Here is a 60,948-nt window from a genome sequence, read left to right as displayed (position 1 = left end):
TTCAGTTGTTTCTTCCACTTCAGACAGTTTGAGCTTCAAACTGAGAGCCTTCGTGACTGAAGTAGAAGTAGAACTGAGTAGAAGAACGAAAAACAAAAGGAAACAATTCAACATGTATGTAAGAAATTCTGACTGCGATTTATGATGATGTTTGAAAATACAAAGTTCTCAGTTTGTCTCACCGACAGGAAGCGATGAATGTCAAAAAACAAAATAAAACAACAAATGTTTGTAAGAAATTTTATTGTCCTAACATTTTAAATAATTTGACAGCAAAGTAAAAACATTTTAACGATGTAGAAAAACTATAAATTATTTATTGCACAGGTGAGTGGGCGGCCCGGCTCGGCCCGGCCCGGCTCGGCCCGGCCCGGCCCGGCTTCACTTCTCTTTCTTCTGACTCTGGTGCAGCCTCATTATCAGACTTCGGATCTCCTCGCGTTTCTGTCGAACACGTTGCCGTGGAAACCAGTGTTCCAAACGCAACGGGAGGTCGAAGTGCACCACGGGGTTCTGAGGAGCCAATCAGAGAGCTCGATTTTAGTGTGAAGCCGAGGTCGTGCAAGTCCTCCTTGTAACGTTTTACTCCACTACATTTATCTGGACTTAAGTTACAGCAGATACCTGCACTGGTTCTTTTAGTACATTTAATATAAGACACCTTCAGACTTTTACTCGAGTGCTACTCATACGTGACTGTCAACCAGTAATATTTGAACGCGGTATCTTTAGTTTTACGCAGGTATGACAGTCGTGTGTTTCCTGAGCAGTCTCAGGTGTTGCTGTACCTGCAGGAAGCTCTCGGCGTACTGCAGCAGGTAAACCCCACAGTCGCTGCTGTTGTCCTGCTGAGGCACGCGGCAGTTGGAGCTCCTCATGGTGTCGGGCGTGAACAGACGGGACGTCCCCCTCCGGACCGCCCACTCCACCTGCAGGTAGCTGAAGACAACCACAGGAATCACAGGTACGAACAACTTCAGGTGGAGCTGCGAGCAGCGCTGAGCCATGAAATGAACACCTTTACCAAATATGATACAAAGTATTGAGAGCAATTTTGTTTAAGTATTATAAAGAGCACTATGAACTATGAACGTAAATCAAACATGATGTTTGCCACTGTTGACATGTCTGAGCAGCCCAACAGCTCAGCAACAACTTCCTGTTTCATCAGAGTGTCTCGCAGTAACTGAAGACTGTGATGTGGCTCAAGTGACCAAAACTAACTTTTCCAAAGACTAAACATTCATGTCTGAAATGTTCACATGCTGATGATGTCACTTTACATTAAACCCCTGAACTCGATTTCAAACGTTGTTTGAACTGACGTCTTGATCAGGAAGTGAAACTTACTCTCTGAGGAGTCTGCAGACGTTCTCGTGGTACGACAGCTTCAGTGAGTCCAGGACCAGGATGCACGGCCTGCAGTGGACCAAGAAGAAACACTTTGTTTTAGACAAAGACAGGACGACCTGACAGAACAGGTTTATTTGGAGGTGACTCACCTCTTTACCACCGTGTCCCTGTGACAGCCCTGCTGAAGGCACTCCTGCAGAGACAAACACAGACACCTGAACATCGTATCACACAGAAAACAAGCACAAAACTCCTGCTGAGTGTTGAGAGGTCTGGCGGCACATGTACCGGTGGCTGCTGTGATCTCGGGGAAGGTTTTCCTGCAGCTCGCTCTGATCCACCTGAGACACAAGAAGAAAACACCCTGAAATCTCTGCACTTCAATACAAAACCAGCAGAAAGGAAATCATTCAAAAGGAAAATGGACTTCAGATTTTCTCTCTTTTAAAGTTCCTTTACAGACAAAGATAAAAACTGATAAAATAAGTCAACTGGAACACCAAATGTTGGAGCTTAGAGTCTTCAGAGGAGCAGATATTTACGTCTGGAACATTTAATCCTTTAATTTTTGGTGTGTACTGATGTGTTATTCCCACAATTGCTGCCAGTGCCCCAAATACTCAAAAACTTTTCCCAACACAAAGACGTCTGGTGGCGATTAGAGAGGCTCTGTTAAACATTACTGAGGCTGAGCGCCGCTGAAGCTTCCACAGGCACTTTATTCTAATCAACGAAGGCAAACAAGAGTCTAAAGACAAACGGCAGCAGCTCACCTGTGGGGCTGTGGAACTCCTCGTACTGAACCTCCTCCAGACCCGGGAAACAAACCAGCACCAGGAACCAGTGAGCCCTAACAAGACACAACAGGAAGATAAAACTGAGCTGAGAGTTTATCTGATTCTTTATCAGGAAGTGTTGCCCTCTGAGCCACTGGAAGTCTTTTATTGTGAAACATCTGCAGGAAGTGTTGAGTACACTTTACAGCAATTAAAAGACAAGAAGAAGAGAGCTGAGGTTCTTTGGTTTTAAAGCTTTTTCTGTTCTTTAAGACAAGAGTCAGAATTTAAATGACAACAGAGATTTGTGATGGGTCGTCATTTTCAGAATTAAAACAAAGACCGACCCTGGAGCTTCAGACGCTGGGCCACATGTACGCTAACGTTAGGATATCAGCAGGATATAAAACCATCGCTCTGTTCATCTTTACTGATCTCATGACCGTCTAACAGGGACACAGTCGTCAGGGCAGGAAAAAAAGGTAAAATCGCACATAAATTGAATCGTGACAAAGCGAAGACAGATCAATCAAAATCTGTAACTTTAATTTTTTCTCAGTGAAGAATTAAAACAAAATTTGTCACAAAAATATCACTGAAGTGGCAGGAAAATGTCACAGATATTCCACAAAGACTCTGATTTGGGTGAACTGAGGAGTTTAATGAAACAATGAGGTGCAGAGAGCAGCGAGTCTGGTAAAGTCATCGACAAGAATCAGAAATGATTCAGCAGAGGTGACTTGAGCCGCTCAGTCTGTCACCCAGTTGGCAGGTAAAGGCAGTGATGAGGTGCTTGAATTCAAGTAGAAATGCAGAGTTTTGAATCAAGTGTCCCGACAGAGGTCAGAACTCGAAACCGGCGTCTTTAAATCTGGGTCAAAGAGCTGAGGTCAGCTCTGCCGACTCGCTCTACTTTCAGCAGGTCACAGAGAGGAAAAACTCACTTTCACCTCCAACTAACCTCCAATAAACTCACACAACATCTCTATGATATGAAACACAAGATCCAGTCTAATCAAAGTCACTTCTGACTGTCTTAAATGTGTCACTTTGTCATAGCGGAATAAAAGAATTCTTACTCTTGATTGACAGGCACAAACAGGAAGTCTTTGGTGAAGATGTCAACATGGCGGGTCCAGGTCTTTACCCTCTGGTGCCTCATGTGACGATCACTGAGAAGAAGAAGAAACGAGCAGAGAAGAAGAAGAGCTCAGACTGGTGAAACTAAACCATCTATCACCATGGAAACATCGATCATTAGTGGAGAGGAGCCTCGCTGTCACGCACTATTTGGATGAAATGTAACTTTAGAAATTGTGACTGCATTTTTCACATCTACCTGATATAAAATAAATGAATCAATGAAAATAATCTACAGATTAAACAGTGAGACAACAGTTCACTAACATGAACAAAATAAAAATCATGTCTCTGATATTTCTGTTTCCACGTCAGCTTCTTACGGGACAGACGGAGCGTCGTTCTCTCCAGCGGCTCTACGTCTGCTCAGCTGTTTGTAGAAGAAGCTGCTGAAGACGTGACTCCGCTCAGCCACCGAGCCCCCGACACCCTCCACGAGGAGATACCTGCAGGAGGAGGAGACGACTCAGGACACTGACCAACCGTCTGGTGACAGGCAGGAACTACAACTACAGAGAGTTTCTTCTCCAGCACAGATCTGCAGTACGACATCGTACTGGATTTGATTATTTCTTAGACTAAACACTGATACCTTACTATACACATTAGACTTTGTTTAGCAGGTTACGTTCTTTAAACTGACTTTGTACCCAGAAATGCTACAAAACATCTCTAAAAGATTTCTTATTTTCTGTAAACTGATCCAGTAATCTGATAAAAATAAAAACATGTCATCTGCATAAAGTGAGACATTTATCTTTTCCTACTAATGATTTCCCTCGTTTATTTCTCGTCTGACAGACTCACTTGAGGTAGAAGTCGATGATGACATCGTTGAGGAACTCGCCTCCATCCAGACAGGCCAGGTCCTCCTTGGTCACGGCGATCCGGCCTTTACAGGGCGCCGGCGGATACTGGATCAATCTGAAGAGCACACACAGAAAATACTCCAGACTTCCTGTTTTTTCACAGTCATGAATCTCAGCTGAATCAGGTGAATCTTTAGACCTGGTTCTGGTGGTTTTACCTGGTGGGAAGCTGCTGCAGACCAGCAGAATTCAGGTTCTTCTTTCTCTGGTTGTTTCTCAACGGACTGGATTTCCCCTGACAGGCAGAAGAGATTTATTTGAATGGTTTGTTTTGGTAGATTCTGATGTGGAGGGTTGTTGTGACCAACCCTCTCTGACCCTCATCAGCTCCCAGACTCTGGACCAACCAGCTGACAGCTAACAGGCTCATAAAATGGATGACAGAGGATTAGATATCACTGCAGGAGGGGGAGGAGGGGAAGGGAGGAGGAGAGGGAGGTGAGGAGGAGATATAGAAGCAGAAAGGCAACCAAAGAGGTGAGGAGAGAAGGAGATCAATGAAGGAAGCGAGGCAGGGGAAACCAGGAGGAAGAAGTGAGGGAAGGAGCCAGACAAGGGAATGAGGGAACAAGGGAAGGATGAAAAGGAGAGAAAGAAAGATAGAAGCAAAACAAGGAAGTAAAAGGGGAAGAGGAGTCTCACCTTGGAGCATCCCAGCAGTCTGAGGAGGTGCTGGTCCAGAGGAGGAGGACAGCTGTGAAGGAGCAGCAGCCCGTCAGTCCAGTCCAGAGGGGAGGTGGGCCCGCTGGAGGAGGAGGAGCCCTTCCTGTACTCCTCCATGTCCAGGATGGAGGCCAGCAGGGCGGTCTGCAGCTCCTGCAGCTGCTCCGTCAGCACCAGCAGGAGGAAGGAGCACGAAGGCCCTGAAGAGGAGGAGAACCAGTCAGAGGGAAGGAGCTGGAGACACTGGCCCAGTCTGACAAACTGGGTCAGAGTCAGGACGTAGTGTGCCAGTATACTGATGTCCCATGAAGCCTTGCAGCTCCAGTGAAGCGTTCATTGAGAAAATGTGTGATTGTATCGTGCAGGGTCAGTGTGGGAGCAGGATTCACTGTGTGTCTGTGGCTGCTGATTAGTTACATTCCTATTTTACTTGAGTTTTAACTGTAGTTCTGTTTTGAGAGTCAAACGCTACTTTGTGTTTTTCCTTCGTTGTGGTTTTGGGGCGACATTTATGGTTCAAGGAAACGGCGTCAGAGTGAGAGCTCTCCGTGTTTTTACTGCAGTGTGAGTGGAAACTGTGTGATGATGGAAACTACATGAAGCTTCTGACGGTGCCAACGAACACACGTATCTGTTGGTGCATCAGAGAGTGAGGGACAAACAGCAGCTCCTTCTGCTGTTGTTCATGTTGAGACGTCAAATAACCAGAGAAAACTACATTCACTGAAGGAAACTGAAGTGTGTAGAAGCATTTGGAGTGTCCTCACGTTTGTAGCTTTTAAATTGTCTGTGTGACAGTAATATGCTGAAGATATTTAAGGAATAAATCAAAGTTTCAGTTCAAGAAAATTAAGATGTCAGTTTGTGTGTAGGCCCTGAGTGAGGCTGAAGGGAGATGAAGCGAGTACGACATTTCAACCTTTTCAGGACTTTGTGTTTTTGACAGGATGTTGCAGCATCTCTGTGTTTGGTTGAGACAGAACCAGGTGTTTTTGACCGGGAAGACTGAAGGAAGCTGAAGTGACAGTTAAGGTAAAAGGCTAGAGGGAGATTAGGAGATAAATGTAAGTGTATGCTTTGTATGAAGTGGAAGTGAAAATTTGTAAAAACACACAAACATCACTACAGTTTGATTTGATTTGATTTACAGTTCACTGTTAAACTCTGAAAGGAGCTGAAGTTCAGGAACCGAAAGATGCTGAAGTTAAATACAAAATCAAATCAGCTTTGTTCGATTCGAAAGGAGATGATGCTAGTGCTAAAAAGTGCTAAAAGCTACTGAAGTGTGAACAGAAGTTTAACCAGTCAGTAAATAAAAAGTTGAAGTGTTAAGATTAAAGCACTGAGAGGAGATGGAGCTCCATTGTTCATTGAAGCTCAAGCCTTTCAATGTAGTTGAAGTGAAGACGATAAAATTAGTTTGTAAGTAGGATTTAACTGAAGCAGTGAAAGAAGTTGAAGTGGGAAAACAAGCTCAATTCATAAATTCAAGCACAGAGAAGAGTTTAAGTGAAAATAGTGACAGAAGTCAAAGCGGTAGATTAAGTTCAAGCCACTGAGAGGAGATGAAGTGAAAATGCTGAAAGAAGTTAAAGTGTCGATGTGAAGGCACCGAGATTCGTTTAAAAGACGTCTTAGACTAAAGCAGCAAAACGAGCTTAAGTAACAAATTCAAGCACAGAAAAGTGTTAAAATGTAAGTTCAAGGAGTTGAAGTGAAAGTGTTACCTGAGGCAGAGTTGGAGGTCTGGATGGCGGACAGCTCCATCTGCAGCAGGTTGGCCTGAGCATCGGTCACCCACAGGAAGAGCAGCGAGGGGGCGGGGCCTTCCCAACTACCCAACAGAGCCCCGCCCTGAGCCACGCCCCCATCCCAAACACCGTAACCCCGGACCTGAGACGCCACCACGGTGACCTCCTCCTCCTCAGCTCCTAACAGAGAGGCATTCATCAACTTTCATTCACATTGTTACAGAATATCTGATGATGGTTTCAATCTGAGCTAAAAACAAACTTTAAAATTCACAAGTGTTCAGTCATTAAACTCACGATGACTCAACTTTCATTAGGTTACGTCCAACTGTTCCAACAGCTTTTACAAACATGTTTCTGGTGTGAAGAAATCTGTTGTTACCTTTCAGAGGAATTGTGATGCCGTTCTCAGTGATCTAGACAGAAACAACAAACATTTAAAATTGCTGAGAGAAGAAAAATATTTACAAGTCAGGAAAAGAGACAAAATGTTCAACACAAATAAAATTCTTACATATTTCACATTTTAATGTGATGATGCATCTCATCACTGCTCTTCAGCTCTTCATGAAGACGTGACTACACCTGTTTTTAACTCATCATGACCAAAACAAAGTGCATTTTATTTCACTGTCTTTGAGCATTTTGAATCTTCCATCCTCCCTCAGGTAGGTTAGGTTGAGCATTAATCATCCTGGTGGTGGTGACTTAATTACAATAAAATCTAAAATTATACTAACACAAAAATAAACAAGCGTTATTTCTTCCAGTTTGTAGTGTTTGTGTGATTCTGTGCGTGCAGATCGTTGACATGCTGACCTACTAACCTCCTCTGCTGCCCTCCTGCTTTTTTACAGCGCTCTAATTAAACCCGGCGCGCCGCCATCGGACCCCAGCTGCTGCGTCTTAATTGCTCGTTAAACTCTGAAATGTTCACGGTTTACAGCTTCATCACGGAGTTTCTCTGCCCTGCGGCCGTGAAACGAAAAGAACAGCAAACTTTGACTTGCGTCCCGGGACGGCGGGATGTTCTGGTGCCGTTGTTGCTACGACAACAGCATGGTATTTAATGCCCAAAAAGAATTAGGTGTTTTCTGATGGGACTCTTGTGCAAGATTTGGCTTTGTTCATACTTCTTTTTAACATTTTTAGACACACACACACACACACACACACACACATAAACAAACACAATAAAACAAACAAAAACAAATAGAGTTGGTGCACTGAAGCACTTTGGAAAACACATGTGAATGATTAAAACTACAGTACGAGCAACACAAACCAATTATGGACCAATCAAATTAGAGTGTGTACTGTTTGTGTGTGTGTGTGTGTGTGTGTGTGTGTGTGTGTGTGTGTGTGTGTGTGTGTGTGTGTGTGTGTGTGCTGGAACAGGTCGTGGAAAAAGAAGAACAAGGTAAAAACTGTTGCAGTCAGTCTGAAATGTTTAAGCGTCCAGGAGCAGCAGCCACACTGCAGAGAAACTACACTGACCTGAACAAAGACAGCATACAAGTACACACAGGAAGTACATGTACACACATACAAGACGTTCTATACGGAGGCGTACAGGTTTCTGAATGTTTTTCTGAGTGAAGTGTTTGTATTCAGAACGTGTTCCTTTGAGGAGCTTTTCCTCAAATCTCCTGTTGGGTGTTTTGAACCTGCAGCACTGAGCGTGTGCAGGACATGTTCTGGTTACAACTTCAGCTCCACTCACCAACATCTTCCCGTTGGCATCAGCCTGCGTCAGGCCGGCGTGAAACGAGACAAACTCCAGCTCCATGTAGGAAGGAGGCGGCAGCTCACATCCGCCTGCTTCACCTTTGGAAGAACGAGCCTGTTGAGCCTGTCAGACAACACATGGGGACAGAATTAACACACAGACGCATGAACTCAAGTGTTTCATGTTAATCTGAACCGTCAGATTTTAGGTTTCATCAGTGTTTGTTAGCAGAGGACAGAAATAAACACCAACCAACCAACAGACTAACCCGCCCTCCTTGCAGAGGTAACTGTGCTGACCGTGAGGGGAGATGAGGTCAGAATCTGATTGGCTCATCACCTCACCTACACATTTCCCCCTGTGGTGTGTTAGAGTAAAGATCAACACGTATCAGCAGCTCTCCTCTGCAGAAACACCCACAATGAATTAATGACACCTGTCCAACATGAGGTGAGACTTCTGGCTTCAACAAACAAGCAACATGTTGAGTGATTTAAATCATCTGCCAACAAAACAACTCGATAAAAAATGAAACTGATAAAAACCAAACGTAGTAAAATCAGCTGATGAAAAGTAATTTAAAACTTTTCAACAAGAGACTGTTGAAACTAACCGATTCATTATCTCAAACATTCCAGCTTCAGTCAGAACAGTTCTGCTTCAGGTCCACTTCCCCTGGGTCAGGACAGAACCCTCGTTTTATTGAGACCCGCAGCTGGTTTCTCAATAAGTGCCAGTAAACAACAAACACTCAGCAGTCCGTTCACATCTGATGTGGATCTGCTCAGAGTCCCTGTGACGAGTGTTTACAGGCAAACAAACCACATGACTCACTTCAGCCTCAAACACAGAACACACAGTCCTTACACAGACCCGACACCAGAACTGGGTCAGTCCTCCACTCCTCAACGGGTCCAGATCAACACTTACTGTGTTCTCCATTATCAATATGATCATTGTTTTTATTGCCATCATTATACTTTGAGTGTTATTAATACTCAGGTCTTGATCAGTAAAGCTGTTATTACTGCCGTAGCTTCCCACCACTGGGCCCGGTTCTGCTCGAGGATTCTGCACATTAACAGCAGTTTGTTCTCACCACCGTCGTCGGGGCTCGTTCACAGGGAGATGTTGGTTGTCTGTAAATGAATGAATGGAGGAGCATGGTTTGGAAGGCTCTGGATGTTGTGTGGTGAGAAGCGGACCTCTGTGCATCAGTTCTGGCTCAGTGGACTCAGTAAACTCCAGCGTGCCGTCTCTGAACATGAGTCACGTCGGAAGGATTCGACGCTCCAGCTTGTTGGAGGTCTGACCTGGTTTCATTCTGATGTTATCGTGAAGCCTCGGTGCTCTGAATTAAATCTGGCTCTGTGTTTCACACATACGCTGGTTATGAGCTCAGATGGCTCGTGTCCGACTGCTTCACTCTGAGTCTACTCTGTAATTAAACTTCAAGTTAATCATGACGATGGGAACACTGTTAACGATCGACACATGTTCGAGCAGGTTGTCCTGAAATGTCCTGCTGTCCTCACAGAGGACCTCCTCCGAGTGTGACGGACATCAGCAGGTGTGCTCAGTCTCTTCAGTCTCAGGTGAGTCTGTTACCTGTACCTGTATCTGCCCGGAGCTTCCTGGACGGGCTCCCTCCACCCGGCTGCTGCTTCCTCCCTCTCCATCACTCTCCTCCTCCTCCTCCTCCTCCTCCTCCTCCTCTTCTTCACTCGACAGCACGACTGGAGGAGGACAATGTATGAACAGTTTTATCTTCATGTTAAATTCTTATGTTTATTCTATCCATTTCTATTTTATATTGATACGTATATATTTATTTTGTACTTTTGTATGTATTTTTATCTTTTTAATAAATATCTTAACACTCATCTTTTTCTCTTTATTCATTTATATTTAATCAGTTTTTTAGGAATATTTAACATTTTTAAATTTGGTATTTTATTTTTCATGTTTTTAAATTAACATCATTTTTACTTACATATTTTCATTATTATTGTTTCTAAATCTTTATTCATATTTGATTATGTTTTTTTTTAATTTCATAAAAAAATATTAAATTGTTTATTTTGAATTTTAACAATATCTAATATTTTCATTCTATTTAATCTTTTTTTAAGAATACGTTTTTTACATATTTATCATATTTACAATTATTTATAACGATTTAATATTTAACATATTTTAAACATCTCTACTAATAAAAATGTAATATTCTCAACCTTTTTACTGATGTTTAAAAATATTAGTATATTTAATATATCTTTAATTTAGTCACATGGCTATTTTGGTTCTGACTGCTCGTGCTGTCGATACTCACTCGGTTCAGTTTCTGTCGGTGTTTGTTTGGGTTTCTTCAGTCGGAGCCGCAGGACGGCCGATCTGTTGGGCGTCTTCTTCTCCCTGAACTCCCTCCACCTCTGCCTCTCCTCCTCCCTCGGGTCGCCCCTCGGGTTTCTGCCGGCGGCGAGCCACGCCGTCCTATCGAGGCTCTGCCTCCCACCGGGAGTCACGGAGGGTCTGCGGGGTTCTTTGGGTTCAGGTTTATGATCCGACAGTTTGTTTCTGGTTCTGGGCGGAGACACAAAGTCGTCCTCTGAAGACGAGTTCTTCTTCTGAAGGAAACAAACGTTCATTCTTTACTTTCTCATTCATAGAAAATGTTTTTAGATCAGCTGCCGGGTTTGACTCACACTGACGTTTCATTGGAGGACAGATCTGTCAATCATGTGTTGGTGACCTTTGACCCTTACCTTCCTCTCAGCAGCGTCTCCGCCGGACTCCCCTCTCCTCCACGTTTGTCGTCCCGCCGTCAAGGAACTCAAACTCCCAGCGTGCTCTTCTGCTCGCAGCTCCGCCAGAGAGTCCAGAGAGTCCACAGAGATTCTTCTGTTTGACCCGGACGAGCCTGCAGGTGGAAACAGGATCAACATTACACTTCCTGTTTACAACCCACAGCATCATGGGAACTCACAGAAACATGATTTTAGATTAATTTATTTAATTTATATACTTTTTATTTCTTTGTTAGGTAGATTTATATTCTCTCTTTTTATTTTTATTATTTCACTTTATTTTTTACATCCTGGGTTACAACTGTTTTACATTTTTGACCTGTTCATTATTTACAGTCTATTTTCATTTATTAAGTTTTTTATTTTCATACTTTTGTTTAATAATATTAATGTTTTGTCAACATGGGTCCTATCTTATCACACGACGCGTCTCTAAAGTTAAAGGTTGACTGTTCGAAGACTTTCTATTATCCAGCAGAACATTTAACAGTTAATCAACACGATGATGAACAAGCTGATCCCATCAAACGTTTCATGAATTGAGTAACAGACATTTAAGCTCGTTAAGATATCTGCAGTTATTTTACCACTCAGTTCACTTTTCTTCTTCTGTGGTGGAGACGGAGGCTCGGAGGACACGTCGGGCTTCAGCAGTCGGTCTGACGCTCTCTTTGGGCGCCATCTGGTGGACAAAACATAGAACAGCAGCTTGGTTACTCACTAAAGCACAGATCTGCATTTCAAAGAGCTCAATTTAAACCTTATGACACAACAGACAGAGCTGACCCAACACTAAACTAGTTACCTCAACATCACCAGACTACCTTAACAAATGTATTGATTTTAAGAGTTGCTGAGTTAAAACACACTTTCTAACGTAGTGAAACTGTGTGTGTGACAGATTGTAAGTCGTTGTGTCCTTGTTGTAAATTCAGCATTAAATCTTTCAGCTGAAGTTGTTTGTCTCCTTGTAAAAAGTGTCAGTTTGTGGCAGCATGTCTGTACCAGCCTGTCTGCTTCTGTGTCTAAAGTGCTAAAGTCTTACCTGCCAACATTGATCAGCTGTTTGAACACACTGTTTACACTGATGTCACCATTTACACTCCATTTATGAAAGAAGAAACATGTTATTGATCTAAACATGTCACATGTTACAAAGACACTAAACAGGAACAATATAGGCTCCTTCTTTGTCCCCGTGGAGAAAGTCCCCAGACTCCCTTAACAAATGTGTCAGTTTAGTGAATTGTTGAGTGGTCAGTTTATTAAAATATTGTCTGTAAATTTGCAGTGACGTCGCTGAATTCATGCAACAGCAACCACGAGTGAAACAGCGTTGTGCAGCATGAAGATGTCCGAGCAGCAAGAACCAGCTGCTTTCCTCTTTCTCTTCATGTTCACACACCGGACGCTCACCAGTGTGTGACAGGAGTTTCCTGAAGGAGCTCTGAAGGACTTGTTGGTTCTGTTTCACTGAGGCTTTCACATGAAGCCATCTGTCTGCTTCATGTCAGTCAATATATCATCCATAGTTAAAGCTAGTGGTTGATAACAGGAAGTGAAAGGGTTCAGCAAGAAGTTAAAAGAGGATCCACTCTTGGTTTGTTGTTGGAGGCTTTTGTCTTGAGAGTTTAGAGAGCTCATCAGATCAGAGATGACTGAACTCACCTGTTGGAGAAACAGGCCGAGGACGACTCAGCTCTCTGTCCTGGCTGTGACTGGCTGCTCAAGCGTCCGGCTGTTCTGTGATTGGCTGCTGACGCTCCTCCATTTGGGCTGTTGAGTTCCAGCAGCGTTTTGACGACGTCTCTGAAGAAAGGCTTACACGGCGTGCTGGACGGGAGAACAAACAAACACTTTTGCTGTGCCGTCTGCGGCTATAATGAACACTGCTGTCTGTAGTGGGGGGGGACTTTACAAACCTCTGTCTGTTTGTTGAGGAGCTGAGCGTATTCCCAGCATGCATCCTGTCAGCTGCAGCTCTGCTGTACTGGTCCACATTACTCTGTTCAGACAAAACAAAACAGGGGACGTCAATAATACCACCTTAAATGGTCCACCAAAACATGCAGACACCCCTAAAGAAGCAGAAAGATGCTAATACTACCTTATATTGAGGGGCGGAGCTCTGGAGGCGGGACAGTGGGGACTGCAGGTGCAGGCGGGCGGAGTCCGAACCCGCAGGCTGTTTCTTCTTCGGGATCTTGAATGGAGACGCCATGCTGACGACAGAACAAACAAACTCAGACCAAACCTCTGAGAGAAAACACTGAAAACTACTGCAACAATCTCACCTGTACGGAAGCACATTGCATTCACTGGATAAAAAAAAATTAGACAACGTATCTCAAGATCAGGATCTCGTAATCATGAGAAAATCCATCAACGGCACCGTTAATACATATTCCATAAGTTTTCAGTTTAGACTGGGCTTTCCGCCTGAACAACCCTAACCACTTGAGATGCCTGCGCAGTGTTGACATATACTAGTATTAATACCATCCTCATTTTTAAGAAACATCAGTATTTCCCAGTGTCTCAAACCGAGAAGGTAGTAATAGCAGATCAACTGCGATAGCGACATCATTGCCACTGAGAGGATTTACAGACGTTTCATTTTTCTTTATCTTATCTCATAATTACAAGATCCTGATCTCGCAATTAAGTGATCTTTTCTCGTAATTACGAGATAAGGTGTCTATTTTATTTTTTTTATCCAGTGAATGCAATGCGCTTCCATACACCTGGCTGCTGTCTGGAGACCATGTAGTATTAGTGAAATACCACACAAAACTCCATTCACAAATATGAGAATTTTAAAAAGCTGATGCTAGATCTTATGAAATACAACTTATTATTAATTGTCTAAACAAAGAACCTTCATCATTAAGTGACGTTTCTCTTTCACATTTCATAATATTAAAATATTTAACAGACATAATGTTATTTCTTAAAATGGCAGTTTAATTGGTTAACTATGACATAAGAAGGTTTAAGGACCAAGAAGTGACCTCAACATTTAAAAAACTGTGTCCTGACCTCTATCAGGAGGCATATTATGCCAGACTTCTGTAAGAGAATCCAAATATTTAGGGAACAAATTAATTAAAAAAAACAATATAATATCAATTTGTTTTCTGTGGTTCACCACACAACACTAGATTTAAAATGAATAAGGAAATATTACATTAACACTGGTGTATTTAAACATAGGCCTATACAACATCATGAAAAATTTGTCCTCGTAATAAGCCTGTCAGGTCATTTTAAATAATATATTTTCTAAATGAGGTTCTGAATGGCATCTGCTTGAAACCAGTGAGCAGTTTATGCAGTTTGCTCAGGGACTGTTGGAGCTCGGGAAGTGAACCCAAGACCTTTTCATCTTAGATATCCACTGAAGCTACTCCACCAACCAGACACAACACAGGAAATACATGCACATGTATTGATACAACTCATGCTGGCAGCTGCTGGGAGGTGATGTCATATCAGACACTGAAACACCAAACTCCATTCAAAATGTTCACATTTCAAGGCAGCGTCGCTCAATCTCGTTAAACGTGTGCCTGCTTTTTCAGAGTTATTATTTAATTAAAGTTCAGGTGTGAATATACCAAACGTCATGTCTTCACGTTAACTAAAATGAAAATCACGAGTCTGCAGTCTGTGTTTTCTTCCCATGTCCCACCACAGGTTGAAACGTCAGCAGTTACACTGGCCGCTGGCTGGGAGCGTAAACCATTAATAATACAGATGTTTTTGCAGTTTACATATCAGTCGGTGAATTTTTTTGTAAGCCGAATCAACCAGAATACACTACTGAATCATGAAACATCCTAAATAATATTTTTCAGAGTTCTAGGTTCGACCTGAAGCATCAATAGTTTAAATAGCAGTAATTCTTAGCGGGGTTCTTCCGGGAGAAGCACCGCTCGCAGTTTCAGCTCTGATCCCCTTCCCCTCTGGCTTCAGACAGATGCATCTTCCTGCAGCTCTCTCTGTATCTGGCGGTACTTCACTGTTAGCTAAAGTAGCTCTCGGGCTTTACGTACCGACCTGAACTCAGCCGGTGGAGCCAGCTAAGCTGCTAGCTCGACCGTTAGCCGGCTAGCCTCAGAGCTAAGTGAGCTGCCGGCGGCCGTCTGGTCGGTGTTAAGTGTCGGTAAAGTGTCCGGCCGGCTCATGAGGTGTGCGGGAGGAGTTGTCCGCTCTGCAGGAGTCAGAAACTGGGTTAGAACCACGCAAGCAACCGCTGCAGCTCCGGACACAAGCTGCTCTCCTCCAAACACTCGGCGGCACTACACTGACATGACAACACCTGACGTCACCACGTCAGCTGGCGTGCTGGACTCTGGCTGTACGTGATTACGTCACTGACAACGCCGCCTGAGGAAGCACACTGTAAACAAGAGCAGCTGTTTGTCCCAAGTTACAGGAAGTAGCTACTGTCCTTTAACTCCTCTGAAAATCCTGCTTCTATCCATCTATCTATCTATCTATCTATCTATCCATCCATCCATCCATCCATCCATCTATCTATTGTAGTTTCTGGGCTTTCTGGGCCTGTCCTCCAGCTAACCTTTACGCACACACATAGAGCTGTTTAATGGCTCCGGGGCCCCTAGATATGTAAACATCACATCCGCCATCTCTCTTACCTCACAGTAAGGGAAAACAACCATCACTATTAAAGATTAGCTCTGAATGTGTAAGTGTGCAGACACCTCACTATCTATCTATCTATCTATCTATCTATCTATCTATCTATCTATCTATCTATCTATCTATCTATCTATCTATCTATCTATAAGTTTATTTATCTACCTTCTGGTTTAATTTTCAATTTTATCCATTAATGGGTTTATTAATGTACCTTCCAAGTGAATGTGAAGTGAATGTTAAAAAGACGACTACAAACACTGTCATTCAAACTGCGACACTATTATAATTCAAAGATAACACAGCCAACAGTGTCACAGTGTTGTTAGTGACGTCACAGCCAACGGTGTCACAGTGTAGTTAGTGACGACACAGCCAACGGTGTCACAGTGTTGTTAGTGACGTCACAGCCAACGGTGTCACAGTGTAGTTAGTGACGACACAGCCAACGGCGTCACAGTGTTGTTAGTGACGACACAGCCAACGGTGTCACAGTGTTGTTAGTGACGTCACAGCCAACGGCGTCACAGTGTTGTTAGTGACGTCACAGCCAACGGCGTCACAGTGTTGTTAGTGACGTCACAGCCAACGGCGTCACAGTGTAGTTAGTGACGTCACAGCCAACGGTGTCACAGTGTAGTTAGTGACGTCACAGCCAACGGTGTCACAGTGTTGTTAGTGACGTCACAGCCAACGGCGTCACAGTGTTGTTAGTGACGACACAGCCAACGGCGTCACAGTGTTGTTAGTGACGACACAGCCAACGGCGTCACAGTGTTGTTAGTGACGTCACAGCCAACGGCGTCACAGTGTTGTTAGTGACGTCACAGCCAACGGTGTCACAGTGTTGTTAGTGACGTCACAGCCAACGGTGTCACAGTGTTGTTAGTGACGTCACAGCCAACGGTGTCACAGTGTTGTTAGTGACGTCACAGCCAACGGTGTCACAGTGTTGTTAGTGACGACACAGCCAACGGTGTCACAGTGTAGTTAGTGACGACACAGCCAACGGTGTCACAGTGTTGTTAGTGACGACACAGCCAACGGTGTCACAGTGTTGTTAGTGACGACACAGCCAACGGTGTCACAGTGTTGTTAGTGACGTCACAGCCAACGGTGTCACAGTGTTGTTAGTGACGACACAGCCAACGGTGTCACAGTGTTGTTAGTGACGACACAGCCAACGGTGTCACAGTGTTGTTAGTGACGACACAGCCAACGATGTCACAGTGTTGTTAGTGACGTCACAGCCAACGGTGTCACAGTGTTGTTAGTGACGTCACAGCCAACGGTGTCACAGTGTTGTTAGTGACGTCACAGCCAACGGTGTCACAGTGTTGTTAGTGACGTCACAGCCAACGGTGTCACAGTGTTGTTAGTGACGACACAGCCAACGGTGTCACAGTGTAGTTAGTGACGACACAGCCAACGGTGTCACAGTGTAGTTAGTGACGACACAGCCAACGGTGTCACAGTGTTGTTAGTGACGTCACAGCCAACGGTGTCACAGTGTAGTTAGTGACGTCACAGCCAACGGTGTCACAGTGTAGTTAGTGACGTCACAGCCAACGGTGTCACAGTGTTGTTAGTGACGTCACAGCCAACGGTGTCACAGTGTTGTTAGTGACGTCACAGCCAACGGTGTCACAGTGTTGTTAGTGACGTCACAGCCAACGGTGTCACAGTGTTGTTAGTGACGTCACAGCCAACGGTGTCACAGTGTTGTTAGTGACGTCACAGCCAACGGTGTCACAGTGTTGTTAGTGACGTCACAGCCAACGGTGTCACAGTGTTGTTAGTGACGTCACAGCCAACGGTGTCACAGTGTAGTTAGTGAGGTCACAGCCAACGGCGTCACAGTGTAATTAGTGACGTCACAGCCAACGGCGTCACAGTGTAGTTAGTGACGACACAGCCAACGGCGTCACAGTGTTGTTAGTGACGTCACAGCCAACGGCGTCACAATGTTGTTAGTGACGACACAGCCAACGGCGTCACAGTGTTGTTAGTGACGACACAGCCAACGGCGTCACTGTGTTGTTAGTGACGACACAGCCAACGGCGTCACAGTGTAGTTAGTGACGACACAGCCAACGGTGTCACAGTGTAGTTAGTGACGTCACAGCCAACGGTGTCACAGTGTTGTTAGTGACGTCACAGCCAACGGTGTCACAGTGTAGTTAGTGACGACACAGCCAACGGTGTCACAGTGTTGTTAGTGACGTCACAGCCAACGGTGTCACAGTGTTGTTAGTGACGTCACAGCCAACGGTGTCACAGTGTTGTTAGTGACGTCACAGCCAACGGTGTCACAGTGTAGTTAGTGACGTCACAGCCAACGGTGTCACAGTGTTGTTAGTGACGTCACAGCCAACGGTGTCACAGTGTAGTTAGTGACGACACAGCCAACGGTGTCACAGTGTTGTTAGTGACGTCACAGCCAACGGTGTCACAGTGTAGTTAGTGACGTCACAGCCAACGGTGTCACAGTGTTGTTAGTGACGACACAGCCAACGGTGTCACAGTGTAGTTAGTGACGACACAGCCAACACAGAACTGAACCAGAACCAGCTCTCCTCTAACAGAACTGCAGTTGTCAATATGAGCAGATTCATTGTGATGAATTGTTCTGGACCTGTTCTGACCCAGTTGGCTCCATGTTGGTTCTGGTGACGTGTCGATGAGACTTTAATTACAACAAACTGACAAACATGTGTGAGATTCCTGACCCAGTTCAGACAGGATCAAGACTTTATCAGAACAGAATTAGGGGCGTGGCCTCTATAATGTATGTTACAGATAATGACGTCATCATAAACATCTCATCGGACTCCTGTAACATCCAGTTAATATTCAAATGTTTAAAAGTGATCGATCTGATCGGAACTATGGTCAAACTAACCTCACGGCCTTTACGTGATGACGTACATGGTGACGTCATGTCGGAAAAGTGAAGTGCGCAGTGTGTAGGAGCTAGCAGCTAACAGCTAGCAGCTAACCGCGGGGGAAAGTAAAAGCAGGTGAACGCGAGTGAAACTACACTGTGGACTTCGGAACCGACATGAGCCCGTCACAGAGGTCAGTCCAGAACCGGGCCTGAAGCCTCGGGGTCCTGTTAAACCACCGAGCCAGCCCCGAGCGAGGCTAACTCAGCTAGCTGTTAGCATCCAACCCTAACCATCTGTTTACAGTAAACATCGTTCACCATTTAAAGATGGTGACTGTCAGAACCTGTAAGAAGCCGGAAGGAGCCGACGGGACTATCGGACCTGAAGCTCCACACGGACCGAGCCCAGGCTGCGTTAACGGGCCGACTCACTTAGAAATGTTAATTAACAGCCGAAGAGGCCGAACAGCGAACCGCACCGAGCTGAAATAAGTGGATAGTATGGATATATAGTATGGAGATATATATATATATATATATATATATGTATATATATATATATACACATATATGTGTGTGTGTGTGTGTGCGTGTGTGTGAGATCTGAGGCCTCAGTCTGTCACTGATTAATCCATAGCAGCTTCACTGAAGATAGAAACTGACCTCTGACCTGTTACCTGTTTGTTCAGGCACAGAACTCACCTGTGTCCATGTTGACTGAGTGTCTGTGGACTGTGTGAGGATCCGTTTCTCTTCCTGTCCTCAGTGACTGAAGACAAACACGAGGACAAACATGAGGAGGCAGACTGGCAGAATAACAAGGAAATGAAGGAAACAAATTATTATTAAATCAATTAATTAATATGCCACAAAATGCACCAGAAATTATTGTCAAGGTAAATGAAGGCATCAGTTTATCTTATAGAATAATTTCCCATATGAGCAGCACAGAAACTTCCTTTAACGGGCAGAAACCTTGGAGCAGAACCGGGCCTAATGTTGGGCGTCCATGTTTCTGCACCTTCCTCACCAGAGAGCTCTGTAGAGCGACTCTCACCACCTCTGGACGGGGAGCCTGATGGTCTGTGACCCAGAATCAGGAAGTCCTCGATCAGTCTGCAGGTGCGCTGACTGACTCTCAGGTGGAGCGGCCGGGTCGGCACTCTGCTGTGATCAAGTCCACAAACAACAACAACCAACTTCTTGGTGTGTCGGGTTCAGTTCTTGAAACAAGATGTCTGCCGCGACCGATCACTTCAATGATGATCATTTTATTGGAAAAAAGTTGATCAGTATTTCGTCCTCAACATGAAGATATTATATAATATATATATAAGATATAATATAAATAAGATATGAAGATAAAGTCTCGTCTGGTGTGACAGCTGATGAAACACGTCTGATGGTTTGTTGTTATTTCTCATCATGTGCTGAGATTTAAACGTAGAAACTTCATTCTGCTCCTCCGTCCTCTTTACGATCATCCACGTACCGAGTTAACTGATTTAATGAAGATGTCAGTGAGGAGCCGTGTCACATACAGATATTAACAAGAACAATAACAGACTGAACTCACTGGATGATAATCATCAGTGTTTGTCTTCACCAGCAGAACTTGACCCAGTTGAATGTGAAGGTCCGATGTGTGTCGTGTCTCTGCAGGTGTGCACATGTTCTGCTGTTGATGTTCTCCGTCTGCAGAATGAGTCCAGGTGAGTCGATCCAAACACACACATGTTTTATATCTGCATCGTTTCTTGGTTCAGTAAAGTAAATGTGACTGACGCCTGCCGGGTTCTGTCAGTGAGCTGCCAGAACAAAGTCAACGCTTCTGTGGGAGAAACGGTCCTGCTGACCTGCAGCGTCAGCGAGGTCGGCCTGGCCCTGAAGGACGCCTCCGTCTACTGGACCGACAAGGACGACAACACCGTCCTGGACATCATCAAGAATGAACCGGACCTTTCATCACAGAGTGACAGATATAAAGACCGAGTGAGCAGCTTCCCCGACAGATACCAAGCCGGAAACTTCTCCATCCAGATGAAGAAGGTCCAGCTGTCAGACAGCAGCCCGTACGACTGTAAGGTCCCACAGCTGGGCTTCAGGAACCGGGTCACACTCAACGTGTCAGGTCCGTACCACTCGACCAGAACAGAACCACACTGACCAGAACAGAACCACACTGACCAGAACAGGGCCGTACTGACCAGAACAGGGCCGTACTGACCAGAACAGAACTGTACTGACTAGAACAGGGCCGTACTGACCAGAACAGAACTGTACTGACTAGAACAGGACCATACTGACCAGAACAGAACCACACTGACCAGAACAGAACCACACTGACCAGAACAGAACTGTACTGACTAGAACAGGGCCGTACTGACCAGAACAGAACCGTACTGACTAGAACAGGGCCGTACTGACCAGAACAGGGCCGTACTGACCAGAACAGAACCGTACTGACCAGAACAGAACTGTACTGACTAGAACAGGGCCGTACTGACCAGAACAGAATCGTACTGACTAGAACAGGGCCGTACTGACCAGAACAGGGCCGTACTGACCAGAACAGAACCGTACTGACCAGAACAGAACTGTACTGACTAGAACAGAACTGTACTGACTAGAACAGGGCCGTACTGACCAGAACAGAATCGTACTGACTAGAACAGGGCCGTACTGACCAGAACAGAACTGTACTGACTAGAACAGGGCCGTACTGACCAGAACAGAACTGTACTGACTAGAACAGGGCCGTACTGACCAGAACAGAACTGTACTGACTAGAACAGGACCATACTGACCAGAACAGAACCACACTGACCAGAACAGAACCACACTGACCAGAACAGAACTGTACTGACTAGAACAGGGCCGTACTGACCAGAACAGAACCGTACTGACTAGAACAGGGCCGTACTGACCAGAACAGGGCCGTACTGACCAGAACAGAACCGTACTGACCAGAACAGAACTGTACTGACTAGAACAGGGCCGTACTGACCAGAACAGAATCGTACTGACTAGAACAGGGCCGTACTGACCAGAACAGGGCCGTACTGACCAGAACAGAACCGTACTGACCAGAACAGAACTGTACTGACTAGAACAGAACTGTACTGACTAGAACAGGGCCGTACTGACCAGAACAGAATCGTACTGACTAGAACAGGGCCGTACTGACCAGAACAGAACTGTACTGACTAGAACAGGACCACACTGACCAGAACAGAACCACACTGACCAGAACAGAACTGTACTGACTAGAACAGGGCCGTACTGACCAGAACAGAACTGTACTGACTAGAACAGAACCATACTGACCAGAACAGAACCACACTGACCAGAACAGAATCGTACTGACTAGAACAGGGCCGTACTGACCAGAACAGAACTGTACTGACTAGAACAGGGCCGTACTGACCAGAACAGAACTGTACTGACTAGAACAGAACCATACTGACCAGAACAGAACCACACTGACCAGAACAGAACCACACTGACCAGAACAGAATCGTACTGACTAGAACAGGGCCGTACTGACTAGAACAGGACCATACTGACCAGAACAGAACCACACTGACCAGAACAGAACCACACTGACCAGAACAGAACTGTACTGACTAGAACAGAACCGTACTGACCAGAACAGGGCCGTACTGACCAGAACAGAACTGTACTGACCAGAACAGGGCCGTACTGACTAGAACAGAACCGTACTGACTAGAACAGGGCCGTACTGACTAGAACAGAACCGTACTGACTAGAACAGAACCGTACTGACTAGAACAGACTGTACTGACCAGAACAGAACCGTACTGACTAGAACAGGGCCGTACTGACCAGAACAGAACCGTACTGACTAGAACAGAACCGTACTGACTAGAACAGGACTGTACTGACTAGAACAGAACCGTACTGACCAGAACAGGGCCGTACTGACCAGAACAGAACTGTACTGACTAGAACGGGGCCGTACTGACTAGAACAGAACCGTACTGACTAGAACAGGGCCGTACTGACTAGAACAGAACTGTACTGACCAGAACAGAACTGTACTGACTAGAACAGAACCGTACTGACTAGAACAGAACCGTACTGACTAGAACAGAACCGTACTGACTAGAACAGAACCGTACTGACCAGAACAGGGCCGTACTGACCAGAACAGAACTGTACTGACTAGAACGGGGCCGTACTGACTAGAACAGAACCGTACTGACTAGAACAGGGCCGTACTGACTAGAACAGGGCCGTACTGACTAGAACAGAACTGTACTGACCAGAACAGAACTGTACTGACTAGAACAGACTGTACTGACCAGAACAGAACCACCTCATCTCGTCTGATCTTCAGATTGTTTTGTGTGTTGAACCTGTTTGTGTTGCAGCTAAACGTAATGGACCAGGACCAGAACCAGGACCAGAACCAGGACCAGGACCGTCCGGTGGAGCTGTGGTAACACTGAACTCCATCCACATGACAGTGCTGTCTGTGACTGTGCTCAGCTGTTTTATTTAACAAGATGTGAGGCGACACAAACAATATATTCCACATTTAGAGCTGAGAATATAATAATCTTCATATTAAATATCAAGCAATCAGTTAATATACTAACCAAGCAGCATTTCATCGTTCTCCTAAACAACTGAAGAACGACAGAAAAAACACCAACATAAATAAAAACAAATAAGTACTCCAAAACTCAAATAAAACTTTGCTGAATCAGCTGTTAGCACGTCTCATTAGCAGTGAACTCATAGACGTTCAGGCGACCATCACCGGATCACTGCGATGCTGAACAAAACTCAGAAACATGAAGACTCTCAGGCAGGTTCTGAACAAGCCGCCTCTTTTTTTAGGATTTTCTAAAAGCAGGAACGATCGACCAGGTTTTTCTCTCGCTGTACTTCATAGATGACACTGCTAGCTTAGTGTTAGCCTGCAGCTAGCTTAGCATTCGTCTGCGGCGTTACTTCCTGACTCGTCTCCTGTGTGATGAAGACGATCAGCTGACCGGGATCAGCGTCGGACATGTTGGTTTCTCTTCTTTGTCAGAGATCCTTTATTGATGTGTTTGTGACGAGGGTTCACTCTGGACAGGTTTGAGATTGTTTATTTTTGCTGAATATTATTTTATCTTATAATAGCCTCCAGGATAAAGTTGAGCTGTTGTTGTAAAACGTCTTTGTAAAGAAGTTTGTCAGGACTTAAAAGGATCTGCACATCTTTACTGATCCTCGTGAGTCTCACAGTGACGGAGCTGAGAAGAATCAGATCGTTGATTTAGAGAGTCGTGACACCTTTCGTCCCGAAGCAAGCAGACATCAGCTAGATTTCTTTTTAAATACGTTAAACGTCAGTTTACTTGTTTTATTGGCACTGTTGGCCCAATTCTCCTGTTTGTTGGCTCGTTAGCGCCACCAGTGGTCAGAAACTCTGCAGAGTCCATTTAAGCTTCAGAGACGTTATATGAAGACGACGACTGGATGTCGGCACTTTAATATGTAAAATCATCTCATCGAGTTTATGGAGGAATGAGACCGCCAGAAGTAAAGAAAGAACAGAATGTATGAATCCAAATGAATCAAAGCATTCATTTATAAAGGGACACAAACTGATTTGTATTTACACTGCACAAGTTTAAACCCTGAATGAATAACAAAAAAAAATTATAAATAGTATATAAAATTTAAAAAATGAAAAATTGAACCTGTAAAACTTACAGAAACACGGAAAGGACATTTGTTTATTTATTTATATTTTTTGCTGCATTCATGCATTTTTATTTATTGAAAAATTATCATTTCAATGCAAAATAATTTGGATGGTGTCTTTGTGTCAGTCCTCCGTATGTCTTTGGTTCTAAATTGTTTAACTTTGTGAAAATATTATTTATATTTATTAGGTTCCTTATGAAGGATTAAATAGTTCATAATGAGGTCGTTACAGTCGAGATGACGAAGATTTAATTTGTTTATAAATCCTCATTAAAAACCAAAGAACATTTTTTTCAGGCGTGAAGACGTAAAACATGTGAAACTTCATCAGTACGGACATCAACATCAAATACAGAACTCATTAATTAACATCGTGAAATATTAAACTACACAGAAAAACATTTTGTTCTAATAATCATTAATTGTCAGAGAATTGTGTCTGATGAAAATATGAAGCGTGCAGCTGTGTTGTTTCTCTAATGAATCATTAGATTATTATTGTTATTTCTGTTCAGTGTTAATAAGCTATTACACGTATTTTTATTGGACACAAACAGTTCATTGATTATTAGAACAGATCACTGGTTGTTCTGTGGCAGGACTCAAAAATAAATCAAGTGTTTCTGTAACTTGATTTGTTCCCTACATTTATTTTGAATATCACTTTTTGTACATTTAATATATTAATTTATATATAATGAGTCATTTTTTTTCAGTTTCAGTCCTCATGTTTCAAGTCTTCATGCTGAAGCTAAGCTATGCTAATGCTAACAGCTGAGGCAATAAACTGCAGGTCACCTTTATATAAGCTTTGTTGTGTTGATATCAGGAATGTTCTGGATGCTGGCGACCTCTCTCTGTATGTTGTTAATATTTAAAATGTCCACTTCCTGTCATGAAGGCTAACAGATCTGTATTCCCACTGAGACCAGTTGGATTATGGGAAATGTAGGAGCTTCAGTCATATCTTTATAGTTTGAATGCTTTATATTTATCTTCAGTATTTAAGCTCTGTCTGTTCTGACATTGTTTTATGGAATGTCATTTTTATTTATCCAAACCCACAAATCTGCTGTAATGTACCAATAAAATCAGCGCAGGAGAATTTAAGCCTTCGTTCATGAAACTTTTTGTAAACGTGTACCAAACCAAACATGTTTGTATTTATTATTTAAACTCTGACAGAATCCTCTGGAGATCTTTGAAGCCCCTTCATGAATAAATCAGCACGTTCAAAAACAACTGAAGGGAAGAAAAGTTTGTGAGTTTCAGCTGCAGTTTGTTGAGTTTGTAATAAAAAGTTGAACAAACTTTTGTCTGAAGTCTTTGTACCACAACGTGGATTCAAACTGCTACTGCGTGTTCTGTCACTGGTACCAGTTCTACAAACAGAACCACCAGTACTTCTGGTTCCTGTTTAATCTGATGACTGCGAACATTCTGCAGGAAATAAAATACAAATAAGACATTAAATACACACATGTTGTCCATGATTCAGAACACGTTCAGAACCCGTCTCAACCCAAACCAGTGAGAGTCAGCGGGTCAGAACAGGCAGAGACTCACTGAACCACATTCAGAACCCTGTTCACACTCAGGAACTGTTACTGAGAGACGGGCCGGACCAGAATCACCATCAGCAGCTCGGTATGAGATCAGCGTTAAAGGACTTGGATCTGGATCCACCCTGGATTCTGGGCCACATTCAGTCGGTTCTGGTCTTCAGGTGCAGAAGCTGCTGCAGGAAGAATCGGATCAGACATTTCACAATAAAATACATGCAGACTTGATCCTGAAAGGAAATGTGTCGTTAAATCAGGCTTATCATTTTTACTGTTGTTGTTGTTGTTGACGACACAGTTCTCACAGCTTGATGTGTCTGAGTTAATGAAGCGGTTCCGTGTCAGTTAGTGGCTCCATTCTGATCTTTGATGACATTCTGGCAAACTTTATAACATAAAGTGTCAGAAGTCACATCTTACATTATGTCCTACACAGTTTATAGAGGAGATATATTTAACCGATACATTTTAGGTAAACGAGAATAAACGTCTTTACTTCCGGTGGCTTACGTGCTAACGTGTTGTAGCGCGTGTTAGCATCACATCCGGAGTCTGAACTTGTTTCAGCCCGGACTCATCTCCTGTGAGCACACGCTGTACCGGAAGCAGACGGAGCCGGAAGTCGTCGGAGCACTTTCGACAGACACCAGCTGAGCTGTTGACGGAGGCGAAGTGTCCAGATGTGCAGACAGCTGTGCGGACAGACTCTGAGCCGAACATGTGGAGGATCTGCTGCTGTAGTACGGAGCTAACGAAGCTAACAGAGCTAACGGAGCTAACGGAGCCTGTCAGCAGGAAGCAGACGGACGTGAAGTGACGTCAGACATGTCGGTGGAACATCTGGACGTCAGACGTCACAGAGCAGGTTGGTCACATCTGTATGAACTGGTCATTAATAATCTGCGGTACAGTGACGTCAGGGGAGTTATGACGAGTCACGTCTTCAGATCAACGTGACCAGATGAAGGTTGTTGATCCGAACATGAGACCGAGTCCAGTCACATGTTCAGAACTCTGCGGGTCAGAACCATGATGTGGACTCAGTGTTCTTCCTCCTTTCCACTGGACACATCAGGCTTTATGTACTGTGTGAATGTGTAAACTCACCCGGGTCAGTGGACTCTGCAGCAGAACCGGCTCGGCTCGGCTCGGCTCGGCTCTGATCCAAAGGTAAGTCACCCCTGCTGTGGGAACATCTGGATCACCGACCGAAGCTCAGCCTCTGGTTTAGAGCCCAGCAAACTTAAAGGAGGACTAAATAATTTGATGGTGCGGTTCTTCTGGACTCTCTGAATGTTACTGGGCCGAATGGCTCAGATTCTGGCAGTAAACGGGTCGTGTCTCTGTGATTGTTTTCTCTTCTGTTACTAATGTTTCCAGTGTTGCCAGATCTCGCGAGAGAAACAAGCAAGCGGGCCAATGAAAACAAGCGACTTCTCTGGTCGTGGTACCAAAAAAAAAAAAAAGGGAGAGAGATTATTACAGTTTAAACAGGCATCTAAATATCAGCCTGAATCCATAAATGTATTGCATTTATTATTGTTTTCATTATTGTTTTTATATGTTGTGATCCTTTTTTGTTTTAGTTCCAGGACTTGAAAACAACATGAAATACAATAGGAAGAAGATCGAGGAAGAACAAGCCCAAAAAACCCACGACTACCAATATTTATGTCAGACCAGAATCAGATGCAGAGCAAGTAGAAACTCACAGGCTTTTATTCTGGAAATCCAAGCATCAAAAATGAGTGATAAAGAAACAGGCTGTGAAAAGAGATATCCTGACAATACTCTGCTACACTGAAATATGATATGGTATGAAAAAGGTACAACAGAAAATCTCTCAAAATGAGGAAGGGACAAGGCTATAAAACAAAACTACTCCAGCAGACTAAGCTGTAAAAATGTAACAAAAGAAAATCACTCAGAGGAAACACAAAAACTGCAAGACTGAGCTGCGAGACAGTTTGGCACAAGACAAACGGAGAGGTGAACTTATACACACACACACACACACACGAGGGGAACAGGTGGAAACAATGAGGGATCAGGGAGACATCAGACTGGACACACACGAGGAAGGGCAAGTGGCCTGAAACGAGAGGAGAGTTAGACTTTCAAAATAAAATAGGAAGTTCACGAGACAAAAACCCAAGACAAGACAAAACCTCACCGCTGTGTGACAGTTTATAAGCAACTTTACAGACAAACAAGCCTTATAGTAAGCGGACCTGCAACCGTGAATGTTTCCGGTGCATTCGTGACGTCAGTGACGTCCAACATGGCGCCTCAGGCGGTCGGACCTGCGGACGGTCTCAGGGGTCACCAGGTGGTTTTTATGGGCTGACCCACGTCTAAAAACCTGTGTAGGTCCAATGATGTTGGTGGAAAAGTGGTATGAGCTAAAGCGTAGCCTGCACCATTAATAATAATGAACATTCAGCTGCTGCGTCACATTTCATCAGACGCACGGTGCTTCTGGATCCACGCAGAGGAAACAGTGGGACCAGAACCAGAGTCCATCTCAGTGTTTCCTCTGCGTACAAACAGCAGCGAGTCCAACAAGAAGACGAGACGACACGTCTCACATCCAGACTCAACACAACAAACCTGATGATGTCACCGCAGCATCTGGTCCACGCTGATATGAAGACAGAAGCAGTTCTGATGATCCGACTGTCCTCATCAGAACTCGCTGGGTTTTAAATCTGAGCTGATGTGTTTTTGTCTCTAATGGCTCAAACGTTCTTCCTCAACATGGCGTCCTCTGAAGGTCCAGCTGAAGCTGAACAACAAACCGGGCCGGGCTCAGTCCGAGCTCACGGCACCACACTGATTGTGCGCAGGTTCACCTGGTGGAGGTGATAAGCTGTCAGTGCGTTTACATGACACTCACGAAAACCGAATTACTGGGTTAGTCTGACTATGAACGGATCTTTAAGATGCATGTATACACCTTAGTCTGACTAAAATCGGACCGGATCAGATTTCTCATATTCGAATTTCACCATGTAGATTATTCGATTGATAGTCGCATTACTCCTGCATTTATAAATTGCAAGCGGATCGGATTTTGCGTTCTGCGCAGGCGCGAGATTTTTCCCCGTGGCTGTGAGCCGGAAGTAGACGGACGGCGACGGCGTCTTTCCTCCGAAATCACCACAAGAAAGAGCGCCAGAGTGCACCTAGTGTGTGTAATTATCATGTACACCATATACGAAGTGTACAAAGATGTAGCTTCGTCTCGCTCTTTGTACGCCATCTTTCTTGAATGCCGAGGCAGCTGGTGACATCAAGAGGTCAGCCGGAGGTGCGCCGTTAACACTAGTTGAAATGGGCACAGCGATACCTAGCGTACCGGGTATGACATGCTTTCGGCCAGTAATTCGATTTTCTCACCAGCATGTATACTCGGATAATTGCAGTTGTCTGATTGAGCAGCAGAGTCGAACTATGACTGTAATCTGACTAAGATGTGCATGTAAACACAGTGAGTGTTGCCAGAACTTGAGACAGAAACAAGCAGCAGGTCTGTGGAAACAAGTTAGAAACAAATCTGGAGTTTAGTTTTTGTCTTTTAACAGGCGACCTGACTGTTGACACGAGAGGCTGTGATTGGATCAGGACAACATGGACTCAAAACAACATCAGAATATTCTCAGGTTATATCCTGATACACGGTGGTTTAAAACCTCCCAAAGTCAAGATGAGATTATTTGCATATTTATGTTTGTTTGGCCTTTATTGATGGGACAGCTCAGAGAACCGTCTCAGGCCGGGACTCGAACCCAGAGCCGCTGCAGCAGGACAAGGCCTCTGTACATGGTGCTGCTCTACCAACTGAGCTAATGGGCCCCTGAAGATGACGGTTCTGACCCGATACCTCAACATCAGTGTTGAGACGTGATTCAGGAGGAGTGTCGGTACTTTGACTTCAACTGATCGCAATCAGATGAGTTAGATCATCATGAGAGAATCAGCTCTACGAGAAATATTCTGTTATTTAACCACAACAACAACAACAAAACAAAGACGGATTTTGAAGACAGTTTTTTTATTTCCCTTTGCATGTTTCAATATAACACAAACACTGAGAAGTCTCGACACAACATAAAACATTGTTCATAGTATCACCAGGGTCTCTACACATGAACATGAGCATTGAGAACAATGTTTGTGTACACAGAGTTTACTAAAAAGAAGGTTTTTGAACAACTCACGTTAGCAGTAGCATGTTCCACTCGCCGCCGTCATGGCAGACAGAAAGTGTCGCTCCCCTTGTGCGACCTAACAGGAAGGAGAGTAATGGTGGACCTCCTACCTGTTAGGTCGCACTGTTTGCTTCATAAGTCGTCTCATGACACTTTCCACTCTGAGCAGGTCCGAAACCAAAACATGATTCATTAACTGAGACCCAACATCTCTCTCATGAGGAGCACTTGGTGACACTGCAGAGAAAAACTGCCTCTAACAGGAAGACCGACATGACTGACAGTTAAACTTACAACAGTCAGAATATGAAACAAAACGTCTTCTACATATTCTGAAGCAGTGAAACATTTTCATATCTCCAGCTGAGAGGTTTATCAGAACTGACACATGTGCACAGAACATGAACTGGGACTCACAGCTGCTTTCATCACATGTTCTACAACACCTGCAGCATTCCTCCACACAGGTACAACAGCAGAGGTGTCGCTGGTCTGAATGTTAACAGACTGTCTGTATTTCTTTATTCTCCACAGACGTCCAGCTGCTGATGGTGTGTAAAGAAGAGGATCCTCCAGAGCAGCAGAACTGGAGCTCCAGTCTGGACCAGCAGGACCCACCAGAGCTGCCACACATTAAAGAGGAAGAGGAGGATCTGTGGACCAATCAGGAGGAGGATGATGTCATCAAGTTCACATTCACTCCTGTCCCTGTGAAGAGTGAAGATGATGATGAAGAGGAACCTCAGTCCTCACAGCTTCATCACAGACCAACTGAAGAGATCAAAACAGAAGCTGGTGGAGAGGACTGTGGAGGACCAGAACCAGCCAGGACCTCAGATCCATATCGACATTTACAACCCGAAACTGATGACGGCGCTGAACCCGAGACTGATGACAGTCATGACTGGGAGGAAACCAGGGAACCTCAGTCAGGTTTAAACTCTGACCACAAGGGGGACCAACATAAAGATGATGGAACCCAAACCGAAGTAAAACCATTCAGCTGCTCAGTTTGTGGTAAAAGTTACCGTCGGAAGAAATTCTTCACAACCCACATGAGACGTCACTCAGAAGAGAAATGCTTCAGCTGCTCATTCTGTGACAAGACGTTCCAGCGGAGAGGAGGGGTTGTGAGGCACATGAAAATCCACACGGGGGAGAAACCCTTCAGTTGTTCTGTCTGTGGGAAAGGGTTTGTAATATATTCAAGGTTGACAGCTCACCTAAGAGTTCACACCGGAGAGAAACCCTTCACATGCTCGGTCTGTGAAACAAGTTTCAGCGACAGATGCAGCTTATCCAAACACACAAGAATTCATACTGGTGAGAAACCCTGCAGTTGTTCAGTTTGTGGTAAGAGGTTTGCTGAGAACGGACATCTGAAAGAACACATGAGAGTCCACACAGGAGAGAAACCCTACAGCTGCTCTGTTTGTGGGAAAAATTTTGCACAAGGCTCAGCTCTGACTCGTCACTCCAGAGTTCACACTGGAGAAAAGAATTACTCGTGCTCAGTTTGTAAAGCAACTTTCAAGCACCATGGCAATCTGTCGACACACATGAGGAAGCATACGGGTGAGAAACCCTACAGCTGCTCAGTCTGCACGAGAAGATTCGCAGATCGCGGAAATCTGAAACGACACTTGAACGTCCACACAGGGGAGAAACCGTTCAGTTGCAGCGTTTGTGGTAAAACGTTTGCTCTGAAGACAACACTGACACAACACCTGACCGTCCACACCGGGGAGAAACCGTTCATCTGTTCAGTCTGTGGTAAAGGGTTTGGAGACGGAGGGACTCTGAGACGACACCTGATTGTCCACACGGGGGAGAAACCGTTCAGTTGCAGCGTTTGTGGAAAAAGATTCACTCAGCTCGTTAACATCAAAAAACACAAGTGTGCTGGTGAGAGTGGTGGAGACAAATGAAGCTTCAGAGATGCTTGGTGAGTTGATTTCTTACAGCAGGACTGAAGAACAGGACGAGTCTTATCTCAACGCAGCTCACTGCAAACCTCTTTGTCTTCAGTTCAGGTCAAACCAAACCATCGTTTTGATTCTGTTTTTAATCGTATCTATGTCATGTGGTGGTGTTCATCGAATTAAAACTGATTCAAAGAATCTCACGGCTTCAACGTGTTTTCATTTGTTTTAAGAACATGTTACTGACAAACACTTCTGATCCTTTAATGACTGTTTTGATTCATCATTTGGGAAACAACCAGTCAGATATATAATATTTGTCATTTATTGTTCATTTGTGATTAAACTGAAGTGAAACAGTAGCCTTTTTTAGATAGAAAAGGCGGCACATTTGCTCCAAGGTAATTACGGCAATGTGCCGGCCTGTCTTTCTAAACAGCCGCTGAGATCCAGGAGACGCTGCATCTCCCTGATCTCAGCGGCTGTCTGGTAAGCAGTCAGAGTGATGTGACTGTGTGAAGCTCCACAGCTTCAGTTCAGAGGGAAGAAGAGCTCTGGACCAGGACCTGGACCAGGACCAGGACTCGACGAAGACACAAGACACTGCTGATCTTCACTCAGTGGACTTTTATTTATTACATTTATTTCTCACAGCTGTTTGGTTTCGAATCCAACAAACGTCCTGAAATTACAGCCGAACTTCAACAGCCACAAAACACTGAGAGAAACACAATGATTGTCATTCAAATGTGTTTTCTTCTCATAGAATAATCAGACAGAAATGAAGAGATGTTGTGCAGTTTCTGACTCTGTCACTACGGACAGAATTACATGTGTTAACCAACACCATCAAACTTTTAGTTTCATCATTAGAAACACATGAAACAAGTCAGAGTGTTTCAGGTGGAGTGTCGAGTACATTTGATCAGATTTTACTGTCCATTTACAACTTTGTTCACAATGATTCTTCACAATTAAAGCTGCAGACGAGTCAATGTTTTCTCTTTCTTACATTTCACTAATAGTTGTGGATTTTATTGGAACAAGAGCCAGAATTCAAAACAACACATGACAGAAAGTACAAGTCAACGCAATTTAATTCGCAATTTAATGGAAGAAGAAGTTTCAAATGGAAATGAAGAATCTTTTCAATCACTTTGAATCATTTTGTACAAAGTTGACTGATGAATTTATTCCAAGAAGCTGAAAGATTGATGTGACTGTGATCCTGTACAGACTCAACTGTTCAGCACTGACAATGTTTCTGTGACAGGAGGAGACTCTGCACACTAAACACCACACAGACTCACTGAGGAGGAACCAGACATGGGCCAGTAGACTCCAAATCCAGGATAAAGAGGTTCAGTGAATGTGGTGTTGAAGGTGTGGAGGTGGATCAGTGAGTCAGAGGAGACTCTGTAGAAGGACAGAGTGCCAGCAGGACAGTCCACATACACTGCTACTCTACCAGAGGGGGAGGAGGAGGAGGAGGGGGAGACGGGTGTTGTTTTCCTATTGTGACTGACAGAGTAACGACCATAATCATCGCACTCCAGACTCCAGGACTGATCATTCCATCCAAACTCACAGTCTTTATAGCCTCCTCTGACTTCTTTCCTTTTGATTCTTCTGTAACTCACTGATATATAAACTGTTCCGCTCCACTTGACCTCCCAGTAACAGTGACCAGTCAGACCAGTTCTACACAGCAGCTGAGGAAACAAGGTCTCAAACCTCTCTGGATGATCAGGATATGACTGATCCTTCTTCACATATGTCATCTTCCTGTTGTTGTCAGACAGTTTGATCCTTCTGTGGACTGTGTTTGTGTCGACTGTGAGCTCACAGGAATCTGATGGAGAGAAAAAGACACAACACAGCTGCAGTTATTAATGTGTCATCATCAGTGTGATGATGACATCACAGATGTGAATGAGTGATGTCACAGTGTTTGGATGAATGACAGTAAAAAGACACTCACACTTCCTCAGACCTGGTATCAACCATCGGACTCCAGCAGGCTCCACCCTGAAAGGAGGAGGGGGGTCAGAGCAGCACATCCTCTTTCAGCATGCAAACATGGACATGACATGACTCTCATACACAGAAACACAATCTGTCCATCAGCAGTGTTGTGCCTGAACACGTTCAATGAACGATCGTTCATGAACTCGTTCATATTTTGGGCGAACGTGAACTGAACGCATGTATTTCTGCCTGGCGAACGTTTTTTGTGAACGAGTTCATTCTGGCGTTTGTGAACGGCGTTCTCACAGTTGAACTTCATTCAAGACAGTGCCAGATTTCCAACAGATTTCAGGCGAAAACCAGCTAAAACAGACAGGCCTTAATATGTAGCAGAAAAACTGGCTGTTATGTATAAAAGGACGCTGGACGAGAGGTTTGTGCAACTCGCTTTACTTTCGATCAAAACAAAACTTTACTAGTTCAGACAGAAAGAGCTGCATACCAAACATGCAGTGAGGCCTTACCATACGAACACAGATCATTTCGTCTTGAACAGTCACAACACCCATAACACCAGCCACCACAGAGTCGCACCGCAGCATACGTCATCAACATGCTAAGCATTGAGGCAAAAACAAATGAAGGCAGCAGCACTACCTCTGTCTTTGCCACCACCATTAATACAGCATCTTTGTATGATTACTTAAAACAATTTAATGAGAAGGTCAGTGATGATCCAGGTGGGAAAAATCTGACCCTTTTGTGTAAACTTTGCCCAGCGCGCAAGAAGCAACTCCGTACATCAACTTTCAAGGTATGTGCGAGTAAATATAAAATCAAAAGACACGGCAGCCAAAACAGATCCTCTACCACCCAAATCACATTAACGGTGTACAGTAGCGGCTCCGCTGTCTTCATCTCCCAGCCGCAGCTGGACAACCTGGTTTTGCAGTATATTGTCGGAGAGCTGCAGTTTCATTGTTAAAACTGATAAATAGCTGTCTGTGGTTCTATATGGGCTGTGGCAATAATTTAGAAAAATATTTGCAACATTTTAGAAAAAAAACTATGAACTAGTTCATTTTTGGAACTGTGAACTTATTTCAAAATTTTGAATTATGAACTATGAACTGAACTATTTCATTTTAAAATGTGTGAACTGAACTTTGAACTAGTTCATGTAGAAAGTGAACTTTCCCAACACTGTCCATCAGGCTGCTTCTCCCTGTTCTCCCTGAGCCTCTTCACCTCTGCCACTCTCCTCACACAGTGAAGCCGTTTTTAGACAGGGCAGCAAGCCGCCAATTTGCCCGTCCTTTTGGCTGCTCGGTCCGCGGTTTTAGACAGAGGGCAGCAAATTGGGGGTCTGCTCTGGTCAGCTGATTTTCTGCCTCGGAGGGTACACTTATTTCCACCTCGCCTGCTATCTAAAAACGAGACGTCAATGTGCCGGCCTCTGCGTGAGGTGGGCGGAGATGTGGATGACCTGCATTGTTGTGACCCACAGCCGCGTAGTTTTAAAACCAGGAAACAGCTGATCACAGCAGTCAGTCCATCACTTCATCCGCGGACATTAAGATGAACAACTGGACAGCCGCTGAGATCCAGGAGATGCTAGCATCTCCTCGGTCTCTATAGATGTTTTGTTGTGTTAGCTTGATGTTGTGTCCACAAGCTAAGGACGGTCGCTACTTTCAAATTAAAAGCCCCCACTATGAACCCAGTTTTACATTCCAATGGGGTGCAGTGTAAAGCTCTTATTTTTAAGACATATTCGTTGTCAACTGCTTAAGTCCACTATTAGCTCCTTTGTTTTGCAAGTGTTGAGTTTTAAGTTGTTGTCCTCACTCCAGTCCACAAGGTGTTTGATCTCGGTCCGGTAAGCAGACTTGTCATTATTGGAGATTAGGGTCCGGTACAGCTGCATCATCTGCAAATTTTATGAAGATGGTATTGGATTCCAAAGTGGCCGTGCAGTCATAAGTGTACAAGGGGTACAGCAAGGGGCTCAGAATGCATCCTTGGGGGGAGCCAGTACTGAGGGTGAGGGGGGAGGACATATGACGACCCACACACACCACCTGCGATCTCTCTGTGAGGAAGCTGTGGATCCAACGGCACAGTGAGGGATGCAGGCTCAGGTTACACAGTTTTTGGACCAACCTGGAGAGGATTATGGCGTTAAAAGCTGATCTGTAATCAATGAACAGCAACCTAGCGTAGGATCCCCTCTTGGTGTCCAGGTGGGCCGGGATGGTGTGGAGTAGATGAGAAATGGCGTCATCCGTGAATCTATTGGGGCGGTAGGTGAATTGTCGCGGGTCTAGGGTTGCAGGCAGGGAGGAGGTGATCAAGGGCTTCACTAATCTTTCAAAACACTTCATCACCACAGATGTTAGGGCTATGGGGCAATAGTCATTCAGACAGTTGGGCTGGGGTTTCTTGGGCACAGGAACTATAACAGACTGTTTGAAGCAGTTTGGGACAATACACTGAGAGAGGAACAGATTGAATATTACTGTCAGGACAGGTGCCAGATGGTTAGCACAGGCCTTAAAGACACGGCCTGTGATCCCATCTGGATCTGCTGCCTTCCTGGGATTCACTCTCCTCAGTGTCCTCCTCACATCGTGCTCCGTCATTGTGAGAGCTGTCTCCTCTCCGTCGGTAATTATGTTGGCGCGTTGGCCAGTCGCCTCTAAGCGGGCATAGAAGTTTAATTCGTCAAGTTCGCGAGGGATTTGTCGGGGTTCATCAGAGGAGCGCGGGCTGGTTTGTAGTTCGTGATAATCCGTCTGCCAACCGGGTTACTTGTGTAGACAGCGTATTAACATTAGCTTCAAGTACTATAACCCGGTTAGCATGACAATTAGCTTGCTCCTCGAGATCATCAATGCGCGTTGCAAATGTGGCGTTTTCCTTGTGCACTCCTTCAATTACCTTTGTAAACTCTGCATGGATTTCTGTCCTTAAATCACTCGCCAGGTTGTCTATTTTTTTGTTTAGTTCACCTGCAGCTGCCGTCACAGATGAGTTGATCCTCACAATGCTCTTTTTGCTTTATGGCAGCCACGATTGCATCGGCATCTGACCCTGACCCCACTTCCACGGCCGGATCCACATCAGGCGAGTCTGAGGCTTCTGGCCGTGACTTTGGCTTTTGAGATTTAGGCATTTTGAGCAGTTTTTAATTAAAAACACGACTAATTTGAGGGATTTGGCGTTTTAAAGCCATGCTCCTCCCAGAAAAGAAGAGAAGGAGAGGAGAAATGTTAAATAAATGTTAGTTCTAGGCAGAGCTTACAAAACCACGTCCTCACACATTGCTGCTCAGCTGCGCCCCTCCGTCAGAACCTTTTAACCCTCTGGCCTTGTTCGTTTTTACTACCCTCTCAGCTTGTTCGTGGCCAAAAATGGCCACCAACAGATTGAGTCTGTAATTTTTGGGATTTTGTATGTTTTTTGATGCTTTTACTGCATAAAATGTTTAATTAATATCAGTTCTTGTCATAAGTACAAAAAATTAATTCATTTTTAATTTTTTAACCCCTCAAACGCCGATTTGTTTGCACAATGCGCTTGTTGGAAAACTACCACAAAAATGATCACTGCCTATCTTCTCAGTGCTACCGGTTTATCTTGTATTATCAATAACACAGTCTGAGATATGTAACTGATTAACACCAACATTGATTATTATGCATTGTTATATTTGTGCAGGGAAGGTAAAGTAGAAAAAACTCCCTCTCACTTTGTTCGTGGCCAAAAGTGTCCACCTCCTGTTTACATTTTCAAAATGCTATAAAACTAATATATATATTTAAAAAATTCCATTTTTTTTAACCAGTTTTTTAAATTTGCATCAGTCCTGGTCATGAAAACTAAAATTTCATTCAAAGTCAGAATTTTAACCCTTTAAATGCCTATTAGATAACATAATGCTGATGATTTGTAAGGGAGAATAGCATTAAATCAGCATGTTTTTACAAAATAATACATGCTACCTGTATTATTCTTTAACCATCATTGCAGCTTAATGTGTGTCAATAATAAGCAGTATCAATGATTTTTATGCTTCATTAGTTTTTTGTGCAGTGACAGAAAAACATAAAAACTCCCTCTCAGCTTGTTCGTGGCCAAAAGTGTCCACCTCCTGTTTACATTTCTAAAATGCTATAAAACTAATACATATATAAAAATAATTCCACTTTTTTTCCCCCGTTTTTTAAATTTGCATCAGTCCTGGTCATGAAAACTAAAATTTCATTCAAATTCTGAATTTTAACCCTTTAAATGCCTATTAGATAACATAATTCTGATGATTTATAAGGGAGAATAGCATTAAATCACCATGTTTTTGCAAAATAATACATGCTACCTGAATTATTCTTTAACTATCATTGCAGCTAAATGGTTGTCAATAATAAGCAGTATCAATGATTTTTATGCTTCATTAGCTGTTTGTGCAGTGGCAGAAAAAACATAAAAACTCCCTCTTAGTTTATGCATGGCCAAAAGTGTCCACCTCCTGTTTGCTTACAAAATGCTATATACAAACACTATATACTGAAAATATTTGCTCCTTTTTTCAAATTTGACATCAGTCCTGATCATGAAATCCAAAATTTTAATCAATTCCAGAATTAACTGGGTCGTTTTCCCATGTAAATCTCCATGCTCCAGGCATAGGAGGTTGCCACATCACAGGTGAACCAGATTTTAATGCCATACTGTGCAGGCTTGTTGGGAATATATTGTAGATGTCAGTGGTGTGCATGGGGGGATGGGCAGTGGCCTAATTGTTGGAAAATGCACACTAAAGTGCCCTCTTGGGTGCCAAAATGCTTGCTAAAGTGCCCTCTTGGGAGCCAAAATGCGCGCTGAAGCACCATCTTGGGAGCCAAAACGCGCGCTGAAGCGCCCTCTTGGGAGCCAAAAAGTGCATTAAAGTGCCCTCTTGATTGGCAAAACACAACAAACTGCCCCCTTGGCTGGTTAAAACATGATAAACTGCCCTCTTGGGTGACAAAATCAGGCACTAAAGTGCCCTCCTCTGAGCCAAAACGCGCGCTACTGTGCCCTCTTCAGTCGCAAGAACTTGCTGTATGTGCCCTTTTTTTGCCTTTCGCCCCTGCCTTTCAAAAGGTCTGTGCACGCAACTGGTCGAGGTCCACAATGACCTATGAATGCAACATGCTGCTCGTCAACACACACACATCAACCCCTGGATTAAATAAGAGGGGGAGGCAAGCAACCCACTTTTCCCACAGGGTGCGAAATGCAGCGAGTTTATCATTCCTGAAGCGTCCTGGGTGGGAGAGCCTGTCATCAAAGCAGATGTTAGCGCTGATCTGAGTGAAGCTGTAGAGGGACATCGTGGCACAAAACGTGGCCCGTCCTGTCTTGGCATCCCACATGCCATGTGTTGCTTCATGTCTTGAGCGGTAGATGCCAGCCAGAATCAGAATCCCAATGCAGACTCTCATCTCCACTTCATCCACATTCTTCCAATCCTCACACCTTCGCCTTCCATGCAGGTTTGTGTTGGTGCACAGCAGCTGAATGATCTCCTCTGTAATAAAATGGTCAAAGGCAGACCTCAGGTTGCTGATATGGGAAACTGCATACAGGGTGGGCCCTGGGGTGAAACCAGTGGATACTGGATTGTGGTGCAGGGTCTCTTCAGCAGTGGGAAACCACATTATTTTCCCATGACGAGACATCCACTCACCCGCCAGCCCCTCTGTCTCTGCCATCAGCTGATCGGCCTCCATCGCTGTGTCTGTACTGTCCTCTTCCCCTGAGGAAGAGGAATCAGGCACTGGCTGGAATTCGTCATCAGTGGTGTTGCTGTCATCCTGTGAGGAAGGTGTCCCATCATCTTCAGAAGAGGACGTGTCCTCATCTTGGGTAGAAGATTTCTCCTCCTCAACCGCAGAGGATTTCTCTCCATCTTTACTCTCTGAGCCAATCACATACTCAAGTGCTTCAGTCAGGGCATATGACCTTCTAGCCATCTTGCAGATAAAGAAGGATCTGGGAGCTGATGGGCTCACTTATAGCATTAGTACTGACTGCACCTGCAAAAACTCCAGGACAGATTTATAAACAGTGTCAGACTTTGTTTTTGTTTCCCCAGAAGCCAGAGGTCAAGATGACCTGTGATCCTTTTTTTGGGAGAGCAGCTATTTGAGAATGTAAAGGCTATTGTGTAGTTGTGTGTGGCATTTTTTTATTAAAAGATCAAAGTTACAGGTGTTTTCAACCTGTGCATCACAGCCAGGTTTGCCTTGGAAACTCAAAGCTCAATAACCTGTACCAAGAGTAATTCACCAAAACTTGTATGGTATGATACACTGTAATTTATGTCACTTTATCTTGCTAATACTAAAGGATCACACCTATGTCAAAATTGTGTCATTCATTTGCTCCATTGGAGTGCAGGAAGCCATCATACGCCCCTAGTGGAAACTAAGAATATTAACTGAAATTGCTCCCTTGCCCAAAAATGGACAAATGACACAATCTGGTAAAAAACATTAAAAACTAAAATTTTCAAGTGTTGAGTTTAGAATGAAAGCCATTTTACCTAAATTATATGATTTTATACTGTAAATCACAAGGAATTAAAAAATGTGGTTTTAATGGGTTTCAATTGGCCAAAAGTGTCCACGATAGAGCCATAAGGTACAATTGTAGATACACAGTATAATATTGACATATTTAAAGAGCAGGTTTTGAAAATTGAAAGATCAGCCAAAAATCCAGACCCTTGGGAAATATCATTCCATATGCTTTAACACAGCTAAAATGATCAACAAAAAGGAAGTGAGGTGGACACAAATGGCCAGAATAGAGTCCAGAGGGTTAAGTTCAAAGTCAAGCACTATGGCAGAAACACTGATTCTCCAGTTCAGAGAAAGAGTTTCTATGACATTAGGTTAATCATAACCATAACACAGCAGTGACATGGTGGAAATAAGATTTAATGTTACTGTTTTGATAATCCACTGCCGTCAGTGTGAAGTGTGAAGTAGTTTGGATGAGCGGTTCATCAAGCAGCAAAACCAGAGGCCAAGAAATCAGACAGGCACATTTTGGACAGGCACTAAACTAGTCTGAAGAAAGAGGTGTAACTTTAGTGTTTGTGCCAAGACTCTCCTGGTCGCTGATCTTCATCTCATCCTCTAATCTTCCTCTCTTCACTAGTAACTATTGGCTTCAAGCTATGCTGCCTTTTTTCTCCTAAACTGAACTGAACAACTGGAGGTGGAGTAAATGAAGCCAACCTCCCGACACTAAACCATCTACAATCCTCATACCTGAGAGTGTCCAGTCTCCAGCCTGGATCCTCCAGTCGAGCAGACAGCTGCTTCACTCCTGAGTCGCCTGGATGATTGTAGCTCAGGTCCAGCTCTCTCAGATGGGAGGGGTTGGAGTCCAGAGCTGAGGCCAGAGAAGTACAGCCTTCCTCTGTGATCAGACAACCTGACAGCCTGCAGACACACAAAACAACACACATCACAGATCATCTGAGGGTCCTGATGATTCAGTGCAGATCTGTGTTCAAGGGTTTAACATTTATTATAGTCATCATCTTAGTTTTCACTAATTTACTGATTGGCCCTAAACAGCTGATGGAAAATCCATTAGTTCTGCAAATATTTAGTCATGAACCAAAATGTTGTACAGATAAAATGATGACCTGATGATGGCATCAGATGAAATGTCAGAGGATCACCAAAGTAATTACAGTTCATCCTGAGGGGAGCATGGATGTCATACCAATCCAATGGTTGTTGGGATATGCAAGTCAGGACTGAAGTGCAGAATAGACTGACTGACCCACATTTCAAATATATATATAGATTTGTGGTGTCATTGGTTTTGTATTGTCACTTTGATGAGTGAGGGATCTGTTAGTTGACAGATTGAAAACACTTTTAGAACATCACACTCCTGCCCATACATATGTCATCTCACCTCTGTTGTGGCTCTGTTACTACCTCTGTTGGAGGATCAGATGTGGAATGAAACCGTCCCCCCATTCCACCTTTGAAACTTTCACACCTACAGTGAGGTGGCATATTGACACAAGATTCCTGCTTTGAAGAGGCAGATGATGTCTCTCTCTCAACCCAACCAGTTGAGAGAGATGGCGGACCACCACTAAGTCTGGTTCTGCTCGAGGTTTCTGCCTGTTTTTTTCACGCCACTGTGTCAAGTGCTTGCTCATGGGGGAAATGTTGGGTCTCTTAAATCAAATAAATTATTTTAGCAGTATGATACAAGACCTGCCCCAATTGTACAGTTACATGACATAATGAAATAAAATAATGAATCCTGACCTGAGAGTTTCAAGGACACAGTGTGGACTCTTCAGTTCAGCAGAAAGTCGCTTCACTCCTGAATCCTGCAGGTTGTTGCTACTCAGGTCCAGCTCTCTCAGACTAGAGGACTGGGAGCTGAGAACTGAGGACAGAGCTTCACAGCTTCTCTCTGAGAGGTTGCAGCCACTCAGTCTGAACAGGAAATAATAAATACGAACATGGTAAAATGTTGAGTTTTAGGGAGATAGTATCAGTCAGTGCGTTTACATGCACAGCTTAGTCAGATTACAGCCATAGTTCGACTATGCTGCTCAATCGGACAACTGCAATTATCCGAGTATACATGCCAGTGAGAAAATCGAATTACTGGCCGAAAGCATGTCATACCCCGGTACGCTAGGTGGCGCTGTACCCATTTCAACTAGTGTTAACGGCGCACCTCTGGCTGACCTCTTTACGTCACCAGCTGCCTCGGCATTCAAGAAAGATGGCGTACGAAGAGCGAGACGAAGCTACATCTTTGTACACTTCGTATATGGTGTACATGATAATTACACAAACTAGGTGCACTCTGGCGCTCTTTCTTGCGATGATTTCGGAGGAAAGCCGCCGCCGCCGGTCTACTTCCGGCTCACGGCCCCGGGGAAAAATCTCGCGCCTGCGCAGAACGCAAAATCCAATCTGATCCGCTGGAAACGTATACATGCAGGAGTAATGCGACTTTCAATCGAATAATCTACGTGGTGTAATTCGACTATGAGAAATCCGATCCGGTCCGATTTTAGTCAGACAAAGGTGTATACATGCATCTTAAAAATCCGTTCATAGTCAGACTAACGCAGTAATTCGGTTTTCTTGAGTGTCATGTAAACGCACTGAGTGTTTCAAACACTCCAAACTGTTTTCAGTGTCATTTCCACATCTCCTTATATTGTCTTGAAAACACACATTTCAAAGAGATACTTTGTTAAATAACTACTGTGTTTACCAAAAACATATATATTTGTCAAATACATTATAAATGAGATCAAATAAACACAGTTTTCACAGAGAGACAGAGCAGTCAGGTCACTCAGTGTGTCCTGAAGCTGTGAGTTTTGTGTATGTCACATTAACTATGCTGGAATGTGGTTCAGTGCCTCTTAGTGTCTAAATACTGGCACATGATCTCTGTAAGTCTCACAGGTGTTTCTGCTGTGAATCAGTGAAATGAGGAACTCAATCAGGATGTCTGTCTAAGTGTGACGCTGTCCATCGCACTGAAATGGATCAGAGATCGACTGATAGACAGATGGAACATGTCACTTCACAGGGTTTCTTGGCCTGCTGCTTTCATGGTTGTAAATAAAAAATTGGGCCTAATTTCCATTTCTCCCACCATTGTAGGAGTCCACAGGAAGGACCCATCAAGCATTGGATAAAAAAAAGCTCCCCAGGTGGCTGAAACGTGTACTGCATATAGAAATCTTAAATTAAAGACTATGAAAGAAAGTCTGCTAATTAATTTGGCAACCCAAATGAAATCCTCTGACCCAGCAAAATAATCTGCATTTCAAAAACTCATATCAGAGTAGCTATTTAAAGTGTGTAGATGTCTGAGAACTGAGGACAGAGCTTCACAGCTTCTCTCTGAAAGGTTACAGCCACTCAATCAGTGCATTTACATGACACTCAAGAAAACCGAATTACTGGGTCGGTCCATGATCGGATTTTTAAGATGCATGTATACACCTTAGTCTGAGTAAAATCTCACTGGATCTGATTTTTCATAGATTAAAACACGTAGATTATTCGGTTGATAGTCGCATTAATCCTGCATGTATACGATCCATCTGATCGGATCGAATTTTGCGTTCTGAACAGGCTCGAGACTTTTTTCCTGGGGCCATGAGCCGGAAGTAGAAGGACGATGTCGGCGGTGGCTTTCCTCCAAACTAACCGCAAGCAAGAGCGCCACTGTGCATCTTGTTTGTGTAATTATCACGTACACCATTTACGAAATGTACAAAGATGTAGCTTCTCCTCGCTCTTCGCACAGCATCTTTGTCAAATGCCGAGGCAACTTGTGGCATAAGGAGGTCAGCCAGAGTTGGCTGTATTACCACTGGTTGAAATGTACAGCGCCACCTAGCATACCGAGTATGACATGCTTCTGCCAGTAATTTGATTTTCACACCGGCATGTATACTTGGATAATTGCAGTTGTCTGATGGAGTAGCATGGGCGAACTATGGCTGTAATCCGTCTTAGCTGTGCATGTAAACGCACTGACTCTGGATACAGAATAATGAGCAGAAAAAGACAATAATTTGTCTATTTGGGTCGATACAAGCACAATTACTGCATCCTGAAGAAACTTCTCCACACTTACAGAACTTTCTTGGAGACTTTGACCACTGGCAGCAGCCTCAAAAGAGCCTCCTCTGAAGCAGAGTATTTCTTCAGATCAAACACATCCAGATCTTTTTCTGATGTCAGCAAGATGAAGACCAAAGCTGACCACTGAGCAGGAGACAAGTGATCTGTGGAGAGACGTCCTGAACTTAGGTACTGTTGGATCTGGTCCACTAGAGAACGATCGTTCAGTTCATTCAGACAGTGGAACAGATTGATGCTTCTCTCTGCAGACAGAGTCTCTTCAAACTTATTCTTGATGTACTTGACTGCTTCCTGATTTGTCTGTGAGCTATTTCCTGTCTGTGTCTGCAGACCTCGGAGGAGAGTTTGATTGGTCTGCAGTGAAAGACCCAGGAGGAAGCGGAGGAACAAGTCCAGGTGTCCATTTGGACTCCGTAAGGCCTGGTCCACAGCACTCTGGAGGTACTGTGTCAATGCAACTTTGTTTTTTGTTGCTACAGACTCGTGGGAGTTGATGAGATGTGTTGGTGTAGGGTTAGGTTTGTCTCTGAATAGTTTAGACCACCAGGATGTTGACTTTTTTTCTTCTAGGTAGAGACGTTTCTCTGCAGATTGATGGTCTGCTGTTTTTTCTTCTGGCAGCAGATTGACCCCGGAGTTGATGAACGTCAGATGAACATGAAGAGCAGCCAGAAACTCCTGAACACTCAGATGGATGAAGCAGAACACCTTGTTCTGGTACAGTCCACTCTCCTCTTTAAAGATCTGTGTGAACACTCCTGAGTACACTGAAGCATCTCTGATATCGATGCCACACTCTGTCAGGTCTGAATCATAGAAGATCAGGTTTCCTTTCTGCAGCTGATCAAAAGCCAGTTTTCCCAGAGACTCAATCATCTTCCTGCTCTCTGGAGTCCAGTGTGAATCTGTCTTAGCTTCTCCATCATACTTGACATTCTTCACTTTGGACTGAACCACCAGGAAGTGGATGTACATCTCAGTCAGGGTCTTGGGCAGTTCTCCTCCCTCTCTGGTCTTCAACACATCCTCCAGAACTGTAGCAGTGATCCAGCAGAAGACTGGGATGTGGCACATGATGTGGAGGCTTCGTGATGTCTTGATGTGGGAGATGATTCTGCTGGCCTGCTCCTCACTTCTGAACCTCTTCCTGAAGTACTCCTCCTTCTGTGGGTCAGTGAACCCTCTGACCTCTGTCACCATGTCAACACACTCAGGAGGAATCTGATTGGCTGCTGCAGGTCGTGTGGTTATCCAGAGGCGAGCAGAGGGAAGCAAGTTTCCCTTGATGAGGTTTGTCAGCAGCACATCCACTGAGGTGGACACTGTAACATCTCTCAGGATCTCAGTCTTGTTGAAGTCCAGAGGAGGTCGACACTCATCCAGACCATCAAAGATGAACACAACCTGGAGCTCTTCAAAACTGCAGATTTCTTTGGTCTCAGTGAAGGAGTAATGAACAAGTTCCACGAAGCTGAACTTTTTCCCTTTCAGCAGATTCAGCTCTCTGAAAGTGAATGGAAATGTGAACTGTATGTCCTGGTTGGCTTTGTCTTCAGCCCAGTCCAGCGTGAACTTCTGTGTTAAGACTGTTTTCCCGATGCCAGCCACTCCCTGTGTCATCACTGTTCTGATTGGTTCATCTCTTTCAGTTGAGGGTTTAAAGATGTCTTCTTGTCTGATTGTTGTTTCTGGTCTGTGTGGTTTCCTGGATGCCATTTCAATCTGTCTGACCTCATGTTCATCATTGACCGATGCAGTCCCTCCCTCTGTGATGTAGAGCTCTGTGTAGATCTGATTCAGGAGGGTTGTTTTTCCTGCTTTAGCGATCCCCTCAAATACACACTGGAACTTCTTCTGAAGGTTAGATTTAAGTTTACGCTGACAAACTGCAGAATTACTTCCTGAATGAACACACAACAAAGATCATCAGAGTTGGCAGTCCGTGCCCGGATGAGCCAGTTTTGTATTTATATTTGTTTTATCTGAACAAACTTCTGACAGCAGAGAAGGCTGCTGCCTCTGATTCTACACACACTCTTCACGGTATCTGTAGCATTCATTATGAAAGAATATCAGATAATAATAATAATAATAATAATAATAATAATTAAAATAATAATGATATTAATAACAATAATAACAATAAAAAATTGATTTGTCAGGCGCTTTGCAAGACACCCAAAGCGCCTGACATAGTTCCAGGTTCCGGATAATTTATAACAAGCTTGATTCTTAAAGGTTGGGATGCTGATAAATGTAAATAAAAACAGTATTTAATCATTTGTAAACAAACTGTGTTTTGTTGATCCTGTCCCGACTACAAACACGTTGCTGGCATCGAATAGAGAATAAGCTAGGACTTACAAAAAGCATTGACTTGAACTCCATGGAGCTGGGCAATACATCCAAAAATATTATCAGCATTAAGATGTAAAGGATGTCACCATTCCCCAAATCCAAACTTCAATTTTCCATTCAAACATTTTATTAGCATTCACAGCTATGATATTGTCAGACTTAGAGTTTTATGCCCTGATAGCTGTTTCTTTTAATACTTTTATGGTCTCTGGGTCTCCCTTCACACAAAGCCTTGACAACCCTGCTTAGTTTGACTTCATTCCTGGATGTCAATGACATCATCATGTTATTCAATCCAAGAGACATTCAACAGTTGAGCAAAAGTATCCTGTTATTATTCATTCTGTCTGACATGAATTCAAACATCACCAAATAGACAGCTAAGTGAGAAAACAGGAACTGATTCCCCCAAAAGACTGTAACTCTGAACTCTCTGAACCAAATCACAGATTTATCACATTCTTTGTGAAGTCTCTTGATAACTAAGACAATAGCTAATGTCAAATTTTTCACCTCCATCAAACTACGCTTGGTCCTTCAGGGCTTCCATACAAACCAGAGACAACAGCAGCTTTACCTTCAGTCTGAGAGGAGGACGCTCCTCTGTTCTCTGGAGCTCCTCCAGCACCTTCAACATCCACTGACACTGACAGAGAAAGAGACACCATGTGATATTGTTTCAGTTTGACTTCATATTTGTTTTTTTAAATGTGCCATGTTACATACTGTAAGTTATGTAGTTTATTCTCGGAGAGATGATAAGTTAGAGTGTGATCTTCACCAATTCATCTTCATTTTTAGATACAATTATTCTCATAGTTTGAAGCACTTTGTGTTACTTTGAGACAGACACTACTAATAATTCTGTTCCCAATACATACATTAACTTTATGCAACCTGTGAACATGGTGTTTACTGAAGAGATTGTTACAGTAGTTTCACAAACTGTATCTGAATCCAATTTTGTATTTCAAACTAAACATATAATCGTAAGATGTTGTAGTAAACTATTCAGAGCCTCTATATCGATGTGATTATCTGCTGAACTTGGCCTGCGGCCTCGTGCCTACAACCAAATCACACCAGTGCTGAATTCAATGAGCTTCTCTACTGAGACTCTGCTCCGTCACAAGTATTGTGTCACCAGTTTCCACCGGCTGTCTTTTCTCAGGAAATACAGAGATATAAAACTGACTGACCTTCTGATTCTGAGCTGCTGGCTGACAGGTTCTGCAGCAGGTCCATCCTGGGTATCTCCCTCAGAACCTCCTTGGTCACCTTCACAGCTCCATGAAGTTCATAGGTTTTCACCATCAGATCCACTGTTTCCAACCTGTCTGCATTCTCCAGGTCGGCAGGTGCGATGGATTTGTAGTCGTAGTTTTTCATGAAGTCACGATCCTCCAGATACCATTTGAACTCCTTAAATTCTTTGATTTTTAATTTTTTCAGAATTTTCAAGAGGTCCAGTTTCTTCAGTGTGGCTCCCTGCTAATAAAAGGCAGCGTTATCAACCTGACAGAAAACTGTGACAGGAACATATCAGAGCATCAGCAGGAGTTCTGATTGGTCGACACAGCAGTAGAGTCTGGCCAGTTAGAGCTCCTGCTGCTGCTGCGTGGGCCGGACCAGAAAGTAACTGAAGTGATGCTCTGCTTACATGTCCTTCTGTCTCCAGATGTGAACAGCTGACAGTCTGTTCCATTTTCCTTCAGCTTCTGTTCCACCAGCTGTTACTTCTTGAAATGAAGCTGTCGTCTCAGGACAGCAAACACCACTGAACAAGAAAGATGAAAACATGAAACCACAACTTTAACATCAACGCAAGTAAAAGTGAAGAAAACTATCAACATCATAACTTTTTATTTTCAGATTCAAACAAAACTTCACCAACACTTGCTGCACTTCTCCCGACACATGAAATGAGACCAGTACGCCTCACAAGGTCAATCTGTGTCATGACTGTAGATTCATGTTCTTTGTGTTATGCTCTGTTATCATGGTTCTGTGTCTTGTGTTGTATTTTTTGATTTCCATGCCCTCTTGTGTCTCTGGTCCTTTAAGTGTCTTATGTTGTTTTCTTCTGTCTCCCTCTGTCTGTAGTTTGTTTCCCTCCATGTTTCTCCTCTGTGCTCCTTCCCCTGCTCATTACAACACCTGACCTCCTCCCTCCTCTCTCTCCTCACCTGTTCCTCGTCTTGTCATCAGCGTCTGTGTATTTAGTCTGTGTCTCCCCCGCACTCCTTGTCCGATCTTTGTATGTCTCTGTCTGCGTCTGCCTCGTTCCTCTGCCTCGTTCCTGTCCCTGTTCTCCCAGTTGCCTTTGGTATGTGTTTTTGGATTTTTGCATTTTGCATTCTGTTTTGAACTTTGGTTTGGATTTGTACTTTGCCATTTTTCTTTGCACTTTGTTGTTTCGCTGTTTAGTTGCTACTTTGTCTTTTGTCTCTGTTTTGTTTTCTTTTGGTTTTTGTATTCAACTTTAAAGCTCGCTTTTTGTTTCCCCATATTGCCTCCCACATGTTACTGCGTTTGGGTTCAACTCCTAAATCTCTTAGTTTCCCACCTTTTTACCCGACCTGACAATCTTCAAGTACAAGTTCAAAGTTCAAGTTCCTTTATTAGTACCCGGAGGTAGATTTTGTTTGCAGAGTCATTACCCATATATGAGTAATGACTCTACCTCTATCTACCTCTGGGTAATCTGACCGTCCCCACATACAAAAACAACTCGTAAATCCTTCTTGCATACATACGCCAGCATTTGGAATGACATTCATCATCACATCATAACTTTACCATCGACCACATATTTCAAAAATAAGTACAAACTACGTCTTCAACACTTGCACTCATTGTTCATGTATTGTTTGCACTCTCTGTACTGTTTGTTTCCATGTGTCTCTATCTGTCTAGCCCATGCTAATGTCCTGTAAATCTGTTTATGTCTCAATGTGACATGACATGGTTTATGTTCCATGTTCTGCAGAACAGGAACCTGCAGGAAACCAGTTTCTAAACTGAGTCAGGCCCGCTTACGTGTAACTTCATGTTACTTTTAACTTTCTGTATAATAAATGGATAAAAAAACAAAAGCATCCAATGTTCCACGGAGGAGGGTCACAGTGTTGTGTTACTGTACAACAACATGACAACAGTCTTTATACTGTACGTACCATCACAGTTAAACCTATTCAGAGACACAACAAACCTACAGTGACTGTGACAATAAAACAGCAGCTCAGGTTTTATACAGGTGAATATGTGACATGATGACCTCATGAAGACACAAGTATTTAGATGTTGCTGTTTAAATCCATCACACCAGAGTCTAAATGATGCTGTCACATATTTATATGACAGCTGTGTGGAAAGTTTGGATGGAAAGAATCAGTTTTCATGACAAAGAACTTTTGTGGAGTTCAAACGAAACGACAACCTGTTCTCAGTTAGTGTTTGAGTGATAGTTTCAGGAAGTGTTTCAACAAAGAGAGAGAGGCTGGGAGAGTTTCATGTTCTTTGCCCTCCACATCTGATGACAAGACAACAAACAGGTCGATTGATTATTGATCACATTTCAGTGGACAGAGACAGAAAGAGGCGACACTTCCTGTTGGAGGAGTGTTCACAGCTCTGACAGCTCATTTAGTGACACACTTACATTTTGATTCTTTCATTACAAATGAAAAGCTTTCATCTGCTCACCGTCCTCTGAATGCTGCTTCCTGCTGTCTCCACATCAACTACTGACGACCAACTACCTCCACCTCTGCTCTTCCTCCACCGTTCTCCTCTCAACATGGAGGATGATGTTTGTTAACAAGTCAGACATTTTAAATGTGTTACATTACCTTCAGCTGGAGGTTCACACGGACACGACTGTCTGAACCACAACCATCACAGTGAATGAGACTTTGGACCGGTGCCGCTGAAGAGGCTGTTAGAGTTAGACATTAACCACATCGTATGAATCATATCAGTGAAATCTGATGACGTGTGTGTTTAATGAGAGTGTGAAGGTCAAATACATGTTCAGTTGTTGTTACTTTGGTTCAACAAAGCAGCTTTAGTGACTTTTACAGAGCAACATCACTTTAACTGACTGTTAGTTTCTATGAGGTCACTACACAACAACTCACAAGTTGTCATGAAGAAACATTCAGGTAACAACTTGTGTTATAAAATCCTTCAGCTGTGCTGCAGATACTTTGTGAGTTTTTAACTAGAACCTCGTCAAACACACAGTAAAGTTACATGTTAGTGTTTGTGACTGTGATTCAGTTCAGGTCCAGTTTGAATGAAGTGAGTTTGACGACGAGTTAACGAGCAGATTAAACTGATCTCAGTTCAGTCAGAGACACAAACTTCAGTTCAGATGGTTGGATTTTTCTGTTTACAATGAAAATAAGAGTCTAAATATTTCCTTTCTTGACATTTAGTGAGTTGTGTTGATGACTTAACCCAACATGGAGTTTATGTCTTCTTCATTGTTGGTGATTCATTAATATCCAGATTTGTATTGAAGCTTTTAAAGTACATGCTGGTTCACTGCTGCTTATAAACGTGCTAAATAGTTAATTACTGATGTATTTAAGAAATGATGAAGAAGATTGGTCTGTTGGTGATGGGATGCTGGTGACCAGCATGGGATTTGTCAACAACTTATTTCATACATAGGAAGAGTGAAGTTTGCCTGTGAAAGTGCAGTACAGGACACAGAGTCAGTGAGGTCGTCACAGAACACCAAGTTTATTGAACACAAGCTTCAAACCTGCAAGATTTGGGGCCATTTGAGGGCACCCGAAACAAACTCTAAATACTGCACAACAAAAATATAAATGTTTGTCTCTGAAATGGTCTCTAAACCATGTCGTCTGTCAGTCCTTAAGATCGTTTTATGTTCTGAATTTTCTGAAAGGTGATGTGATGAAGTTTGATTGACAGGACTCATCATCAACACCTGTCACAAAATGCTCCTAACAGCTGTAAATCAGACGTTTTCTTATTTTATAGAGTTAAAATGTCCAAGAACCAAAAAACATCTTCGTCCAATCAGATCAGAGCAGCTGTTCTAATTCTACACTGGGCGGGGTATTACAGGAGGCACCCTGATTGGCTGCTCTGACTTTATAGTGTGTGTTGTGTTTTCATCGTCTCTCCTCCCTGGTGAAAAAAACAGCATAGACCAGCATGGTTTCCATGCTGGTCTATGCTGGTTAGTGCTGGTTTGGTGCTTGTTTAGCTGGTGGACCAGCATGATGAAGCTGGTCCACCAGCAAGGTCCCATTAAAGTGAAACTCTCGCCAACATGCAACCGAGGCTTTATTTGCGATTGAATATGAGTCAAACCTTCGTGTAAAAGCATAATTACGACGAAGGAGGCACTTTTAAGATATACCATAGTTTTGTTTTTGAGCAAGATAATTTTCAACGCTTTCAAAATAGCTATTTTTAGAACACTAAGAAGGTTCAACACCAGGGGCAGGGTAAGGGGATGGCTACTTGGGCTCAAGCCCCGGATGTTTTTGCCAAAGCCCTGAATGTTTACAGTAGGGGGTAAAAAGCTCAACGCGGTTTATGTCAGTCTTCCTCCCCTGACAGCACCAGAGTCTGAGTGTAGCCTTCCTGCAGTACCGGAGTCCAACAGAGAGGCAGCGGCAGTGGGAAAGTAAACTGCATTCATAGCCTGCCCTGCCAAGAAGAAGTGTGTCCTCCTCTCTGATTCTTTTTCCTGTGTTGATCCGTGAGTTCAAATCGAGATCTTTTAGATGGATGTAGCTACACGTAGAAGATGATGGATATGAGAATTTTTTTCTCAGTGGCGGCGCAACGACCCACCAGCAACACCAACGCTGGAACAGATGTTTCAGGTATGTGAATTTTTAGATTAACACTCGGTGTGTGACAAGTAACTGACTGATAAAGTCATAGTTTTTGCTAGATGCTTTTCATTAGCGTCAGTTGTAATAACAGTTAGCATATGCAATAAAGGTGAATATCAACAACATTAACGCTACATGATAAAAATCTGAAGTAAAGGTAAAATTGATAAAATATAAACACGAGTCACTGACTGTGTGTGTGTGTGTGTGTGTGTGTGTGTGTGTATGTGTGTGTGTAACTGTGTATTTTGCCATACCGATCAGCTGCTATCCACTTCAGCTGCATCAGCATCAGCCAGTCCTCCAGATGCTGTTTCAGGTTTGTAAAATGATAATGTTCTTCGTTTTTTAAATATTTTTAAAGTGAATGGTTCTAGACTAGACCCACTGTTGAAATATTACAATGTTACCTTTAGCCATCCTAAAAAAACAATCTGTTATATTTTATCTTGTTTTTTACCACTATTTACATAGTCATTGGGTCCTATTGTTCAGACTCACAATGCTATAGGATGGTAAATGTGTTTATAAGTCCCGCCTCATGGCCATGAACTCACACAACCTCTCATGGTTTCCTTCGGAAAACATTACTTTGTTTCATTGGACTAAATTCATCAGATTCAAGTAAGTTAATTTTGTTTTTGTTTTTGTTATTACAATGTCTAGAACATGTACATATGTAGTTTTTGTAGAATAGATTCATCAAATTTTATTTAGAGCTTGTTATCCATTGGTTGCAATATTACAACGTTGGGTGAGTGTGGTAGTCAAAATAGCAGGCTTGTTGCAGTGGGAACAAACAGGTTGTGTTCCCCTCCACTACACCACTGCCTGAAACAGAGTGTGTTTTTATACATGGAAAGTATACATACTACCCTTGTGTTGTGTTCTGGTCAAAAGTTTTATCTTTAACAAATTTAGTTCATTTGATCATACTGACTTAAAATTCCATGACTTTGTCCACAAAGACGATATCAACAGACAATTCAGTTCTGGGAAAGGTGAACATTTTCCTGAATGTGGATGTGTGGATGTAAGTGGGGGTATGCATGTTTTCCTTTTAGTATGATAATTAGAGGGCATTACAAGCAGTATTGTCATGTCAAGGCAGTATTGTGTGACTTAATGGCTGGTGATTGGGATGCACATTTCTTTTAGCATAATAAGTAGACAGCATAGGCTAAGCCATTTACATTTACATTTAGGACATTTAGCAGATGCTTTTGTCCAAAGCAACTAACAATAAGCAGACAGTATTGTCTGCCTGGAAAACATTGGGGAATTCATTACGTGGGAACAGCCAGGCAGGTGCGCCTGCCCAACTGTGACCTTGAAGACGAGAAGAGCTTGAAGAAAAAGGGGAGAGGAAGCGATGACATCAGAGTGGAGGGGAATCACAACATCTGTGCTATCAAATGGTCTGACAACAGGGCCATCACACTTGTGGCATCCTTTGCTGGACCTGAACCTGTGCAGAAGATTCAACGCTGGGACAAAGCCAGCCGAACCTACACTGAAGTTGAGAGGCCTTACATTGTTGGTGTCAACAACAAGCACATGGGAGTTATGGATTTGTTGGACTCATTTACACCAAACAGAGGTCCCCCATCAAATCCTGTAGCTGGTCCATGTACATCTTCTGGCACACCATCATCCTCTCTCAAGATGTCTAGCAAAGAGACAATGAACAGGAGACAATTTCAGGCACAGCTAGCATCCTCTCTCATCCTGGTGAACACTGCGCTCCAAACTCCAAAGAGAGGACGACCATCTTCAGGCAAAGGGAGCCCAGCAACAGTGACATCAGGAAGTCATCTGACTCCTCAGAAAGAGACCATCCAAGAGAAGTGCACATCTCCCATTAGATGTACGCAAGGACTTAGTTACGCATTTCCCAGTGAAGACAGGGAGAGGAAGCTGCAGACACTGCATTAAAGAATAAACTAACACGCAATGCAGCAAGTGTGATGTTCACTTTTGCTTTTCAGAGGACAAGAACTGTTTCTGGGACCTTCACTATGAATGAAAGTCAGCCATGAAAAGAAAAAAGGGAACGAAGAAGTCACTAGAAAAAGTAGAAAAATGTTGTTTTTTTTTTTTAAATCTTCATAAAAATATGAATGTGTGATTATTATTAATGTTATATACCTTTATGGGGCTAAGTAAGCTACCAACCCTGCAAATGAACCCTTAGTTGTTCTGAATTGTTCTGCTCCCAACTAAGCCCAACGTTGCAAAATTACAACATTTCTCTAAAACCATACATACATTTAAAAAAAAAAAAAAAAATCTTTCATTTCTGCAGAGGCCTCCTACAACAACATCTGAAAGGTCAAATTTTTTTTTTTTAGGTTTTTCTATAGTTGGGTCTTACAGGGCTAGTCCTGCCCTTTTATCTCTTGAAGAGAAACTAAGAACACATAACACAAGCGATGAAACTGAGTTTAGAGCAGAGTCTTGTACTGAAGATATCAAACTAATGCTGGAAAGGAAAGGAGTGGACAGTGAAGCAAAAATGATTTCTGTACACACGTTTCATCTCTTGTGTGCAGAAGTCATTTTTGCTTGCAGCCAGCATCTGTAAGAGAATACAATGAACTTCTTGTTTGTTTATCAGCTCTGAAGTTTATGAGATGTCAATCAGGATTACATGCACTGCAAGATATTTGATAATTTCATAAAATGAATAAAATGCTCATGATCAGTTTTGACACTATTTCTGTTGTATATTTTCTTTTTTCAGCAGATGCAACACACCTGTTTGTGGATCCTTCAGGACAACACCTTTTTCTAGATAAAGTTGGTATGTATTTTCTGTATCAGCAATAAAAAAACAAAACCAAAAAAAGCCAGAACTTTGCGCATACATCTTTCCTCCCTCTGGGCTAAGCCTCGGATCTCCCATAATCCTAGATCCACCCCTGCTCGACACAACATAAAACTTGTAGTATGTGTAGTATGTGTAGCAAAGAAATGTAGCACATTTTCTCACCTTTAACTGTAAATATATATTTATTCATGAGTGTTTCAAAAGATGGTCTTTTTGCACGACGGATCTATTTTAGTATGATTAACCTTTGTTCTTTAAACTTTAACTTGACTGACTTTAAAACAGATTTGAGCACTAAACAAATGAAATAAACCGGTGAAGCCAAACATCTTTAAATTCTGAAGCAGTGAAACATTTTCATATCTCCAGCTGAGAGGTTTATCAGAACTGACTTTGTGGGTTAACATGTGCACAGAACATGAACTGGGACTCACAGCTGCTTTCATCACATGTTCTACAACACCTGCAGCATTCCTCCACACAGGTACGACAGCAGAGGTGTCGCTTGTCTGAATGTTAACAGGATGTCTGTATTTCTTTATTCTCCACAGATGTCCAGCTGCTGCTGGTGTGTAAAGAAGAGGATCTTCCAGAGCAGCAGAACTGGAGCTCCAGTCTGGACCAGCAGGACCCACCAGAGCTGCCACACATCAAAGAGGAAGAGGAGGATGATGTCATTAAGTTCACATTCACTCCTGTCCCTGTGAAGAGTGAAGATGATGATGAAGAGGAACCTCAGTCCTCACCGCTTCATCACAGACCAACTGAAGAGAACAAAACAGAAGCTGGTGGAGAGGACTGTGGAGGACCAGAACCAGCCAGGACCTCAGATCCATATCGACATTTACAACCCAAGAATGATGACGGCGCTGAACCCGAGACTGGTGACACCGCTGAACCCAACAGTCAGTGCGTTTACATGCACAGCTTAGTCACATTACAGCCATACTTCGACTCTGCTACTCAATCAGACAACTGCAATTATCCGAGTTTACATGCCGGTGAGAAAATCGGATTATTGGCCGGAGCATGTCATACCCCGGTACGCTAGGTGGCGCTGAACCCATTTCAACTAGTGGTAACAGAGACACCTCCAGCTGACCTCTTTACGTCACCGGCATTCAAGAAAGATGGCGTACGAAGAGCGAAACAAAGCTACATCTTTGTACATTTCGTATATGGTGTACATGATAATTACACAAACTAGGGGCACAATGGCGCTCTTTCTTGCAGTGATTCCATCTACTTCCGGCTCACGGCCCACGGGAAAAATCTCACGCCTGCGCAGAAAGCAAAATCCGATCCGATCGGCTGGAATTTATACATGCAGGAGTAATGCGACTATCAATCGAATAATCTGGGTGCTTCAATCCGATTTTAGTCAGACTAAGGTGTATACATGCATCTTAGAAATCCCATCATAGTCAGACTAACACAGTAATTCGGTTTTCTTGAGTGTCATGTAAACGCACTGACTGATGACAGTCACGACTGGGAGGAGACCAGGGAACCTCAGTCAGGTTTAAACTCTGACCACAAGGGAAACCAACATAAAGATGATGGAATCCAAACTGAAGTGAAACCATTTAGCTGCTCAGTTTGTGGTAAAAGTTACCGTCAGAAGAAATTCTTCACAACCCACATGATATGTCACTCAGAAGGGAAATGCTTTAGCTGCTCATTTTGTGACATGACGTTCCAGCGGAGAGGAGGGGTTGTGAGGCACATGAATTTCCACAAGGGGGAGAAACCCTTCAGTTGTTCTGTCTTTGGAAAAGGGTTTGTAATATATTCAAGGTTGACAGCTCACCTAAGAGTTCAAACCCTTCACATGCTGGGTCTGTGAAACATGTTTCAGTGACAGATGCAGCTTATCCAAACACACCAGAATTCATACTGGTGAGAGACCCTGCAGTTGTTCAGCTTGTGGTAAGAGGTTTGCTGAGAACGGACATCTGAAAAGCACATGACAGTCCACACGGGAGAGAAACCCTACAGCTGCTTGGTCTTTGCAAGAAGATTCGCAAATCGCAGGAATCTGAAACAACACTTGAATGTCCACAAGGGGGAGAAACCGTTCAGTTGTAGCGTGTGTCGTAGAACGTTTGCTCTGAAGACAACACTGACACAACACCTGACCGCCCACACTGGGGAGAAACTGTTCATCTGTTCAGTCTGTGGTAAAGGGTTTAGAGACAGAGGAACTCGGAGACAACACTTGATTGTCCACATGGGGAGAAACCGTTCAGTTGCAGTGTTTGTGGAAAAAGATTTACTCAGCTTGTTAACATAAAAAAACGCGAGTGTACTGGTGAGAGTGGTGGAGACAAATGAAGCTTCAGAGATGCTTGTTGAGTCGATTTCTTACAGCAGGACTGAAGAACTGAGGACGAGTCTTAGCTCAACGCAGATCAACAGAAACCTCTCACTCTTAGTTCAGGTCAAACCACACAGTCATTTTGATTCTGTTTTTAATCGTATCTATGTCATGTGGTGGTGTTCATCGAATTAAAACTGATTCAAAGAATCTCACGGCTTCAACATGTTTTCATTTGTGTAGGAGATACTACTTGATAACTAAAGATAATAAATCACTGGCGATTAATAACACACTCGTAGATGGGGCACCACCTCCGTTATTTGATTTACTGGACTAGGCCGGAGGGAATTATTCCAAACATCTAACTACACAAGTTGGCTTGGGCAGTTAGATGTTTTATCTCATTTAGTTTAATCAGTTTCAAAACCTGTGTTCTATATCTCATTTTCTGAAGTAGTGACTTCTTTACACGGATCCATCGATTTTCCACATCAAATTAACTTCCAGAGACAAGGACATATGGTTATACAGGTTTATTAACTAAATAATACAGAGTAAATAAAACAAAAATAATAATTCAAAGAGATGACAACAAATAACAGATAATATGGAGATATGCAGTTCAATTACTGCAGTTCAATTACTGCACCATCCTTTGATGTATGATCAGCATCTTAATCAGCGTTTCTTTGTAGTGCTGATGATTCAGCTTCAACTATGAACTGGTTTAACTTCTTGTCTAAAAATAACTGGGGGATGAAATGCTGCCAGGGCGAACCTTCCTTCATTACTAAATACAAGAGAAAAAAGTAGCTTCTTCTGAGTCGGCAACGATACTTAAGAAAATGTAAAACAAAAGAAATAAGTTTCATTCTTATGCATGCTTTCAAAATAAAAGTTCTCAGAGAGAGAATACTTCAGGAACACGAATTATCACTTTGAAGAAAAATTCAACAAGTGGTTAGAATCTGCAGAGATTGCAAGTCTCGTGGGCCTGTCGCAAAAATGAAGCAAAGTACGAAAATCAAAAGTTAAAAGAAGAGTGAGCATGAAAGTGAGCAAGAGTGTAAAAAAAAAAATTAAGAGGAAGAGCAAATAAAAAAGAGTGTGAGTGAGAGCGGATTCTGCTGTTTTATATTTTAGACTGAAGGTGGACCCGCGGGGCGAGCTGACCGAGACTCTTCCTCAGGCGATATCGCATCTTATCTTGCAGACTTATTACCAGATTAAACTATTCCTATTGCTTTGAAAGTTTTTAAGATTGCAATTAACTGTTTGCCGAAATCCACCATGGAAAAGGTCAAATCCAGACACACGAACAGGGCCTCTTGCTAATGTGGAGATGAGAGGACATGTTCCTACATTTCTATTAAGAAAAAGTTTTTGTTGCTCAATAAATCATAAATGAGTCCATCAAAGTGTTTCTGATTTATATAACTACAGTGTCAACATGCTACTGAGAAACACATCTGGGCCTGTATTCCTAAAGATTCTGAGAATCCTTTCAGAGAGCTCCTAACTTAACCTAAAAATTCCTAGCAAGGAGTCTTAGCTTAGGAGTGATTCAAGAACTTTCTCAGAGAACTCTGAGCAAGGAATGGACAGAAACTCCTATCTTAGTGAGGAGGTGTGGTTGACCCCTCAAATCGATAAACTTAATCATAGAATCTAATCTTATGAAGACTGTGTAATAGTAAATAATATTTCACATAAAAGAAAAAATCTGTTAAATGAATAGTAAGCTATACTTTAAAATTATCCTACAAAACGTGTGAAAACGTAGGCCCACTTGTCATGGTTCTGTGTCTGGTTGTGCCTTATGTTTTGATTTCTATGCCCTTTTGTGTCTTGTCAGTGTCTTCTGTGTTTTTTCCCTTCCACCTTGTGCATGTTTGTCTCCCTCTGTCTGCCAGTGTTTTATCTCCTCTGTGCTTCCCCCTCGTTATCTCACCTGCCCTCTTCTCTCCTCTCTCTCCGCACCTGCTCCTCGTCCCCCCCATCAGTGCCTGTGCACATAAGTCTTTGTTCTCCACTCACTCCTTGTCAGTCAGTTGTGTGTGATTCCCCATGACCTCCCGTGTCTCCTTCTGTGTCCTTCTTGATGGTATGTTTTTGGATTTTGATTTCTTACTTTATTCTTTTGGATTTGGACTTTGTAGAATTGGTTTTGTTGCACTTTGTTTAGCATTGTTATTTTGCTACTTTGTCTTTTGGTCCTTTTGACTCCTTTAAAGGTGCAGTTGGTAACTCTTATAAAAGTGACTTTATGTCATATTTGCTAAAACTGTCACTATGTAAAGGCAGCATTACATGAAACTAGTAATCTGTAAAAAAAAAAACAGGCTCATTAAGTCCCGCCTACTGCTCCTACTGCAAGTTGCCAGAATCCACCGACACTGGGCAATAAGAACCAATCAGAGCCAGGATGGTGTCTGATGGACTGTCTGACAGCTGTCGATCACTGGACACGCACATGCTGCGGACAGCTCCCGCCCCATTCCTCCTCAGCTCCACTCGGTCAAGCGCAGAACTACGAGAGCGGCCTCAGCAGTTCAGAGAAAGTAATGGCTGAGCAACAACCATCAGCAGGAAACTACTACCGATACCTCCGTTACCAACAACAGCCTACACGGGTTAAAAAGAGGAAGCCAGAAGGGAAAAAAAAAGCAAAAAAGAATGAATTAGACCGAGCCCGGCATGAAACCAGAGTAAACATCGGAGTAAAGTTAGCTATACAGAGGTGGAGGGAACTCCGTGATCTGGAAAGATTCAAAACCAATGCAGAGTTGGCGACTTTTCTGCTGGACAGGTAATTACCCCTGCTT

At 43.3% G+C, this 60,948-nt stretch overlaps 4 protein-coding genes and 1 long non-coding RNA gene across 9 annotated transcripts; 2 read left to right on the top strand and 3 right to left on the bottom strand.

Annotated features, from left to right (window-relative positions):
• Positions 1 to 226: 226 nt before the first annotated feature.
• Positions 227 to 19,802, bottom strand: LOC115576621 (sentrin-specific protease 7-like). Of its 5 annotated transcripts, none has more exons than XM_030409183.1 (23): positions 19,668 to 19,802; positions 19,340 to 19,406; positions 13,196 to 13,310; positions 13,011 to 13,093; positions 12,757 to 12,921; positions 11,676 to 11,770; positions 11,047 to 11,201; positions 10,614 to 10,908; positions 9,890 to 10,017; positions 8,276 to 8,404; positions 6,935 to 6,968; positions 6,529 to 6,732; positions 4,781 to 5,001; positions 4,297 to 4,373; positions 4,077 to 4,193; positions 3,593 to 3,715; positions 3,209 to 3,301; positions 2,127 to 2,203; positions 1,642 to 1,694; positions 1,503 to 1,546; positions 1,351 to 1,419; positions 789 to 939; positions 227 to 513 (listed from the first exon to the last, which is right to left on the bottom strand). In XM_030409183.1, exons 3-23 carry the CDS (start codon positions 13,307 to 13,309, stop codon positions 382 to 384), a joined length of 2,559 nt encoding a protein of 852 aa, XP_030265043.1. In that variant the 5' UTR covers position 13,310; positions 19,340 to 19,406; positions 19,668 to 19,802; the 3' UTR covers positions 227 to 381. The 5 variants fall into 5 exon arrangements, with proteins under 5 accessions (XP_030265043.1, XP_030265042.1, XP_030265040.1 ...); XM_030409182.1 differs by having other exon boundaries at positions 19,613 to 19,783; XM_030409180.1 differs by lacking the exons at positions 19,340 to 19,406; positions 19,668 to 19,802 and adding an exon at positions 15,144 to 15,419.
• Positions 18,604 to 25,671, top strand: LOC115576688 (CD276 antigen homolog). The gene is made up of 4 exons (XM_030409275.1): positions 18,604 to 18,828; positions 20,300 to 20,349; positions 20,442 to 20,768; positions 23,032 to 25,671. Exons 1-4 carry the CDS (start codon positions 18,812 to 18,814, stop codon positions 23,160 to 23,162), a joined length of 525 nt encoding a protein of 174 aa, XP_030265135.1. The 5' UTR covers positions 18,604 to 18,811; the 3' UTR covers positions 23,163 to 25,671.
• LOC115576709 (uncharacterized) lies at positions 24,992 to 26,553 on the bottom strand. Its single transcript, XR_003982917.1, has 2 exons — positions 26,196 to 26,553; positions 24,992 to 26,099 (listed from the first exon to the last, which is right to left on the bottom strand). It is a non-coding gene; the product is annotated as an uncharacterized LOC115576709 (long non-coding RNA).
• A 35-nt stretch (positions 26,554 to 26,588) lies between these two features.
• LOC115576648 (gastrula zinc finger protein XlCGF57.1-like) lies at positions 26,589 to 32,254 on the top strand. Its single transcript, XM_030409215.1, has 2 exons — positions 26,589 to 26,788; positions 30,669 to 32,254. The coding sequence occupies exons 1-2, from the start codon at positions 26,749 to 26,751 to the stop codon at positions 32,060 to 32,062; spliced, it is 1,434 nt and encodes a 477-aa protein (XP_030265075.1). The 5' UTR covers positions 26,589 to 26,748; the 3' UTR covers positions 32,063 to 32,254.
• A 12,433-nt stretch (positions 32,255 to 44,687) lies between these two features.
• Positions 44,688 to 50,965, bottom strand: LOC115576628 (protein NLRC3-like). Its single transcript, XM_030409190.1, has 4 exons — positions 50,797 to 50,965; positions 48,752 to 48,868; positions 48,291 to 48,579; positions 44,688 to 46,619 (listed from the first exon to the last, which is right to left on the bottom strand). The coding sequence occupies exons 2-4, from the start codon at positions 48,794 to 48,796 to the stop codon at positions 44,722 to 44,724; spliced, it is 2,232 nt and encodes a 743-aa protein (XP_030265050.1). The 5' UTR covers positions 48,797 to 48,868; positions 50,797 to 50,965; the 3' UTR covers positions 44,688 to 44,721.
• Between the last annotated feature and the right edge of the window lie 9,983 nt (positions 50,966 to 60,948).

This window comes from Sparus aurata, chromosome 24 (genome assembly GCF_900880675.1).
Source record: "Sparus aurata chromosome 24, fSpaAur1.1, whole genome shotgun sequence".
Lineage (NCBI taxonomy): Eukaryota > Metazoa > Chordata > Actinopteri > Spariformes > Sparidae > Sparus > Sparus aurata.
The sequence above is the reverse complement of the archived record's forward strand: the minus strand, read 5'-3'. Positions and strand labels throughout refer to the sequence as shown.

What these genes read in the sequence shown, in the direction of transcription:
- LOC115576621 (XM_030409183.1), bottom strand. Translation starts at nt 13,309, where the DNA reads ATGGCGTCTCCATTCAAGATCCCGAAGAAGAAACAGCCTGCGGGTTCG. An exon ending in ATGCCAACGGGAAGATGTTG is followed by an intron (nt 6,969 to 8,275) that starts GTGAGTGGAGCT and finishes GTTTCTGTCTAG; the next exon opens with ATCACTGAGAACGGCATCAC. An exon ending in GGAGTTCCACAGCCCCACAG is followed by an intron (nt 1,695 to 2,126) that starts GTGAGCTGCTGC and finishes CTTGTGTCTCAG; the next exon opens with GTGGATCAGAGCGAGCTGCA.
- LOC115576648 (XM_030409215.1), top strand. Translation starts at nt 26,749, where the DNA reads ATGTCGGTGGAACATCTGGACGTCAGACGTCACAGAGCAG. An exon ending in CGTCAGACGTCACAGAGCAG is followed by an intron (nt 26,789 to 30,668) that starts GTTGGTCACATC and finishes TATTCTCCACAG; the next exon opens with ACGTCCAGCTGCTGATGGTG.
- LOC115576688 (XM_030409275.1), top strand. An exon ending in CGTCTGCAGAATGAGTCCAG is followed by an intron (nt 20,350 to 20,441) that starts GTGAGTCGATCC and finishes GGGTTCTGTCAG; the next exon opens with TGAGCTGCCAGAACAAAGTC. An exon ending in GGTCACACTCAACGTGTCAG is followed by an intron (nt 20,769 to 23,031) that starts GTCCGTACCACT and finishes TTTGTGTTGCAG; the next exon opens with CTAAACGTAATGGACCAGGA.
- LOC115576628 (XM_030409190.1), bottom strand. Translation starts at nt 48,796, where the DNA reads ATGGAACAGACTGTCAGCTGTTCACATCTGGAGACAGAAGGACAT. An exon ending in ATCTGGAGACAGAAGGACAT is followed by an intron (nt 48,580 to 48,751) that starts GTAAGCAGAGCA and finishes TTTTATTAGCAG; the next exon opens with GGAGCCACACTGAAGAAACT. An exon ending in CAGCAGCTCAGAATCAGAAG is followed by an intron (nt 46,620 to 48,290) that starts GTCAGTCAGTTT and finishes GTAATTCTGCAG; the next exon opens with TTTGTCAGCGTAAACTTAAA.